The following is a 72089-nucleotide window of genomic DNA, read 5'->3' as shown; positions in this document are numbered from 1 at the left end:
TGTATATATATATATATTAATTTTCAAAGACTAGATGACATTGAAATATAATAAAAAATCTGTCTCAAATTAGATTAAGTTAAGAACATTCCTGAGATGAATGATTTTAATTTATTGCATGCATGCAAACATCTAACTTCATGGATTATTATTATTATTATTATTTATTATTATTATTATTAGCCGTCTAACACAAATTCAATATAATGAACAAGTCGACTAGTAAAATAGCGCAAGTTAGAGTTAAACATAATCTAACTATAAAAAAATTCGCCCGGGACTTTAGGGTAGTGTTCTTTTATGGATTTTACACAAGATTTTTACTATTAATATTTTTTTCCTCCAAAAAATATAAAAACAAATCATTATTATTATTTTTTATATTATACCGCAAATTTATTTTACATTCAAAACATCACATTATCATCTATTTATATCACATCAAACAAATATTCAAATTCAACATTTTACTATTAAAAAATTCAAAGCCCAAAAATTCCAAAGCCACAAACAAACACACCCAATTTTGTTCAATTTTTTAATTATTCAACATATTTCTCAAATTGTCTAAAAAATTTATTTATTTTTATATACAATATCACATATAATAACTATTTCATGTCAATAGTATTGTGTGGAATTATAAAATCTATTATAGATAGCACATAGTATAAAAATAGGTAACATAGGATATAAAGATAAAAAATACAAATTATGTTAGCATAATTTTATTGCATCACATAAATTGACATCATACAATGTAAGAATATACAACATATGATATACCAATAGATGATATATGAATTATATTAACATAATACAAATATAACATATGAGTTGATAATATGTAACATAATTTTATACATTAAATGCTATAATTGATTTCAATATAAAAAAAATTATATTCATTTACACACATATATGTTTTTATTTAATACAATATACGATATTTCAAATAAATATATATGCTATTTATTTGATATATATATGTGTGTGTGTCGACTAAACAAATCAACATCATAATCATCCAATGTATTATATAAAATGAAATAAATAAACCCTATTTCTAGAAAATAAAAATTAAGTCCAAGAATCTAGATCATACGATCATACGACTTGGTGAACTAATGTCATCATATTTAGTATTTAAAAGAATTATCTTTAATATATTTATATATATATATATATATTAATATATAAAGACCCCAAAATTGTTGAATTTTCAAAGTTCCAAAAACTATCATTTTCTTGTTTTGTGGAGACACCTCTTAACTTTTTCATGTGTCAAAAAGTAAACGAAAAAAACGTTACTACAAAATTGTCTAGAACTTTAATTTTATAGATATTGTTCGGATACAACGAAATTCCAGACCATACTCAAATATATATTGAAAATTAATTTTGGGGGTTGTGTAAATTTTTTTTATATTATTAATTAATTTTTTATTTTAAAAAATATCAAATTAATCAAAATACCTATTTTTTTTATATTATTTTAAAAAAATCAATTATATATTCAAAATATTATATTAATATAGTATATTATATTACATCAAATTGTGACGTGACCTGAATAATTATTTTACCTCAAAGCTTAATTTAAATATACGACTCCCTAACAAATTATTCATTTTTCCATTTTAGTCCGTCACAGTATCAATTTCATTTTTTAGTAATTGTACTACCTACCTAACATTACAAATACCCTTACAATTTACAATATATTACACAAATGTCATTATTTTTATATCACGCAATACTAATAAGGTTATTTTAGTCATTTTTACTTTATTCCTACTGTATCCTAATATAATACTATTATTTCTAAAACTACGTGTAAAAAGCAAATATATACTTAGTTATGGGACGAAGCCAGTATTTAAATTCAAATTCAAAATCCAAACTCCAAGAATTTGTGATTGATCCGATTTGAATAAGTTGATGGACATGAATGATTGATTTGTGGGCTTGGATTTGAGACATGGAGAGAGGGCGGGGGGCGTCGGGGCGGAGACTGGCCCCCAGTGCGCAGCCGGCCCAAAGGCGATCCCCTGGCAACGCACGTCAAGCCCAATCCATTATATTCTTCTACGCAATTTTCTATACTTGTATCAAATTTTTTTCCTTCAAACCAAAACACAAAATAAACACACCCTACAAATTTATATATTTTATACTGTAAGTTAATGAAAAAAAAATAAAAATTCATTGGTAACTGGAGCGTATAAATATATTTTACTTAAAATTATTCGATTGTAATTTAAATTTCAAATTATCATTATTCACCTACACATTCTTCCTAATAAAAATATATTTATTATCTCTCACAAAATATTACATTAAAATATTATTTAAATAACAAAAATCAAAACAAAAATTTCATTTCAATTCATTTCAAATCACAATCAAACAATCATTTGAAATTTATGTATAAAACAATATATATAATGATGTATCTATAAATTTATATAAAAATTAAGAATATTTTGTTATTAATATTGCATTACTTTTAGTATAATAGAAAATATATAAATTTAGATGAAAATAACAAAAATGACAAGATATATACTTTTGGATGAATCGTATGAAATGTTTACTTTATATTTCTTTTGTTGGGAACTTTCGTTTGCGGATATATAAATTAATAGTTGTATTTTTCTAACAATTTAAGTTTTTAGGTGAAACAGTTATTTAACATCCGACATGATATTAGAGCTTAGCTAGGTCTCAAGTTCTCGAGTCCCGTCACCCCCATTTGCGTGTGCAAGTTTCTGTTATGAATTTATTCCCGAATCTTATGAATTTATTACCGAATCTTTGGATTTATCTAGCGTAATTCACCCCTAAACCCACTCTTTTAAAGAACTTGTCATGTTAGACTTCGAACAATCAAAATTTCTAAGAATACCCTCATTTGCATTTGAGGGGTGTGTATTAAAGTCAAAAGAAGTATGGTCCCTTTATATATGTGGGAGATTGCATTGAATGAGTACACCAAAATTCAACATAAAATTGGCCAAGCCCTATTATTGACCATGACAAATATATATATATATATATATAAGCCAAATATGCAATTAATACGAATCAACAGGCTAGGATATTGCTTTTTAAGTTATCCAAATTTATTTATTTAATTTTTTTGAAATTGTCAAAAAAATTAATTGTTTTTTCAATAAAAAAATTATACTCCGTCCCAGATACCATGTCCATGTTGTCATTTCTGTCCGTCCCACATACCATGTCACTTTCTTTTTTTGAAAAATGATTACACACTTTAATCTCATTTTAAATTTTTAAATTTTATTTTTTAAAATTTTAATTAAACTAATTAGTTATCTTAATCTTAATTTATAATTATTTATATGATAAGATAATTATTTTCACTAATATATTCTTAATTATCTACTAATTACACCCCTCCTCCTAAAATACCGTGTCTACATTGTAGCAGACACGGTATTTGGGACGGAGGGAGTATTATTTTATGTACCTTTTTAGCTATGGGAAATAAAAAAAATAACAAAAATACATGTCTATATTAATATTTATATCCAAAAATCTGACAATATTATAAGTTGTCAACAAATCACTTGAATTAATACATTATATTTTTAGTTCAGACCCTTGAATTTAACATTAGGTGAAAAATAGAGAATATGTTTATGTACACATTTTTATAACATTTGACATTATTCAACAATTCTAATTTTTTTTTTTAAAAAAAAATATATATATATCATGAATTACATTTTTGGATATTACAAAGCAAAGATGTTTATTCAACTTTTTATTTTATTTCTTAAAGTCAAATAGTTATTTGATACTATAATTTATTGAAAGTGGATGTTATGTTGAATTTATATATTTTTAAAGTAATGTTGATTATGAATATATTTAAAGTAAAGTTAATTTATATATTTGATTCATTGACATAAAATTTTAGTTGGAAAACAAAATAAATAATTAAATATAGAATCAGATTTATTCTAATATAGAATTGGCCCATTTTTACATCCTAGGAGTAGGCCCATATTTTCAGTTTTTCAAACCCACATCACACTTGGCCTTTTTATCCTTGTGGTATATTTTTTATTTTCTATTTTTTAACTATTTAATTTAGCATGTGTTCATTCAAACAACTTTTTGAATATAAGATTTTTAATTAATATTACAGAAAATATAATATTTACATATATCTACACAATATATATATATATAATACTATATATTCTATTCTCTTATAAAATGTAAATAATTTAATACAAAATATTCCTTTATCCGTCTTACATATCTTACAATATTTTCAAAATATAAAATAATTAATACATTTATCCCATATCACCACTTAAATAAAAAAAATAAATATATATTTTTTTCTCTTATCGCATCATCTAATTTTCACTTTATTATACTTACCCAAATTCTAGTGTCGCAGATTTGAAGGATAATCCATACATCGAAAAAAGGGGTTTGATTACTCGGGTCAATTTCGACATTTGAGGAGCGAGATTCACGAAAGGATACCTAATATCTTAAAGAGAGTTTAAAGTGGATTCAATTCGGTCGAAAACGATCCTAACACCTACACAAACAATCCAAAAGAAATACTATATTCTATAAAAAAAAGTCTTCCAATTTATTCTTTAGAATATAGTTTCAGTCTCACACTATTCATTAAAAAATTTAATTCAAAACTATCAAATCGAAGAACACTTTTTTTTTTAATTAAATACTATTTTCAAAAAATATATATATTTTTTATCCGATTCCCAAACCCTAAATACAAATCCGATCATATCGACTAAGAACTAAGGACTTGTTTGATTTTGATGTTTGTTTTTATTTTTAATTTAAATAAAATTTAATAAAGTATTTTGTAATATAAAATAATATATTTTTATTAGAAATCGTATTGCCTAAATAATAGAAAAGTTAATTAATAGTTTGAATTGCAACCAAACAAACCAAGTTTTGTCTACTTAATCAATTAATTAAAAGAAAATTCTCTCTCTCTCTCTCTCTCTCTCTCTCTCTCTCTCTCTCTATATATATATATATATATATATGTATATATTATATGTTATCTTTTTGGAATTTATTAATTGCGAACATTCGTTAACTTTTATGATGCATGGTTGTGGTCTCTTGAGATGTTCTAACGGCAAAAGGGTGATGATAAGGCCTTGTTTGGTGTAAGATTATATGTTTTTTCAATAATGGGTGAAAAAGATGTGTGTGGCTTTCGTCTTCCAGATTAGATGGAAACCCTTTAAGTTAACCCCACTATATATATCTTTTAGATGTCGAAAGGACTTGTTTCCATTTTTGAATTCACTGTAAGAAAAAAAGATCAGTGTGTGGCTTGGCTTATCCATGGAAGACACACCTCTCACCACTATTGGAATTTGCTGAATGGGATCCCACTTATTACATCTTTTAATATCTTAGGGTTTGTTTGGACACAGGTTTTTGGGACTTTTGTTTTTGAAATACCTAGTAAAAAAAATTGTTTGATCTTAAAAGTTTTTAAATTTAAAAAGTATAAAATTTGTATATATTTTTACTAAAAAAATTAAATGATTTTTTTTTTTTTTTTAACGACAATTGAAAAAAAAAAAGTTAATATAAATTTAAATGATGTGAGAGTCTTAAATTTATAACTGTTGAAAAGATTCTTTGAACTAGAATAATGTCGTGTATACTAACATGGAAACCATAGCTGATATAAACTAATCATGTAACAATTTGTAGATTGATGTAGATTTTCTTTCTTTTTTTTTTTTAAATAAATATACGAACAAAATAATAGCGAATGTTACTTACGCCTATTATGTAGATGGGGTTCGAAGATAAACCTATACCTTTAATTCTTAGACAAGATTGGAAAAAAGGGCAGATATGATTTATTTTATGTCTTTTTATTTAGAAATGAAACAATATTTATTTTTATATAATTAATACAAGGTCATTGGCATAATACAATTATGTGCATGCTTTGAAAGAATACATTAAACTTTTCACTTCATTTTTATAAGTTATAATATTTATTTCTAACAAGATCATTAGTGTAAGTAACAAAAGTATGATTCTTGTTCATTATTATTGTTAAACGAAAAATAAAAAATAAAAAAATATTCTATGAGGGTTTTATGCTAATTATATTGTATTTTTTTTCTAATAAAATCTAATTATGGAGTATATTTAATAGTTTAGACTAGGAAAAGGAAAATTTGTGTTCGATTAACTAGTCGAACAAACAGAATCCACGTATGATGTCTGTTGGAAAAATCAAACCTAGGTTTCTCCAAAGTATTGGGTCTCACGAGCTTAGCTAGTCTGTGCAGACAAACTAATTTCTTCATCCCTAAGCTTGATCCCATTAGTGCATCATGACTCAAAAGGTAAACATGAAATGACAATTTTGCCCCCAGTCTGTTGCTACACTGAAAGCATAAATACCCCTCTCATGTCCTCCTACTCTCCCCTTTCCCTCTTCCTTGATTTTCCAACCATGTTTTCAGGTTCTTCTGTCGGTCTATGCCCCCCTTCCGAACCGGGTTTTCTTGACTGGGAGTTGATTAGTAATGAACCGCTGTTCTTCCTTCACGAAGCGGATCCGATTTTGTTCGGCCCATCTGAACCGGTCAGCTCAAACTCCGGTTCCGATGCTGCCAAGGACCGGGATGGGGTGGAGCGGTTTGGGTGCGGTTCATACGAACCGGATAAGAGTAATAATAGTAAGAATTTAAGCCCCGCCGGTTCGGCCGGGCTAGGGTTGACGGAGGAGCGGAAGCGGCGGCGGATGCTGTCGAACCGGGCGTCGGCTCAGCGGTCGCGGCAGAGGAAACAGCAGCACTTGAAGGAGTTGAGGTGTCGCGTGAACCGGTTTAAGGTGGTGAACCGGAAAGTGATGGGGGAACTCCGGTTCGTTCTGGGTCAGACCGAGTTTGTTATCAGACAGAATGAATGCCTGCAGGCGGAGGCGGTGGTGCTCCGGCGGAGACTCTCCGATATGCGGCGGCTGCTTATTGCACGGCAGCTTCAGCAGCAGTACTATTTGAACAATTTGTCGCCGGCCGCCGTCTGCATGGCCGCAATGCATTGATTGATATGATCGCCGGCCGGCGGCCGCCATTAATGAGCAGTTGCAGAATTATTCAATCTCTTAATTTGACTGAGTAAATAAAACTAGCTCATCCATGGAGGAGCGGAAGAGTGCCTTCATTTATATATATATATATATATATGTATGTATTTATAAATGGAAAACTAGAACTCTCTCTCTCTCTCCCCCTTTCTCACTCACTCTCTCTCTCTAGGGTTTGTGAAGTGTGCTACTGGCAGTGTAAATTACAAAATCATATTGGGATAATTATGAAATTGATTCGAAAATGGATATATTGTTTGTTGTGGTTTTCTTTTTTTGTCAAAAAAAAAAGAAGAAAAAAAGAGTGTTGTTAATTACTTGGTCGTATTCTTTGGAGCCAACAACTAATTGGCATTATTTCCAAAAATATTAATTATCCGATAAAGAAATCTTATTAAATAAAAATCAACAACTAATTAATAAAAACTAACAATTCAGACACACAAAACCTAATTTAAATTTTCTATAACAATATACTTACATAATAAGTTTTCATACCTAACAACAAAAACATTAAAAATAAATAAATGCTAAACGAAAAAACCTATGCGATATTGATATACAGGAAATCGGTCCTTAGCTTGTTCTTTATTTTTGTTTTCTTTCAAAATAATCAAATTAGATATTTAGTTTTTATTCAAAATATTACATCATAAATCAATTGATCAATCAACATGTTACATCAGATACATAGGGTTTGTGCTTCTTACTTCTTCTTCTTCTTCTTCTTCTTCTTTTTTTTTTTTTTTTTTTTTTTTTTTTTTTTTTTATGTGTGTGCATGTGCTTTAATTTAAGCTAGTTTTGATAGTATTTTTTCCAAAGGTAAAATAGTTATTGAACACGGTCTTTTTAATAAAAAATTAATATGGTATAATATAATTTTTTTTATGACGTGGGAATCCGCAGGTACTACCCGAAAATGCGCACTGAGTAAAAATATTAATAAAAAATTAATATGTTATAATTAATATGGTATAATATAATATTAATATGGTATAATATAATTTTGAAGGACAAGTGGTGGGTTATATGGCAAAAAATAGTAGTATGTTTTAAATTTTTTACTATATAATCTTATCTTTTTGGATAAACTGTTTTTTTTAGTCTTGTATCTGACATCTTTTATTATTTTTAGATTTTAAATGGATCCAATCTGAAAATAGTTTTGTACATAAATTTTTTTTGCTAAAATGGTCCTCATGTGCCGTACTTGCCATGCTGGTCCGCCGTCGCTGATGTGGCGTTGACGCGGCTGACATATCATCGCTACGTAGATGTCACGTCAGCGACACGTGAAATTGTTTTCTTATTTAATATTTTACAAAATGTCTAGGTAAACTATTTTTTTTAGTATCGTATATATTATCTCATTTATTATTTTTAGGACATTTAAATGGATATTGTCTCAAAATAGTTCTGCAAGTAAAATTTTTTCGCTAAAATGGTCCTCCAATATGACTACATGACGATGACATATTAGCCACATCAGCAACGGTTGCCAGCGTGGCGAGTCGGGCACCGGATGACCATTTTAGCGAAAAATTTTGCTCACAAAATTATTTTCAAACAGAGTTAACTTAAAGTTCTAAAATAATAAAGGTGATCAAATACAAAACTAAAAAAATAATTTACTCCATCTTTTTTAATATTAAAAAAAAAATATTTTATATATAATTAATTATCACAATTAACTACTACTTATTTTATAAAGAAGAGCAACAAAACAAAAACCTACAAAATATAAAAGAACATATCCATACATATTATATACTATTATAAAAGGAATAGTTACTCCGCATTTTGTTTTATAATATGAGAATTCGTAATCGTTATTTTTATTTTAGTGCGCGACTAAGTAGCCGGTCGCAGAAACCTCCAACTTTATTTGACTGAGACGTCATGCATGTGATCCTGAAATTAAACTACACATGATCAATCACATAAAGTCGAAATGATACAATATATATATATATGTATGTATATATTTATCTTATCAAAAGCAAATATGCCAATCTCTCTCTCTCTCTCTCTCTCTGTATATATATGTATGTATATATAATAGTTATATGTGTGGTTATATATGTAGTTAAGTGGATGTTATTGACAGGTAATGCAAAGAAGAGGAATAAAGTTGAAGACAGCAAAATATTGTTGAAGGTATAGAAGAAAACAAAGATAATACTGAAAGGATATGCTGTTGTTTCTTTATTGGGCTAACTATCTATACATAATGGGGGGGTGGGGGGGGGGGTGGGGGGTTGGGTTGGGAATTAACTTTAAAAATAAATAAATAAATAATAAAATTAGAAGGAAAATAAAAGTTAAAATGCAAAATAATAGAAGTATTGGAAGCAGTTTTGATTATAAGTTAAAAATATATGGTTTACTTACCAGTGTTTTATTTTTAATTTGTTTTATAAGTATTTTTAAAATAAAATAATTATTTTATGTGATTTTTAAATAAAAGATAATAATTTGTATTTTTTTACTAAAAAAGAAACTAGAATAAATTTATATAAGAATCAAGAAAAACAAAATAAAAATAAATTTGAATGAATAAGTAAATATTACTCGAGTAGAATAAATACATAATGTTATAATTAGTAATATTTTCAAAATAGTGTTGTAAATGAAAAAGATAATTTTGTACTTATAACTACTTTAACTTTATTTGCTTTCAGTTATGCTTTTTAATTAAATAGGGATAAAAATGTGTCGGAGTAGACGCATGTCCCGGCTTATTTAGAGTCATATATTTTGGAGGTAAGTAGAATTTAAGTGTATTGCTTATACTATTCATATAAATAAATATGCACATTTATTTTTAATCTATTTAAAAAAAAAAATTAGAGTTAAACGTACTTGTTTTTTTTTTTATAGATAAAAAATTCATTGTTGTAATTGCCCTAACTCTTCTTTACTTGATTTGATGACACACTTAAAAGTAAAAACGTACGTGCACTTAAATAATTAGCTCAATGATATACTTTATATTATGATTATGACAATGAAAAATAAATATTATACCAATAAAAATAATTTATTTTGATATATTGTGTTATGATTTTAGAGGTGTCAATTTTGAACACAATAAAAAATATAAATGTTCGACATGAACACTTATGCTGGAAATTAGTTATTTCGAATTTAATAAAAAATAAAATTGACTTGCACCAGAAATGAAAATAAAACACGTTTGATTAAATCAAGTTTCGAAATAAATAAATAAATATGTATGTAAAGATTTAGACTGTGTTCGTTTTTAAAATATACACACAATTTCCAAAAAGAATAAAAATAAAAATGATAAGTACGTATATTCATTATTTTATATTACATATACAATTTATATTACATATACAATTTCTTATGTGTTATATATATATATATATAAATTTTTTCAAATAATTTTACAAAACAAATACACACCCTTAAAGTCAGAGCCTGGAACACTAATTCACTTAATTTTTAATGATGATACTTATTTTCAAATTAATATTGACTTATATTTAGGCTTTTGGAATTATTTAACTGTTTTGACAATATAACTATTAGATTATTGTTATTTTTATTAATGATTTTGTTGATAAACATTGGTCATAATATATACTTTATAAATTATGAAATATCTATAAATTTAGTTTTTATATGGTTTTTTTTTTCTTTAATTGTTTCTATTAAATTAGTTGGAAAATTTTCAAGTTTCAATATTTTTTTAGTGTACTTCATGTCAGGTATTGTCTTCGTTTCAAGTTATCAATTGACTTGGAATAAAAATAAACCTACCTTAGTTTGAAAAGAAATAATAAAATAATGTAAAAATCAACTAATTCTTTTTTTTTTTAAATAAAAAAGTAAAGTAGGAATCTGCAATCGCTACTCGTCGAGTGCACTTTGGGTAAATCCCTGGCCGAACCTAATACTTTTGTGAACAGCGGTGCAAGATAGGCGGATCAGAATATCATTGGAGGGAGTCAGGAAACAAGTCCCTTTGTGACCAGCGGTGTAAGATATGCAAATCAGAATATCACTGGAGGGGTCAGCAAACAGGTCCCTTTGTGAACAGCGGTGCAAGATAGGCGGATCAGAATATCATTGGAGGGAGTCAGGAAATAAGTCCCTTTGTGAACAGTGGTGCAAGATATGCAGATCAGAATATCACTGGAGGGGTCAGAAAACAAGTCCCTTTGTGAATAGCGGTGCAAGATAGGCGGATTAGAATATCATAAGAGGGAGTCAGGAAACAAGTCCCTTTATGAACAGCGGTGCAAGATATACGGATCTGAATATCACTGGAGGGGGTCAGACAACAAATCCCTTTGTGATAAGCGGTGCAAGATAAGCTGATCGAAATATATGGTAAAACACATATGTTATATGATCTTTGATTTGAGCGAGTGATTGCAAATTCGAGTCCCACATTGAAAGATTTGAAAAAAAATAAAATCCAACACCTTGTAAGTTCTACATTAACTTTCTTAGTACGAGACTTTTTTGGATAAAAATAAAAAATAAATTAACAATATCATACTAGTATTGAATTGAATATCATCACAACACCTTCAAGTAGCCTTGTTTCATTAATCTCTTAATGGAAATTGATTACCTCTCCACTTTCTATAATCTCGTTTTTGTCTTCTTCATTTTGGTGTACCTAAGAGTATTCTTTGTAGCACACCTAAACTATATCGAAAATTATAAATTTATGTGTTGTATTTTTTATATACTTATTTTATATTTTACCTACTACTAAGTCCAATAGAATCACGACACAAATAAATACGAACGAAAAGAGGTGGAACAAAATTGAAATACAATTATTATATATTGTGGAAAAATTAAAAGGCAACAATTTATTTATTCATTGATTAATCTAAAAGGCAGTCGAATGTGGTGCCTGAATTGATTTTTTTTTTTTTTTTTATGTGAACGAGACGAGGTTACGTTATAATTATATGTCCTTTTCAATTAAAATAAATTTTATTAAAGCAACGAATTAAGAACTCTTTTTTATCTTTAGCATTTAATTACATTTAATTGGTTGGTTTTGCATCAAGAATCAATTAAATATATATATATATATATATCATCTTTAATCTAATCGACTTTTAGTAATGAATTTGGGGTTATGACTTTATAGTGTTATTTGAAAAACGACAAATGAAATTGAAAGTAGTATTCCAATTAACTACGCAATTAATTAATTAGTGATAATTTAAAGAGGAATTGAATATTTGGAGTCACTTTAATTGATTTTCTATGGCTAGAATTTATTAAATATTTGTTTATTTAAAAAAGAGTTGGTATTTGCCACTGAATGGTTGTTGATTGCATTCCAATTATGCCATATATAATTTCGGTGGCAAATATTTATTAAAAGCATTTCACTTTAAGAAATTAATATTCAAGTTTAAGGCGGCAATTACACGCTGAATATTATTATCCTTTTTAACTTAAATAGTATCTCATTCAAAAAATATATATATTTTTTATTTTAGTAAAAATAATTATACATTAATATTAAATTTTACATAAATTACAAGCATATCATTAAACATACGATTAATTTATATATATAAAGTTAAAGAATAAAAATATCAAAATCTCTTGCACTCTATTGCTTCATTAGTCTCGGAGGAGATAACCCATTTGTTTCGAGCACAGTTATTTTGTAGTGTACATTACTAAGTTATTTATAATAAAAAAATTTATAATACAAATAAATAAATAAAAAATATATTTTTATTTATAATTAACTTAAACTAGCTTTATAAAAAAAAAAAAATTGAGTATTTAAAAAATATAGATAAAAATATTTATTTATTGAGAGAAGAGATATAAATAAAAAAGTTTTGAGTAAGTCTTACATGTAAGTATATGTGGTTTAATATTTAATTAGAAATGAATAAATTTATTAAAAATATAAATGAATTAGCTGTTATGAAACGAACAAAAAAAATTAAAAAAAAAAAATGAATTATTTGTAACCGGAGTAAAAAAATACAAAACCCCCAAAAGGCAAAAAATATTAAAACCTCATATATATTTTAAGTTATCACTCAAAATACTATTACTTCTCAATTTATTACATAACACAGCAAAATCTACCCTTGTTCATTTTTATATTTAAAAAGATATATATTGAGAAAATATTATATTATTTATTTATAAATAAATATAATTATAAGGACTCTTATTTCGAATGAGGGCTAGACTTATATTATTTTATATTTTCATTACATATTTCACTATAAATGTATCTCTAAAGTTTTATTATTATTTAAAATATCATGAAAAACCACGTAGAGACTGGTAAAACTATAAAATGATATTCTTTAAAGTTTAAAACAATCCAATATTTTGACATGGAATAAATTAATTCGATTCTATTCCAATTAAATGAGTCGGGTTACGTAACGCAATTTCGGCATCCAATGCTGAGGATACATACGCAGAATCTAGTGACTCTTCCTAATTTCTTTATTCCATATAATTTCTCACCGTCAAGAACACGCACATCAGCAACAAATTTTAAAATTAACACAGAAAAATCCCCCAACACAGATTAGTTGTCGTTGGACAATCGAACTGCGAATGAATATTCTGGTGACGAAGAACATTAAAAACACAACAAAATGATAATCCAGTTCGGCTGCAACAGCCTATATTGGGGGGTTCCAATCCAAGCGAAACTCACTGTTGAAAACATTGAAACACAAGATGTGTGAATACAATCGAGCTACACACTCAAGAAATCTATTTACCAATTTCTTGAGGATTTCCCGTACTCAACCTATCCCACACACCCCTCAACCCTCAGTGTTTTTATTTTCTCCCTCGATCCTGTCACCCCAAATCTATTTTTCTCCACTCCATATCCTATATAGAAGCTCTATATCCAAATATCCTAACAAACTCAACAAGAATTGAATTTATTCTTCCACTGTCTCTCCCAACATCCACAAAGTTTGTTACAACCAACGTTTTTGTTATTCTCACACATGGATTTGGGGGACCAACGAGTTTTCTAGATCAATTCATTTGGATCTTCATTAGATTGATCAATTAGGGTCATTTTCTTGTTTAATTGAACTCAAGACCAATTGGAGAGCGTTTGTTCATCACTGTTCGTCCGTTGATCGGATCATCTGCAAACATCAATCAAAACCTAAAAGCAAATACAATCCACTCTAACAATAAAGATAAAGAAAAACACATGTCGTGCCATGCAGATGCAGATGGAACCCTTTTTTAGTTTTAGTACAGATTTTGCAACCTGAATCCAGATTTTATTATTATTATTATTATTATTTATCTTTATAATTTTCAGATGACAAAAAGGCACGTAAAACACGGACTGCGTGCATGCATGCATGTGCGTCTGCATGTGCTGTGCTATTAATTTATTACAACGTGTCTATCATTTTATTTTATTGTATATTAAAGTGTTTGTTTTGGGGATTGGATTAGATTTCTACTGTTCATCCTATTTTTTTCCTCTCCCAAAAATCAAATCAAATACCTATTTTTTATTTTTTATATTATACTAAAAATCAATTTTACATTCAAAACATTACATCAATACCTATTTATATCACATTATACAACTATTCAAATTCAAAATTTTTACTATTCAAATCTCAACTTAAAATCCAAACCCCCAAACAAACACACCCTTAAACTGAAACTTTTACAATTTTTTCTTTCTAATCTCATTCTGTGTATCTGTTTGTTTGTACATGTTAACGCTTTCTTGATCCCCCTTAAAAGAAAAGATTGATTTCAATAAAGCTTTTTTTTTTTTTTTTTATGTTATCTTATTTTATTTGTAGCCTATTTAAGATATATTATACAAATGGGTAATTATAGGAAGTTGGTGCCATAAATCTTTCCAAGATGAAAAGCACCGTCTAATTGGCTTTTCTTATTTCTTTTTTGGATGAAGCCGCTATCCAAACCTAATACCCTGCAAATCAGGTCCGACAGAAAAGTTACACTAGGTGAACCATGTGTGGCAGGTGACCTGAGCGTATTACAAATCCAACTCCTACACCACCAGCCCATCCATGGACAAATCACAATAACTTCCTCTGATTAGAATTAATAATGTTTAAGTTTTATTTTGAAGTTTGTAACCTTTTTAGGTCTTATTTGTAGAATAATAATAATAATAATAATATAGGTCTCCATGCCTTGTGAGCAGCCGACCATGCTAACATGTCTGGTGATAGTTTTATATTATTATATATACATATGGATTAGGTGCCGAATGAAAAACATTCAGCACCATGCCGAAAGACTTAAAAATTAAATTTTTTTAATATAATTATGATAATTACCTATAAAGTCTTTCGGCACATGCTTTGAATGGTTTCATTTAGAATTTACAATTTATATAAAAAATATATATATTATTTCATCTAAAAAAAATCAATATTTAAACAAAAATAACAATAAAATTAAAATTTCAAAAAATAAAAATAAAAATACCAACTAAACACACCTCTACTACTGCTACTATTATTATTATTCTTGATGTGCTATATAAAAATTAATGTTTCTAATTGGTTTAGTTTTAATTTTGTGTTTTTTTATTTAAGTTATTATTTAAATAATTTTTTATATAATTTTATATTAAAAATAACTTTTTTATCAAAAATTGTATAAACTTAATTATGATCATTTAGATTTTAAACCCAAACCAAACCATTTACAGTGCACACTTAAATAGAGATACAAATAGATAACGGACATAGGAGCCCAATTAATAATATTTTTGTTGGCCCAGAGCCATAAATCAGCCCAATAGAATCGGCCGCGTAGAAAGCTAACCCTAAACCCTAAATCAACGACCCATAAAATCCTTCGGCGGCGACAAACGAAACGCTCCGTCGTTCTCCTACTAATTTTCAGCTGCAATTGTATTCCAGAAATTGGTCGTTGCTATTATTGTATAGTTTTTGATTGTTAATCGGGGCTGTGAAGACAAAAATCGTTTCTCGATGCTGAGATACGGACCTCTAATGTTTTATTCTGCTTGATGAGTTATTTATGCGTGTCTGAGCCCTCCGAATTTCATCGTCTTCGAGTTCGTGCTTCTGTGTGATTTTTTTAAAAAAAAAAAAAAAAAAATTATGTGCATATCTATGTTTGTATGATGGTTTCCATTATTTATTTATTTATTTTGAGAAAAGTTTGGGGGAATTGCGATGATTAGAAGTATAATTCCTGGTTCTGAATGCTGCGATTGGCATGACAGACTCTTCTGAACACCCATAGAATCTGAGCAATCGTTCCCTACTTTTTTATTTGTTTTGCTTTTTAATTAGATGATTTTGTTTGCTTGTAACCACTGAATTGAAGTGTGCTTACAGAAGAAGCTTCTCTGCCGAAAAGGCTTACAGCTTAAATCAGTTTTTTGTCTGACGATAATACCTAAAGGCAGCCGGAACATCAAGCGTATGTATGTATGTTTGTACATTTGAGATGTATTTGGTTTATATTTTGATTTTTTATACAGTGATTTCCCGCAAGAAATTTTGGTAGAGTTTTGGAATTTTGAAAGTTTAGAAAAATGAAAAAATTAGTATTTAATTTGATATTTTGAGACAGAAAAAAATATATTTGATAGTGATATTTTTTTAAAAATAAATAGTTTCAAATGATTGAAAAATTGTTAAATAAACAAAGTTCAATAGACTATAATTTTTCAAATATGTTACTATTCACCTCCTTTTTTAAAATATCATTCTCCTTCCGTCTCATAACAATGTATTTATTTTTTATTTTTGGTCAATCTCGTAACAAAATATTCATTTTCTTTTAGTACATGTATTATGTATCTAATATTATAAATATCTTTACAATTTTTAATATATTATACAAATATCATTACTTACGCAATACTGATAAGATCATTTTAGTCGCTTTTATTTTATTTCTACTAAATCTTAATATAATATTAATTTTTTTAAAACATCGCACAAAAAGCAAAAAGCACGTAGTTATTGAAGAAAAAGAGAGAGATTACAAACCTAAAATATACTCTCTGTCTTCCATTAGAGGAATATCGTGGAATTTTGTAGTAAATTAAAAAGTAATACTCCTTTGTCCGACCCTATGAATTTTATTTACTTTTTATTATACATCATGTATTAAAGAATTGTATTTGTTAAGAAATTTGTAATTTAATTAAAAATTAAAGATATTTTAATATTAGTATACAGTTATATTTCTAAAATATAGAACAAGATATCTTTTAATGGGACAATAATAAATTATAAAAAAAAAATATTTTAGATTAAGATGAACAAAGTCCTACTAAACATATAATTAGAGATAGTTTTAAATAATTAGTTATAAATGAAAGAAAATAAAAAATAATCTTTCCGTCCAAAAGGTTTACATTTTACTTTTTTTAATATTGATATTTGAATATTAATTATTACAAATTAAGTAAAAAATACAAAATATTTCTATTAGTGTCTTGTAATACAAATTTATTGATATTTGATACTATGGTATTTTTAATGTTAAGTACAAATATGCAAAAAATAAATGTAAATTTTTACAAAGGACAGAGGGAGTATTCGATAAATAAGCATTTCTAAATATAAAATAATTGTAAATATCATTAATTATTATTATCTTTTAATAATAGCTTATATTTAAAAATAATAATAAAATAATAAGTTATGAAAATGATATTGCTATCTAAACTGTGTTGGTTAAATGTTTTTTACTAATAAATACTAATTTTTTTAATTTAATATTAAAAATTATTCTTAAAAATTAGTATTACAAAAATATAATACTCCTTTCCTCTCACTTAATTTGTTTTCTGTTTTTATTTATGTCAGTCTTTAATTTGTCTTTTCATTTTTTTAAAAATATAATTATACACTTTAATTATATTTTAAAATTCATAATTTATTATTTATTTTTATTTTAATGAAATTATTTAGTCTTTTAATATTAATCTATAATTATTTTTATTAAATTATAATTAATTTTTCAAATATACTTATTAATTATTTACAAATTATAAAATACATACAATACAAACTCTGTGTCTATGCTAGCTAGAATAAATTAGCTAGGTCCGAAAGGACTACTAATTAATATTGTTAATTAAGAATAACTGTTGCCTTTTTATATTTTCGTCTTTTTTTAATGTAAAATGACTCACTAGGAACCGCAGCCACAGTATTTTCCCGTTAATTAGGAATGCTTGATGAAAATTGCACGATGAAATCAGAATAAATGTTGGAGTCCTCGTCCACTATATTCGAAATTTAAGCCTTTGGGAGATTGAAAATGCACAGAATATTTTGTATAAGGCCATACATAACCATCAGTTTTCGACGTAGGCTTGGCCGGCCCATTTTAGGGCTTGCAATTCGTGTAGCCTCATTTTTATTTTTTCGTTGGTCGGGATTAGTCTGACTTACTCCTAAATCTTGCCTGATTTCAAATTGGTTTTGGAAATGTAAGGTTAAGTACGATCTAGTTTGAAATTGAGACTATAAAGGTCTACTTTTTCTTTTTATTATTATTGTATTTCTTTTATAGTTTTAAATTAATTTAGAAATTTGTTTATATAAATAGTAGAAATTAATTATTGAACCTACAACCAAACTAAGTTAAAATTTTATTCTCAAACCTTTTTTTTAAAAATTTTTTGTTATTATTTTGTTATTAATATAATTATAAAATAATTTCATTTTAATTAATCGAATTGGATTAGGCACAGCCGAAGAAAAAAAAAAAAAAAATTCATGAAATTTATTATCTCCAATTGTAGTGGTTGTTGATCAAGTAAAGGATCAAAATGATTGAATAATTAGGTTCTAATTTTGTCGTATGATTTTCAATTACCTTTTTTCCTCAATTATAATATGTATATATATTGTATTTTGTTTTTTTTTTTTTTACAATTTTAACTTTAATTTTTGTTTTAAATAATTTGTTTTTGTAAAAGAATATATTTAAATAAATTTAAATATAATATTCAAATTTAAATAAAATTAAACAGATTTTAATATATGTTTTTTAATATTACATATATTTATAAATTTTGCTATATATATTTGTAAAAATAAGGGATTTAAAAATTTGGAGGCGGATCAATTTAAATGTAACTCTTTTGAACCAATAATAATAATAATAATAATAATAATAATGTAATAATGATATTAGAATAGAGAGAAGAATCAATTTTTAAATCGAAAATTTATTTCATTCATAGTCAAAACCATATATATATATATAAATATATAAAACAACAACGACATATTTGTATACATACATATTAATGTCCTAAAAAATTTATAAACATCCTAAGAATATAGAAAATATAGAACATATTCTATAAATGTGATGGATCACATCACATGATGTGTGTTGAATGCTTAAGAGTTTATCATTTTAATTTACTCTATTAGTTCTATAAAATATTTTCAATATTATTAATATATTTTTATAAAATATATGTAAGTTATTAAATTAAATTAATTATTTTTATTTATTTTATAAATAAATTATTTTGATATTAATTAATTTTATTAATGTGATCATTTGTATTTTTTTGTAGTATATTTGTATAATTTTTAGTTTAATTTATTGTGTATATATTTAATATTATATTTTTTTAATAGTTCTGTAAAATAATATATTTTATAAATACTAAGAAAATAAAATATATTTTATTTAATAATTTTTTAATTTAAGATTATAATTATTCTAAAAATGAAAAAAAAAATATCACATAACATAATAAAATAAATTATTTAAGTCCACTGAACCAATAAAACATATTTACATATTTTTTTTATTAATATTACCAAAAATATTATTACCTAGAAGTAATAGACACACCATTTTTATCATTGTATTTAATATTAAAAATATCATGCATAATTGACTCAATAAATATCATTTTATTTGTATTATTCGAAAAACTTTACCGCTCTTAAACACTTGTCTGACAAATGATTGCCGGCGGCAGCGACATTAGTCGCCGGAATGTTTCTGCAGGTAGTCCGTAGTCGATGCCGCCGGAGTAGTGTTCCCCTGCAGCTTAATTGGGACTTCCGTCGACGGATTTCTTGGATTTTGGTTGCTACCATTGATGATTTGTTTCTGGATTGTATCATTAATACTTTGGGCTGGGGACCAATTGTTCATATCGGAAGCCGACCGTTTACGGGATGTTCCTTCTCCGGCGGAGAGGTTGCCGCAGTGGTGGAAGAGGAGGTCGCTGCTGCTGCTGCAACAGCGAGATTACTAGGGGCCTGATCAGCCTAGGGTTTGCGTTTTCCACCATCGTCGTCATTCTCATGCGGTTCCTCTGATTATTAAAATTATTAGTAGTAATAGTGTGCTGCAAATTTGGATTTCTGGAAATTGCTAGAAGAGTGGGCAGAAGGAGGTAAGTTTGAAGAAGAACACGATTGACTTTGGATGAGGTCGAGGGTATAGTTAGGCTGCTCAATGGGACGTGGTGGATCTGCTGACTGCTGCAGAAGAAGAATTAGGTGGTTGTTGATCAAGTTCTTGATGATTATGATTGAAACCTGCAGAAGATTGTTGATGATTATTGGATCTGGAACCAGAAGGCTGATGTTCTTGATCGTTCATCTTGGGATGGATGGAACGAAGAAGATGAAGAGGAGACTTTGATCAATGGAATATCACGAACTGATGGAGAGGATTGAAATTCATTTGATTTGGATGCTGATATAGAAAAAATTGCAAAAAAAATATCAATTTACATGTATACTTAATTGTCACTATTTATTTTGTAACAAAATATATTTTACAATTTTTTCAATACATGTAAAGAAAGCTAAAATTGAAGTAAATCTATCGATAGGATCCAAATCAAATCCATTGATCAAAGTCTCCTCTTCGTCTTCTTCGTTCCATCCCAAGATGAGCGATCAAGAACATCAACCTCAACAATCTTCTGCAAAACTAATCATCAAGAACTTTAACAGCCACCCAATTTTTTCTGCAGGTTTCAATCCTAATAATAATAATAATCAAGAACATCATCAGCAACCAGCTAATTCTTCATCTAGACAGTGAGTACATCATGCATTATTTATAAAATTTAAAAGGTGTCTTATAAATCTGACACGTCATTTTAATCAACCTAACAACTCAAAGAGATGCAACCATTACTTATTTCCTAATTTAATCACGCCCAAATTTGGGGACAGAAAAATTTTGTAATTAGGTAGTTTTATAATTTTTCCAAACCTAACCTGGAACCGCTATTTGTTCAAGATTCTACCCAGAACCCTTGTCTGTTTCGAATTTTACCCCCAAACACACCTTCATCAATCTGCAACTCTGAACTTCTTTTCCGAATTCTAATCCGGAACCGTTATCTGTTCTTGATTCTACCCTCAAATTTTAAAGGCAATGAAGAATATTCGTATATATACATACCATTGGCCAATCTGGATTTCTTGAGATGCACATCATGCTCATGCCAATTTACTTCACTCATGGAAGAAGAAGAAGTTCAAGAACAAGAATGCCATCATCCAATCAAAGAAGAAGAAATTGAAGAAAAACAAATGGATTGATTCAATCATCTAATCCAAGAGAGACGCCAAAATTATTATATTCAGGCAATTATTATTAAGGCAATCGATCAATCAGTACATACAATTAATAATATTCCCAGCCGTTTTGTTTCGGTTGTCCACATTCCAGCAATCGTCCTCAACCAAATGGTGTTTTAGATCTTTCACTATAGGGAAGATTTTACCACAACAAGGGCATTTGCAACCAACGGGACCGGCTTCAATTCGGGCACTTTTAAGCACTCTTCCGACTCCAGAATTATTGTCGGCATTAGTCGCCGGAATGTTTCTGCCGGCAGTCGACGCCGCCGGAATAATAGTGTTCCCCTGCAGCGTAATCGGGACTTCCGTCAACGGATTTCTTAGATTTTGGTTTCTATCATTGATGATAATACTCTCGGCTGGGGACCAATTGTTCATATCGGAAGCCGGCCGTTTACGGAAAGTTCCTTCTCCTGCGCCGGCGGACTGGTGAAGGGGGCGGAGAGGTTGCTGCTGCAATGGCGGAGGAGGATGTCGCTGCTGCTGCACTGCGAGGCTATTAAGGGCCTGATCAGCCTAGGGTTTGGATTTTGGACCATCTTAGGCATCGCCATTCTCGTGTGGTTACTCCAATTATTATTATAAGGAATGATTTCCTGCAAATTTGAATGATGTTGTTCTAGAAGATTGGACAGGAGGAGGTGACAGTGAAGAAGAACGCCATTGATTTGGACGAGGTCGATGATGAAGTTGTGAGGTACAGGCTCCAGAATGTAACGTGAATCTGCTGCAATAAAGAATTAGCTGGTTGCTGATTATGTGTTTCATTATTATTATTAGGATAATTGAAAGCTGCAGAAGAATTGGGTGGTTGTTGATGTTCTTGATGATGATGATCAGGATTGAAACCTCTAGAAGATTGTTGAGGTTGATGATTATTGGATTGGGGTGCTGGAGGTTGATGTTCTTGATGGCGCATCTTGGGAATCTTGATAAAGACGAAGACGAAGAGGATTGGGATTGATTTGATTTAATTTGATTTGGATGCTGCTGCATGTAGAGTGATTGATTTACTTTAATTTTCTAGGGTTTATATATACACATATAATCAAATAATCAAATTATATATATACACCGTTATATCGTATGGAGTGTTGATTATTTAAGGTAAAATATATATATATATATTACATAATATAATATTAAAATATTATTTAAATTAATTCTTTTTAAAAAACAATGAATGACTTTACTAGTATAAATTAAAGTTAAATTGTAATTATTTTAGTATAAAAATCATTTATAAATAGTAAATAATAAAAAATTGTACCAGTGAAAATAATAATTATTTAATAAAAATAATTTTAAATTAAGATTAAGATAACTAATTAGTATAATTAAAATTATAAAATTTAAAATAAGATTAAACTATAATATTTTTTTTTAAAAAAAAAGCTGAACAAATAAATAAGACAAACGAAAATAAAAAGATCGACACACTAAATAAAAGGGAGAGAGTATTTTTTATAAATATATATTATTTTCTCCTAATGTTATATCACAAACTATCATTCATTCCTAAATTTAAAACTAAGATTATTCGATTTTTCCAACAAATCAAAACTTCAGTTATTAATGGAATTCCTTATAGGCTCTTATCGAAATATTTGTTTGGCCAAGGCCTCCCAAATACTCACTCCGTCACAGATACCATATTCATATTGTCGTTTTTGTCCGTCCTACATACCATGTCACTATCCTTTTCTGGAAAATGATTACACACTTTAATTTCATTTTAAATTTTTTAATTTTTTTTAATTTTAATTAAACTAATTAGTTATCTTAATCTTAATTTATAATTATTTATATTATAGAATAATTATTTTCACTAATATATTTTTAATTATCTACTTATTATACCCCTGAAATACAGTGTCTACAGTGTAGCAGACACGGTCTCTAAGACGGAAGGAGTACATTGTAAGCTACAATTGTAGAATGTCACGCAGGTAAGTATTTATTATCACACTAGAATTTAAGCTATTAGGATTCTTCTATTTAAAAAAGTTATATGCAATTATTCTTGATTGTTATTATATATCTCCTAAATGTAATTTAACATTTGAAAATATCATATACACGATGGGTATTTGTTGCTGAAAAATAAATTATTTGTCGAAATTCTCATTGGGAGAATTGTTGTGACCGACTGCACCTTTAATGTGTGTTCGTTTGGAGGTTTGGATTTTAATCTAAGAATTGAATAGTAAAAATTTAAATTGGAATAGTTTAATAATTTGATATAAATAAGTATAAATTTGATATTTTGAATGTAAAATTAATTTTTAATAAAATATTAAATGTTTGATTTAATATATTTTTTTAAAAAAAAAACATTTTGTGTAAATAGTGAAAGTCTTCCAAAATCCTTGAAACAAACACATCTTACCAATTGAGCTACTTTTAATTTGTTTTATTTCTACTTTATTATATACTCATTAATCTATTTTTAATAATTTTATTTTTTATATATATTGGACCAAGTCAGTACAGTCCGATTTTAACGAGCCCGAACTTGATATGATTTTTCAAATGAGTTGTGCTGGCCAGACCAAAATTATTTTAGGTCTAATTTGAAAGTTCAAATTAGATTTTTTTTCAGACAGTATTTATTTTTGTCAAATTTAATGTTATTTTATTCCAAACATCTAAAAATCTAAAAAGTCATTGCAATATGATTTATTGAATTTTGTGTGGCTTTTTATGTTTTATTGGATTACCGTTAATGGGTCCGCCTTGAATTTTTTATTATTTATTTTTAAAATTTAAATTTAAATTTAAATGATATCTAATATAATACTTCCTCCGCTCCAAAATTTGATTTTGTCATGAAATTTTAAGTAGATAATATTAAGTATAATAATTTGAAAATTAGATTATATCATGGAGAGAGAAATATATATTTATTTTATTTATTTAAGTGATGTGGTGAGATAAAAGTGTGAAGTACATGTTAAAGATGTTAATTATTTTTTATTTTAAAAATATTACTAGGTATTAAGAGTGAATTAGTATTATAATTCTCAATACTATTAAAGAAGATGAATTAATTTATCAATCGGTCATATTGTGATTCTAGTATTTACAATTTGATTTAATTATATAACTTATTCAATTTATTTTCTAATAACAATTCCATCCAAAAATCATAAACATTCATAATTACTTTAATATATTTTAAAATATAAAAAGTTAGATTTATATATGTTAAATATATTCTGATTTAGTAAGTTTTACCCAAAATAAAAAAGTATCGATTGTTACTAGATAGACAGAAAAAAAATTATTATGTCAATTATTGTGGGACTGAAGGAGTAATACTTATATATTTTAATTTTGTTATCCCAAAATAATATTTAATTATGGATAATTTATTAAAATATTAATTGATTTGGATAAACAAAATTTTGAACTTACATCATTAATTTGTTTCTCAATCACTATTAAATTAAAATATAAACAATTACTACTATTGAAGTATTATTCAACACAATATAGAGATATGTTGATATGGTATTGGATTGCTGAACAAAGTTCAAAAATATTTTAGTATTGGATTTATAATATTATTGATTAGGCGATCAAGTCGATTAATAATAAAGAAATAATATATTATAGTGTATTATAATTATGAATATGATCAATTATAATTAGTAAATAGGATTTTTATTCCAAATTTAGACAATATATTTATTTTTTTTCATACTTCATTATAGAAAAAAAAGGGCAGTGAACTTATTGTTCTTCAAAGAAAGATCGTTTCTTAGCTGAGTAGATGTCTATTCAAATATACTTGATTTATCCATATTTTTTGTATAGTTTATCTTTATTTGTCTACTATATAAATAGAATCTAAACGAGTGTGAATATACTTTGTCATGTGTTAAGCCCGATCTATTAAAGTATCTATATAATATAGGAGAGGACCCCTGTTCTGTAACTGATCAACTTCACTACAAAGAGCTATATAGATACTCTACTTTTGTCGGGTACATTCTTATGGTGCTTTTGCTTTCTATTTTAGCAGGCTTGTGTGCGAAAATGTACTAGCAAGTTTCTTGTTAGCGCCAAAGAGTTTTTAGGTTGACGGAGAAGTGTTCAAAGAGGAATCATCTGACCCATTGATTGCATCCAAGACTTCAAGATCATGATCAAGATCGCAATCTTGGGTTCAATTACTATTGTGTAATTATGTTAGATTTATTAAAATTGGAGTCTATTTGTATGGATATATTTTAGCATGTGCCAGACTCGGTTAGAACATCCCTCATTAGTAACTCACTCTCTATACACCAAGAGCTATACACACACTTTTTTTACAAGAAGTTGTTAGGACGATGGAAAGATGTTCGATGAGGCATCATATATTTTTTTTACGATTTTTTCAATATATATATATATATATATAAAAAAAAAAAAGGGCAAGAATTGAAGTATATCCAAATCAAATCAATCCCAATTCTCTCGATCTGTTCTTGATATTCCAATTCTAAGTCTCCTCTCCGTCTTCTTTGTTCCATCCATCCCAAGATGAGCGATCAAGAACATCAACCTTCTGCTGCTTCCAAATCCAATAATCATCAACCTTCTGCTGCTTCCAAATCCTTTAATTTCTTTCATAATTATCAACCAGCCTTACGATTATATATACACATACACCATTGGCCAATCTGGATTTAATTTCTTGATGATGATGATGATGATGATGATGATGTCAATTAAGTAATTGACTGATTAAGAATAATTCTAACTTTTAATTAATCTTGAGAACCCTTTGTTCAAGAACAAGAATGCCATCAATAAATCAAGAAGAATTGAAGAGAAAGAAATAGATTGATTCCAATCATCTAATCCAAGAGAGATGCCAAAATTTGTGCTGTTTTCTTATATTCAGGCAATTATTATTAAGGCAATCGATCAGTACATACAATTCATAATAATCCCGACCGTTATGACCTTTTGTTTCGGTCGTCCACATTCCAGCATTTGTCCTCAAACCAATGGCGTTCTAGATCGTTCACTGTAGGGAAGAGTTTACCACAACAAGCGCATTTGCAACCATCGGGAGTGCCTTCAATTCGGGCACTTTTAGTCGCCGGAGTGTTTCTGCCGGCAGTCGATGCCGCCGGAATAGTGCTCCCCTCCAGCATAATCGGGACTTCCGTCCACGGATTTCTTGGATTTTGGTTGCTATCATTGATGATTTGTTTCTGGATTGTATCATTAAGACTTTGGGCTGGGGACCAATTGTTCATATCGGAAGCGGACCGTTTACGGGATGTTCCTTCTCCGGCGCCGGCGGACTCGTGAATGGGGCAGAAAGGTTGCTGCTGCAACTGGGAGACTACTTGGGCCCTGATCAGACTAGGGTTTGCATTTTGGACCATCGTAGTCGTCGCCATTCCATGCGGTTCGTCCAATTATTATTATTTGTAATAATGTCCACCAGATTTGAATAATGCCCTTCTAAAATATCGGGCAGGAGGACGTGACAGTTAAGAAGAATACGATTGATTTGGACGAGGTCGAGGAAGAAGTTCGGAAGTATAGGCGTCAGAATTGAGGGTGGATCTGCTGCATATGAAGAATTAGCTGGTTGCTGATGATGTTCTCCATTATTATTAGTATTAGGATAATTGAAAGCTGCAGAAGAATTGGGTGGTTGTTGACGTTCTTGATGATGATTAGGATTGAAACCTCCAGAAGATTGTTGATGATTGTTGGATATGGAATCAGCTGGAGGTTGGGGTTCTTGATCGCTCATCTTGGGAATCTTGACGAAGAGGAGACTAATTGATCTATGGAATATCAAGAACAGATTGAGAGGATTGGGATTGATTTGATCATTTGGATATATGCTGCTGTAGAGTGTGATTGATTTACTTCAAAGATATTCTAGGGTTTATATATACATATATATATATATATATCATGTATGTGTGTATATATATATATATATATGTTTCACTGCCTTTCACACACTCTCCACCGTAGGAATGTAATTTGACAATTGGTCGTAATGTGATTTTTGTATTTACAATTTGGTTCAATTATACTCAAAAAAAAAAATAAATAAATAAACTAAATGTTATATTTTTCTTGAAAATAAATACGATTCAATTTATTTTCTAATCACAATTCCATCCCACAATCATAAACATTAATTCTCACTTTAATATATTTTAAATAATAATAATAGTAATACTTATATATTTTAATATTTTTTTTATATTGTTCAATAACAAAATTTTGTAGTTACATAGTTAATTTGCTTCTCAATCACTATTAAATTAAAATACAAACAATTACTATTTTTTGAGGTATTATTCAACACAAAAATGTTGAGATATGCTGATATGGCATTGAAATGCTGAACTTTGAAGTTCAATAAATTTTTTAAAAAATATTTTTAAATTTTGAGTTCCACAGGTTTGATGTTTTTGTAAAAAATATTTTTGAAATTTTAATTCAAGCCCAAAATAAAAAAACTTAAATTCATCTTGACGCCCAACTCTAATATCTCACTTTAGTTCATATTGCATCCTATAAAAGCACACACAAAACCACATTAAAAGAGAAAAAAAACCATGTCCGAACCCAAGCTCAAACACAATCACAAGCACCACCAATGTCACAAACAAAGCAGGTAATAAATAAAAACAAGTCCACGACTCCATTATTGGAATCAAGAAAACGAAAATTAAACATACATAATCCAACAGATACACATCCCACCCGGCGGCGGCAGCCGTTACATCGCCGCAGAATTGGCGACAAATTCGTTGCAGAGACGAGCCTTTTCTGCTGCGGCAGCGGCGGCAGCGTTCTTGTCATCGGTAGCAATGCTGGGCGGGCTTCTGGGGGAGCAGCTGTTCGAGAGCGAAACGAAGTTCGATTTATGCAGAACCCCGCTCGGCGACAGCTCCATCTGCGGGCTGTTGTTCCTCCAGGTAGTTTTCATCGGGCCCGCATCGATAGTCGGGTTATTCTCGACGGATTCCGCGCCGGGTGTTGTATTAATCAGGACCTCGCCGAGGGGTCCGCCCATCGGATTCCCCCAAGTCACCGGGAACCACGGCGGTTGCTTATGAATCAGCTGTCCGAAATCGTTGCTCATGCCGAGGCTCATCTGGACCGACTGGCCGGGCCTCGGGATCGAAATGGCGGATCTCTCCTGTGCCGGGGATGCAGACGACGACGAAAATTCGGTAGCTGCGGGGATCGACATTGAGAGCTGGGTCCAGTCGGATTTCATTTCCTCCGGCCAGGTGGCCGAGGGGCGGTGGGACTGATCCTTCGGCCAATCGTCGATGAACTGGTGGATGAGTTGATTTTCGGTTGCGTCTTTGTCGTCGAAATTGAGGAAAGCGTTGGAATGGTCGTCGTCGTCGATGTAGGGAAGTCGTTCGTTGGAATTGAGGAGCGCCTCGGACAGGAAAAGTCCAAACTCCGAGCTGGTTGGTTCTTCGTACTGCGACAAATCTTGCTTCTGAACGGCAAATGCTGACGACGCCGCCGCATCTTTAGACTTCAGACCGACCGTTGGGTTCGGTAATAACGAAAGGCTGTCGAACGCTTGGGACCTACAGCACGTGTAAACTTACCCGAATTAGACATCGAAATCTAGCAGAGATTCGAGTCATAACGAACAAAATCATAGCCCGACAAAGATTGCGCATAAATGCAGCTTAACGAATCCAAATATTTCAATTGCTTACGACACGCGCATTCATTAGAGAATCGACAAATTAAGGAAATTGAAACGACCTGGCGACAAGATTGTTGGTAGAAAGACCACCCGTAATGGGATGCTGACCAAAATGCTGGTGCATTGCGGCGGCAGTGCCGACGCTGACGCCGGGCATCACCGATGCTGCCGGAGATGAGGAAGGAGCAATCGGCGCCACTTTGGGGCCGGCGACAGCGTGGCCAGTCTGCTGGCCTTCCACAGGCTTTCTTGAACGATGCCTTCCCCTGTTGATGTGCCGTTCGCAGTATTTCTGGTCGGGGACGGCGTCCCTCGAGCATCGCCACTTCTTCCCGTCGGTCCTCCGGCAACGCCCCGGCTCCGGATCATTGCTTCCGCCGGCGTTCCCCGTAGGGTAAGGTCCCCCCCACCCCACTGCAACTCCAGTCAATTCAACACATATACATACATACATATATATATATGTATATATTGAATTTAGTTTCGGAAATTACGACGATGATGGAAGAAGAAGAAGCTTACAGATGTGGGAGGCGAAGGCCGCCGGCGACGCGAAGGTGGGGGCGGGGGCAGGTCGCCGGAGAGGGGCGAGCAAGTGAGGAGGAACAGGAACGTTGGCGACCAGGTATTTGTAAATTAGGGCTTGCTGTTCTAATTCCATCCATTGTAATGGAGTGAAGGGACCTCTCATTCTTGCGTTTGCGTTTGCGTATGGAGACGACGATACTCCGCGAACGAAACCACCTCGACGAAGAAAGAAGAACCAAACAAACAAAATCAATTTCTTACATTTAAGGGATTTTCCTTCGGACAACCAACGGATTCGTAAGCAATTAATTAATGAATTCGTAATCAAATCAGATATGTAATAATAGATAGCAAATTGAACTCACCCCCAAAAATACGCATTAACCAACAGCAATAAATACTAACAATAATGATAATAATAATATTAAGTAAAGTTCGAAGATACTTTTATCTTGCTCGTCTTGGGCTTGGGAGAATGTGATGCTCCTGCCGGAGCCGGAGCCGGAGCCGAAGCCGGAACCGGAGCCGGAGCCGCCTCCGGCAGAGACGGCGGTGGTGGAGGAGGAGAAAGAAAGCATTTTCTGGCCGTCGTCGGCGGGCCAGAGATTGGATCTCCCGAAGCCATGGGGCTGCCTAATCAGGGGAGCTTTTGAGGAGTAATCAGGTTCGGCGGGGCGGGGCAATTTGGGGAAACTCCAGCCGTCGCCGGCGGCGGGGATGGGTCGGTGGCGCTTCAGATTTTCAGATCCGGGGGGGTTTTCGGGGGGGGCGGGGGCATCCTGATCCGGCGAAGTTTGTTTGTTCTGTGAGGGGGGGGCGAAATCCATGGCGGGTGTAGAGTGGGGGGTTTAGTGGCGGAGCGGCGGCGAGACGACGGCGATGGCGGAGGAGAAGAATGAGGTCATTTGAAGGAGGAGAAGAGAAATGTTAAAAGCGGGCAGCAGAAGAAAGAAAGGGGCAGAAAATAGGCTGAGGGTCGAGAAGATCTCCAAGAGATCTCTTTTTCAAGGAGATATATATATAGTGAGAGAGTGAGTGTGTAGTTATAGTGAGAGAGTGAGGGAGTGAGAGAGAGAGAGAGAGAGAGAGAGAGGGCTGTGTAGTTGGGGAGAAGCAAGGAAGGTTGAGGCTTTGGAAAAAGATATAATGACCTCTAAAATAATTAAATAGTAGGAGTGAGAAAGAGAGAGAGGAGAGAGAGAGAGGAGAGAGAGAGAGAGAGAGGAGAGAGTAGTTCAACGGCTGTGTGTGCGTTAGCTAAGAGTTTTCATTTATTTCGACTTTTTATTTTTTTAGAATTACCAATAATAACTATACGCTTCGTGAATATAAAATTTTTAAAATTTTAAAAAAAAAATTATTTGACAAAATGTAAACACAATCCCAAATCGAAGGCACGACTTCTTCGGTGGTATGATGATTTTTTTTATAACATAAAAATTTGAAACTTAACTTAATAACCTCTAAATTAGATTTCATTACTTAACAGTCACGAGTTTATCCATCTCATACTATCAAATCATTTCTTATAAACAATAGTAGAATAATTTTGGAACGACAGTGGTTTGTTTGTTTAATATTTCAAATTAAAAATTTGTAAAAATGAAAAATATAATTATTATATTCACCATATTATATTAAAATAATATTTAATTTAAAGTAAATTCTAAAACTAAAATCTCAAACTCAAATCAAAATCAAATACATCTCTAATGCAAATTTATTGATTCTAATTAAAAATATATTGTTTTTTACATAAAAAAATATACAATATACAATATACAGGAAACAATACACAAACACAAAATACAAATCAAATACACCTTTATATAAGAATTTTTTTTATTTTATATTTAAGTTTACCAAGACATTTGTGGAAAATAATAAAGACCCAAATTTGTTCATCAGCTTGTAATTGATGTAGTAAATGAGCGGCAGTTAATGATGTGTTTATTGAATTCGAGTTAATGATAATAATAAAAAAAATAAAAATTATTTTATCTTGTAATATTATTATTATTATTACTATACAATATTGTGTAGTAAATGTTATTCTTGTAATAATTATGTAATAGATATGATATATTCAAGAGACTAGACTTGTACCAATTAAACTCATGACTTACATTAATCACATCGATTCTAAGTGTGTTTATTTAAAAATAAATAAATAAAGTAGATACAAAAAGGTCTAAAAAAATAGTGTATTGTGAATTAAAATCATTAAAATTTTAATTTAATAGTAGTATTTTAATGTAATATTTTATATAAAAAAATCGATTTTATTGAAACTATATAAATTAAATAATAAATCGAATAGTATTAATATTAGTTTAAATCAAAAGTAAGGACACCAAAAATAAGAAATTGGGATGGCGGAGAACGCGAGGAAGAATAGAGAACCCTTGTAATAAATAATAAATATAAATATACATATAATAAAAATAAAAATCTATTTTTAACCAGAAAACAAAAATTCCAATCAATTTTTTTTAAAAAAAAAAAAAGTTGAATCTAAAAATAGATTAATTCACATATATATTTATTTAATTATTTATTTATAGAGAGTATAGACAATAGGCTTTTGTTTTACTCTTCTTCTTTCAATCCACTTTTGTAACTGCTCCGAGTTTGCTTCCACTAAAGTTTTCCTTCTCCACCACTTCTCATTACAAACAAACACGAATCCAATTTGTTGGAGGGCAGTTTCGTCATTCCGCACCGCTAACTATATTTAGTAAATGTAGGTTTCTTTTCGCAAGAGAGGGGTCCAGCTCACGCTCACGTGACCTAATTATTTAAATATAAAATATTTAGAATTTTACCAGAATCTTTTTCCACTCTATTTTTTTCTCATATTAATATATAAAATAAAAATTCAAAAATTTATTTCATTCAATTTCGATGATATCATTGCAAATGTATTTCATTTTATTTTTATTCTTTTTTTTTTTCTTTCAACGGTATTTTTTTACACGTGTTTGGAATGCGATACCAATTTTGCCAAGTATGCTAACTGCACTGTACACTTGTCGAGTGATATACAATGCTTGCATCATCCTCAACAGTTCATTTTGTTTTAGCATACAACGTAACGCTCGCTTTATATCTGTATACATTTACCACCGATTTTATTTTGTTTTATTTTTTATTTTTTATTTTTATAACGTTACCACCGATTTTATTTTAATTTATTTTTGCTTTTTTTTTTATAACGTTACCACCGATGTGTTTATTTTTATGGATTTGAAAATTTTGGTATGAATTTAGTATTAAAATAATAACATTTTCGTTGAGTCGAATGATCCTTTTTTAAAAAAAAAAAAAAAAATACGATATTTTAGATAATGTAAATTAGTAAATTATTGATAATAAATTGAAATATTATTTTTTATATCACTTAATATTGTTAGTATTTTATATATTTTTAGCATTACATCGTAACATATATATATATATACAATATGAATATCATTTTGTAAATAATAAAATTTTATATAATACAAATCAATCAAATATATATTTATTTATAATTACCTTAAAACTAATTTTATAATAAATGAATAGTTTGAAATATATATAAAAAATATTTATTAGAAAGAGATTTTGAATGAGTCATGTAAGATGTTAGAAATTCAAGTAAATTGATTTATACTCCCTCCGTCTGCCTATAAATGTCACATTTACTTTTTGTGTTATTGTACTTAACATTAAAAATATTTTTATATTTTTATAATTTTTTATACAAATGTTCTTCTATTAATATTATAAGACACTAATAGAAGTATTTTTGCAATTTTTTCTTAATTTGTATTATATTTTGATATAAAAAAATTGATATTCAAATATTAACACACAAAAAGTAAATGAAACCCTTAGAGCCGGGTGTTGTAGTATTTGTCATATGTTTAAAATAGATAAATTTACTAAAGTCATCTTTTATGAGTCTTGAAAAAAAAAATGAGTCATGTACGGTGGAACGAAATGAGTATATGATATGATATTTTACTAGAGAAAAAAAAATGTATTTTTTTTTAAAAAATACAAATTCAAATTGTAAAATTTTGGTATTTGAAAATATAGAAACAAATTGACAAATTTTTAATTTAATGTTTTTTAATATATAATAGTATTTATTTAAAATATATTTAATAAATATAAATCAATTTAATAATTTTATAACATATGGAGTATTTCTTACAAATATATTTATTAATAAATAAATATTTTTATTTACACTTAAAATTTCTTATTTTTTTATAAAATTAATTTATGTTGATTAGACGGAGTATTGCATAATTTCTAAATAATAGGTATTGATGATAATTTTCAAACTATAGATAAGTTATAAAAAAAAATAAAAAAAATATTATGCAATATACAATTATTATATAAACTAAAATCAAAATGCAAAAAAACATGGGTCTGGTTTTGGTTTGAAATTCAAGTGTCAATTTAAAATTTAATTTAAATAATACTTTTTTATGGAAAAACGGTAAAAAAATCTCATTTATGTATATTTAATTCTTGTTTTTAGCATTTATTTATATAGTTAGTAAACTATATTTTACATATTCGTTATTTCTGATCTTGGATCACCTGTGTAACAACTATTGTGTGAACATAACGTGCCGCCAAAGGACAAAAATGATAAATTTTGTAATCGCATATAATATATTTTGCCATCAAAATAAAACAAAAATGATAATTTGGCATAAATAAAAAATATTTTTTGCAATTTTCTTTTTTTTATAAAAAGCTTAATGAAGAAAAAATAGTGTATGTAATTGAGAACGGTATTGATAATTTTGATTTTAAATAAAAATCAAATTCATGATAGTTTTTTTTTACTTTGTATTTTTTTTTAAATAGTATTTATCTGTTTTTCAAATATGTGCTCAATTATTTAATATGAATTTTAGTTTTAATATTTATTCTTTTTTATATTTTATATTAAAAATCCAAAAAAAATGGTATATTTTTAATAATAAAAAAATAAAAATGTGTTTTTATGATAATCTAAAAATAAAAATAAATATAAATTAGAGGACTAATTAAATAGTTAAATGCGACACTTTTATAATAAAAAAATTTATATATTAATAAGAATTATGAAGATTGACTGCAATAAATAAATAAATAAAACTTGAAAAAGGAATAATAATAAAGTGAACTTTTAGTCAAACTAAAGACAAAAATGTTGTAACATGTATTTAAGTAAAATAAATTTAGAACAACATTGCAAGATGTAAAATTGTGAATAAAAATGAGAAGTTGCTTTTTTCTTTCTTTTTTTTTTTTGTATTTCCTGTTTTCTAAAAATTTTTAATTTTCTCGAAAACATATAATAAATTTAACATTCATTATTATATAAAATATTAAAATATATTCAATAATAATTTAATTAAAAAAATATATTCAAATCCACTAACACATACACAAAAGACACCCAATTGAACAACCCCTTCATTTTTCATATAGTAATGTTTTTTAACAATATAATGTGTATTGAATTAATATTTAAACATAGTATTATAAATAAAATAAATATTTACATTAGATTTATCTTGATCTTTGACAATGATTTTGTAAAAGTGTTTAATTTTTATTTTAAATACTATTAATAAAATAATCATCTTTTATATTCATCAGACAGTCAACCTTACTGATATAGAAGCTCACATGAAGAAACCATTCATATTCAAATATGTAAAGATAATAAAATTTAATTTGATTGTAAACTTTAAAAAAAAAAAGAAAGAAAGAAAAAAAAAAGGCACTTTTTCGTCAAATTTTATTATGTAACAATGGTTATTTTGTATAAAAATAAACTAGTTTTATTTTTTAAATAATATTATATTCAAATTATTGTTCAAAAAATAAAATAAAATAAAAGAAACATAATATTTTATTTAGTCACATGGGCTTTAGTTTCAAGGCTTCAAACAGAAAAATATAATTGGATTGGCCCAAAACAAAAAAAAAAAAAAAAAAACAAACAAACAAACATCCATTATATTACCCTCTCTCCATTCTTCTTTTAAGTTGTACAAAATATTTAGGGTATGTTTCTTCAGCAAAATTTTTCTAAATTTTATTATTTGGATTCGATATTTTTCGAAAAAAATATATTTTTTTTTCTCACAAAATATCTCATCAAACATTATTTTCATATCAAACTCAAACTAATTTTTTTTCAAATTCATCAGAACAAAACACACCCTTGTTTGCTTGTGTTTAAGTTAATCTTATACTATTATTTAATTTATTATATATTCCCTTCGTTTATTTTATAAATTTATATTTGCTTTTAGCGTAAAACTTGTAGGATAATAGTATTTTAATTGTAATAAATAATTAAAAGTAATATAAAAATAATTTTGTATTATTTTTAGAAATAATAATGTAATGTTAAAAGTAGGATTTTTACGGAAAAAAAAAGTGAAATATTTTTTAAATGATTATTTTATAATAATTAGATAATCTAAAATAGAAATATATATTTTGTGAGTAGACGAATAGAGTATTTTAGAGAATAATGGAAGAGGATGTATATCTTGTCTTTTACTCTCTCCGTCCTACATATTATGTCATATTTTTCATTTTCGTCTATCTCGTATATTATGTCACTTTCCTTCTTTGAAAAAATATATTATATTTTAATCATATTTTAAATTTTACTCCCTTCGACCCACTTACAATGTTCAACTTTTCATTTCGGTATATCTCACTTATTCTGTCATTTTTTTAAAAAAAATTATACACTTTAATCTCATTTTAAATTTTTTAATTTATTTTTATTAGACTAATTACTTATGTTAATTTTAATCTAAAATTAATCTTATTACACTATAATGATTTTCACTAATATATTCTTAATTATTTAATAATTATATTTCTCATAAATTTTTGTATATACAGTAAAAGGTAAGGTACACGATAGCCGGGACAAAGAGAGTATAATTTATAATATTTTTTACTTTTTATTAGACTCATTAGTTACTTAAATATTAAAATATAATTATTTGTTATTATAATTAATTGTACTAATACCAACTCAACACGTTGTACAAATAAAAAAAATGGCAAAAAATTCCGTAAGAAATGACTTAGTAGCGTACGGGTTAAACTCGTGACCATATAAGGTTATGGGTTCAAAACCCAGCCGCCTACTAGCCCATCCTCAAAGTGATAAACCTACGGCAATCCCTCACCGTAATTTTCCGATGCGCCACGTCAGACAACACCTTCAAACCATTATGACAGTCGGCACACATTTTCAAGTTCTTCATCACCACCATCGGACCACTTTTTTCCGGCGGATACTATGCCAGAGCTGTTAAACGACTCGAACTTATTAGCATCACCACCATCGGACCACTTTTTTCCGGCGGACACTATGCCAGAGCTGTTAAACGACTCGAACTTATTAGCAGTACAGACTCAACTCGGTTCGTTTGTGAAAAAATAATTTTCAAGCTCGAGTTTAGTTCGCGAGCTAGTCGATTCATTTAATAGCTCTACTCCAGCTCTATCGCCACCCCCAATTTATCGCTATGATGCATCACCATCGTCTCCTTCTCCTCCTCCCCCAATCCGTCGCAGCCGTCGTCCTCCCACGCCGAAACCCATCTCGTATCGGCCACGTAACCGGCATCCTTCATCTTTCCCGACATCTCTGCCCAAAACTCATAGATCCTCACCACCATCGTGAACTTTCTTGTCGATCTCGATCCAACTACATCCCGGCGTTTTCTTGACGCCATTGTCCCTCATGCACTTCTTGATCCTCGCCGATTCCTCCCATCTTCGCGTAGCTGTGTACATGTGCGCGAGCGCGACGTACGGCGCGGCATTCGATGGGTCAAGCCGGAGGCATTCAACGGCAGCCTTCTCGGCGAGCGCCGTGTCGCCGTGCGATCGGGATGCCCGAAGCAACGACACCCAAACCATGATGCCCGGGTTGCACGGCATCGATTTAACAACATTCTCGGCTTCGTCAAGCTTCCCCGCTCGACCCAAAAGATCGATCAAGCACGTATAATGTTCCGTATCGGGTTCGATTTCGTACTTTTCCTTCATCATACCGAAGTATCTTCGCCCTTCCCGAACTCTCCCCGTGTGCGCGCACGCAGAAAGAACCGATACGAAGGTAATAGATGTGGGATCGAAGTTTTCCTTGAGCATATGTTCGAAAAGCGACAGACATTCGTCACCCCGGCCGTGCTGAGCATAGCCCGCGATCATCGAATTGTAGGACACGACGTTATGATCCAGCATTCGATTGAATACCGTCTCGGCGTCGATCAAATTCCCGCATTTGGAATACATCGCGATCAACGCGTTGTCTATCGAAACTCGGTTCGATTTGACGTCGGATTTGACGAACAAACCGTGTAATTGCCTCCCGTTCGAAGGAGATGGCGTTTTAGCGCAGGCGGTGAGCGCGCACACGAAGCTGCAGTCGTCGGGATCGTGACCGGCGCGCTGCATACGCTTGAAGCAAACGATCGCTTCTTCACAAGACTCATCATTGATCGAATACCCGGAAATCATCGTGTTCCAAAGAACCAAATCGGGATCGACAAATGCCTCGAACACCTTCCGGCAATCGGACATACGGCCGCCGCATTTCGCGTATAAATCGACCAAACCACTTCCGACGTGGACGTTGTAATGAAACCCGGACTTGATCATCCGGCCGTGGAATTGCATCCCTCCGATCAAATCCTCCGAACTCGTGAACGCGCTCAAAACGCTCGCCAACGTGAACATGTCGACGTACATTTCCTGACGGACCATTTCTTGATACAATTCGAGAGCTTTACGCCCTTCTCTCTCCCGTCCGAATGCGACGATCATCGAATTCCACGACACCTCGTCTTTAACCTCGTCCATCTCGCAAAACACTCGCCAAGCCTCCGTAAAGAATCCGTTTTTACTATACATCGAAATGAAGGCATTGTTGACGGAAATGTAGCCGGAGAATCCACCGGAAAGAGCCAAACAATGGAGTTGTCTGATCAATCCGACGCTGTCGCAGCAGGCGGCGACGACGGCGGAAAATGTGAATCCGTCGATAGGAAGGCACGACTCCCGCACGCCGGAAAACAGTTTTATCGCCGGCTGAGCGCCGGCGCATTCGGCGTAGGCGGAAATTAAGGTGTTGTAAGAGACGATATCTGGTTGGGGAATTTGGTCGAACAGGTTGTGGGCAAGATGCGGCGGCGAGTGTTTGGCGACGGCGGCGAGGAGAATGTTGAAGGAGAATACATTGGGAGCGGCGGTGGCGCGGAGGGTGTTCCCGGCGGCGGAGAGGCGGCGGCATTTGGAGTAGAGGAGGATGAAGTGGTTGGAAATATAGGTGGAGTTTGGGAGGGCGGATTTGATGTAGAGAGCGTGCAAGCACTTGCCAGTGGAGAGGTCCCTCTGGTCTATGCAGATTTTCAGAATCTGGCGGAAGCCATTAAGGCTCCATGAACTTTGGAACATCTGAACGCCACTCGCATTCGATTCGATAATGTGGAGCTCTATTTGCTAGTAACTTTACTTCGATTTTTGTTACCGTCAAATCATGTGTTTTTTTTTGGGATCAGACAACCTTAAGTGCCTTTCTTTGGATTTCGGTCTTTAGAACTGATTGGTTAGGGCTCCTGATTTTCTTATTCACTAGATACAAAACAATTAAGCAAGATAAATTTTTACTCCTCCGTCCAACCACTAACTCATTTCTTTCTTTCTTTTTTTATTCCACAAAAATGACTATTTTTTTTTTTAGTAAATTTATTAATTTTAAACAATTAATAAATATAAACAATTTAATTGACTCATTCAAACTTATATTTATTTTTTATTTATATTATATATAATTTTATTAAGATATAATATTTAAATATATTTTATTAAGATATGTTTTATATATTTATATTTTTTATTGAGATATAATGTTAAAAATATTTAAAATTATAATTTAATTAAAATTGATTAATTATGATTAAAATTGATAAACTTACTCAAAATAAAAATTAATTATTTTTTATGGAACTGACAAAGCCACAAAGGGATGGAACAAAAGGCCCAAAATACAAAATGTTGTGTTTCAAACATCAATCCAAACTGTAGACTAAGAACTTTGAATGGCAGCTGGTCCCGGCCCGTATTCATACATAAACAGTTCTCATTTAAAACTTACTTTATAAGTATATTCTTATAAATCTATGTGCTAAAATTAATAATATTATGTAATGTATAAACTAATTGTCATATATTGTTCGTTTATATATTGTATGTAATGTATAAACTTACACATGATGAAACCAAGATGAACAAAATAGATTTGCAAAAGCAGAGTGAGAAAAGAACCATAGAGTTTTCTCCTCCTCTATCCTAACCAAGACAAGACACTAATTTTATTCGAATCATGATGAAGGAAGAAAGCAGACCGACCAGTTTGCAGCGTGGAGAACTTAAATTATAGAGAGAGAGAGAGAGAGAGAGAGAGAGAGAGAGAGAGAAAATAGCAACAAAGTTGCAATGCTAGAATGCAAGATCAAGACACAGACAGATGAATCAAAACTGATAAAATTACCTTATTTTCTGGATCTCATGTATCCAGTTTTTCTCATCCACAGCAAGCCCCATCTGCAGGCTGGTAAGGGCCGAATAGAGTTGTTGCGACACGCGCCCGACCCCATTGTTTCCGTAAGTCACCCTGCATTGACATTGAATCTTCAGAATAATCACATCAAATTTAAAATCATGTACCATGGAATTTCATGTTTGATAACCTTTTATTGAGGTATGTCACACTGCCAACAGGTGAAACCACGACAGCCGTTCCTGTGCAGAACACTTCATCTGCATCGAGCAATTCATCTACTGTCACTAGCCGTTCTTCGACCTAGATGATATCACAAGAAAATATCAGTTTGAGGTGACTAGTGTATTCTTTGTTTTGGTAAGGTGTCTTTGGTTGCATATGTATTGCTAAAAGTACCTCGAATCCTTGACTAAGAGCCACTTCGATTATGCTCTTCCGAGTGATTCCTGGTAGGATGGTCCCTTTTATTGCAGGAGTGGATATCACATTACCCTATGATGAGTAGTAATTGAATACCAAATAAGATTCAAGCATGCCGTTAAATGGAAATATAGACTTATGCCGAATGACTGTAACTTTGATGCACAAATGCTCAACTTTAAGAATTGCCGAGTCGAAGCCTTAAATTCACCAGAATTTATGAAGCTCAGAAATCCAAGTAAAAGGTATTTTACCTTTACAATGAACACATTGCAGGAGGAGACTTCTTCCAAGTATCGTTTATGGACACTATCTAGATATAGAACATCGGAAAAGCCTTTTGCTTTTGCAGCACCCTGCGCCTGTAATACCTGCGAGCCGTAGAGCATAAGATGTAAGAATGCATCAGTACAAAAAATATTCAAATGATTCTGGCAAGTGAAATCATAAATTTCTAATCAAAACATCGGGGCCAGTGCGAAGAAATAAATCCAACAGAATAAACAAGAGCCCAAGGCATGAGTTTCTATCCCAATTCTTGTTTTCAGTATGTTTTTGCTTTCATTCAAACATATACAAAGGCTACTAGTTTGAACAAGACTACAAAAAAAAATGAGGATGCATCAATAACAAATTAAAACCAACAGAACAATGTGTAGAAAGAATCCAAAGCTGTTACTTACTGCAGCATAGTTTCCGATAGTCTTTACTCCACCAGTGCCGCCAGGAGCTGCTCGATGCATTTCAGTCTCAACCACCAAATTTATTGGTGCCAAACCTTCCTGGAAATGGAACAGATAATCAACTGCAAGGTACACCATTCTGCTAGGAATAAACATTATACCATCCCCAAAAACACCACCACAAAATTACGAATCTACACATCATCTAACAGAAAATTTGGATGTAGCAATACAAGAGAGACACAAAAAAACACAAATTCAACAAATAATTTGCAGACATGAAACACAATACACGAATATACTACGAAATGCCAGTTTACCTTGAAATAGTTCCCCACCGGAGAAACATAAACCAAAAAAGTGTATTCAGGAGCCGGTGCAAGGCCCAGAACTGGTCCACTCCCCATAAGCAAAGGCCTAATATACAAAGAACCCTTACCATGTGGCGGAATCTGTAACCGAGATGCATATAAATAATTAAGCACTTCACTACAATGAAATAAGCAAATAGAAAGTTCAAAATCTAATAAACTACAGAGATGAATGTACGAATTACCCATCTCCTATTTGCCACAACAGTGTACTGTACAGCATCCAAAAACTGCTGCACTGTCGGAGCCGGCATGCACATTCGCTCAGCGCCCATCCTGAGCCTAAGTGCATTTTCCTCGGGACGAAATAGTAAGATAGAACCATCTTGTTTTTGATAAGCTTTTAAACCTTCAAACAGTCCCTGCCAAAAATTTAACGAATTTAACCACAAAACTTTCTTCACTTCAGATAGAAATTACTATAAGATCAAAATTCAGTACAAAGAGCCAACCTGACCGTAATTCAAAATGCCTGCAGATGGACTCAACTCAATGTTCCCAAATCTCTTTAATTCACCTTTGGAGAAGGCTCTACCTTGGGAGGACTTCATGATGTACATAAAATCAGTCGGTATTAATCCAAAACCAAGGTTGTCCCAATCAATATCCCCTACTTCCGACGCTACATCGCTGCCAGAGTAGGAAATATCAAATCTCAGATTCACAAAATCGAATCAATCAAACGACGTTTCCAGAATCAATCAGCGAAATTAATGCACCTGGCAGGAGAGGCTACGCGAAGAGGACTAACATTCACATTGCTTTGGTAATTGAAATAACCTAACTGCGATTGCTTCTGCAGCTGCACACATTTTTTTTCACACACACACACACCATAACTAAACAAATCGCTATAATATGGAACCGAAACAATATCAAAAAAACATGAGATGAACCAATTATTGACGAACAATAACAATACCGGAAGAGAAAGAGGCTGAGGCGAAAAGAGCTTTTTTTTGGGAGGAAGCATCCCAATGGAACCGCCGCCATGGGCGATACGAGGATGAGGGGAATAGGCGTTGGGGCGTAGAGCGAAGGAGGCTGCGTAGCTCTCCATTTCTCAGAGTCAGTTCTGGCTGCCGCCTTCGTTGCTGTTTTTCCACAAAACAAATGAACTGTTGAGCATGTAAAGTACAGTAATTACTACTTAGTAGTAGTGATTTTATAGACTAATTGGAATATTGCACGTCGCGTCCATAAATATTAAAAATATCAAATGTAGTCCTAAAGAAATTTTTGACACTGCCACTATAATTTTTAACACAATGTACGGTGAACATCCGGGATTTTGATTTGGATTTTGTCAAATTTTAATCGATTCAAAATTTGAATTTTTTTTAAAAAGTCAATTTAAATATCGAAAATTCCTAAATAATCTAGAATTTTAGTTTTTTATTATTTTTAAAATTTAAAATTTTGTTTTATATTTTTATAATATTAAATATATATAATAAATAAATAAATATATTGAAATATATTTAATAATTTTGAATTTTTACTTTTATAAAAATACATTATATGTGTAACAATTAAGCTTTGCAATTTTTGCATGTAAATTAAGGTATATATAAAAAAGTAAAATAAAAATAATATGAAAAAGTAAAAAATATATATATATATAAAAATTTTATTTTAACAGACGTAACACAAGAAGTCGAGTATTAAATATGGAGTATATTATACTCCTTCCGTTTCAAATAAGGTACAATATTTATTTTTGGCATAGGTTTTTAGGTGGATAGTATTAAGTAGAATAATTTAGAAATTTGGTGATGTGATTGAGAGATATGGGATAGATATTAAGTATAATTAATTATTTTCTATTTTAGAAATGTTGCAGGGTGTTCGGGACATAGAAAAAGAAAATGTTGTAGGGTATTTTGGGACGGAGGGAGTAATAAATATTAAGATTGTTGTTTTTTTTTACATGAATTAATATGAGTGTATTACTGTAGATACCGGAATTTAGGTAAAGTATAATTAGTAAATAATTAAAAAGTGTATTAGTAAAAATAATTATAGATTAAGATTAAGATAAGTAAATAGTTTCATTAAAATTAAAATTAAGAAAATTATAAAATTTAAAATTTAAAATGCGATTACAGTGCATAATTATATTTTCAAAAATAGAAATAACAAGTTATATGGGACGGACGAAAATAGAGACAAATTATGTGGGAGGGAGGAAGTATTATTTAATATAATTATAATGAAATTTATGTAATATACTGTGAATGGTAATAATATTTATAAAGTTAAGATAGATAATATAATTACCAAATAAGTAAATAACAATTTTGTTTTGGGATAAACAAATATTTAGAAAATAATACTTTCTCCGTTCCAAACATCCTGAAACATTTCTAAAATAGTAAATAATTAATTATACTTGATATCTACCTCCCATCACATAATTTCTAAATTATTCTACTTAATACTATTCATCTAAAAGCTCGTACCAAAAGCAAATATTGCACATTGTTTGGGACGGGAGCAGTATCTTTTTATGAGATGAGAGAATATTAAAATATTATATTTCGGATTGATTAGAATTTTTAATATACAGAGCTAAATCGATTCAATATTTTGTTTTTTATTTTCTTTTAAATTTTTTTTAGTAATAATACTTTTTGCAGGTGAAATAATTGTTAAATTTCAACTAATATTTTACACGAAAAATAATCATAGAATATATTATACTTCTAAGTAAAAAGTTATGAAATTGTAGACGAAAAGATTGAAAGAAGGTCAAATAAAATAAATCTTTTATTCTTACTTGATCTTTATTTAAAACAAAATTAATTTCATATTTTGAATAAAACATAAAATTATATACTAAGAAAGGACATATAGATTATGAGGATGTTAACTTTATAGGGTTAATAAATATTTCTGTTTAATTTATCAGATAAACATTATTAGTCATACAAAAGTCAATTAGGCCTAATACATGGTTAGTTGGATTATAAATTAATCAACTTCACATGAAGATTAATATTGTATATTATATATCTCCAAAATTTTGCAATTTTTTTTTTTTTTTTTTTTTGTGATATCATTATTCACGGTCACAAATTTACCATATACACTATTAGGCCAAATTCTCAAATTTCTTATATAAAGCGTCAAATGCAATAATAATTTTACCTAATAATAATAAAAACGGTTAAAATAAAAAATATCACACCTTTGTATTGTTATTTATTTATTTATTTTTGTACTATTTAATTTTCAAGATTTCTTTTACAAAGTTATAATTTTATCTCACAAGCCATTACATCCAATTAAAATACAAAATCAAAATACACACACCCATCCAAAACATGCAACTTTAGTTATTAATGTGATATTTTTATATAAAAATTGATATATTTTTATTAAAAAAAAATGACTACAAAGAATTGAAAGATAACATAATCTAATTTTTTATATAAAATATTGTGTATTATTGAACAATTATAAACAAACATAGGACCTACTTTCCATACTATTAAGTTGAAATTTACCGAAAATGTACTCGAAAAATAGCTGTAGTATAAAAAGTTGTCAAGAAATATACTATATATCATTATATTTTGCAATTTGAATTGGATTTTTTTTATTGGGCTGAAGATGTTATTGGCCCATTATATTATTTTCTTTTTGGGCCCATTTAGTATAGACTGAAGGCCCAATTTCAGGGGAACAATGGAATTCACAACAAATAACTCAGCTTGCCTGCTCGGTGCTCGTTAATGGCGTTCCTTATTCATCGTTGCTTTCTTGACCAGGAAGACAAGCAATAGGCCGAAGCCCTCACCCATCCTATCAAATCAAGCAATTCGAAAATGGTGCCTGAGCCTGACGATGAGATCAAGGACGAGAAGAACCCTAAGCCCCTCGATGAAGATGATATTGCTCTTCTCAAGACCTATGTAAGTACGGTTTTTCCTCTTTTAATGGTTGTATGGAAACGCAGGTATAGTTTAGTTTTAGAGACAAATTTGAGTTTGTAATTCATTTTCCGTAGATAACCGGCGAGTGAAGCGACTTTAGGGGTTGTTTTGGATCTAGTTTTTTTGTGGAAATGGAAGACTGATATTGTTGCAATTTGTGAAGTGAAGATTCTGTTCTTCTGCTTAAGTTGCTATATGTTCTTCTGCTAATTACTGTATATAGCAAATCAGAAAGTAATTTCTAATTTCTTGCATGTTAAAGTCTGTTGCTCTTATGGAATGTGTGCTTTAGGGGTTGGGGCCTTATTCTACGACCATAAAGAAGGCCGAGAAGGAAATCAAGGAGATGGCCAAGAAGATAAACGATTTGTGTGGTTTGTATCTTTTACCAATTCTCTATGCATTTTTGCTAAACAATGACCATCTTCACAATATTGATGACTATTCTGTGATTATTTGTCTGTAGGCTATTGAAGTGCAATGGTCATATGTTACTTCGATCTTCGTAATGTTGATTAGATATAATTTTTGTTGTATAGGTATCAAGGAATCCGACACTGGTCTAGCTGCACCGAGTCAATGGGATCTTGTATCGGATAAGCAAATGATGCAGGAAGAACAACCTTTGCAGGTATATATATGTATATAGTTTATGTGACTTGTTCTTCTGTTGTTCACGGTTACTTTTGTAATCAAGTAAGGCTTATAATTATAACTCATCTATCTTATTAACCCATTTTTTTTGGGTATAATTGGATTTCTTACTAGGTTGCAAGATGTACCAAGATAATTGATCCCAATACCGAAGATGCGAAATATGTCATCAATGTCAAGCAAATCGCCAAGGCAAGAACTAGACCTTTCCTGATGGTTTTTCTCTAAAAGAGGCTCGGTTGTGTATTGAATAATATTCTATTTATTTGTTTTTCTATTCTGTATCAACTTTTAGTTATATTTTCTTTGTTAATTGTCATTTATTTGCAGTTTGTTGTTGGATTAGGGGATAAGGTCTCACCCACCGATATTGAAGAAGGCATGAGAGTTGGGTAAATACTTTTTTCTATCTTGGTATTTCATGCACCCCCGCATAAGTTTAATTATTGAAGTGAATGTTATGATTTTTAGGTCCTTAAACTCATTAGTTTATTTTATACTGTTGCTGCCCTTAGCTATTATGATATTTTTTCCAATCGAATATTTATTTATTTATTTATTTTTGCAGTGTTGACAGAAATAAGTATCAAATCCAGATTCCATTGCCTCCAAAAATTGATCCAAGTGTTACGATGATGACAGTTGAGGAAAAGCCAGATGTAACGTATAATGATGTAGGTGGTTGTAAGGAGCAAATTGAAAAGATGCGAGAGGTACGACAATATATTTATTCTTCACTTGCTTTTAATGTGCACGCTGTTGCCATAACTTATGTTTGGATAAACAAAAAAGGATTTCATTTTCACCTTTTGATATCTTCATCAAATCCTTATTATATATATATATATATATGTCTTTGTATATATATATTTTGGCAAGGTTGTCGAGCTGCCCATGCTTCATCCTGAAAAATTTGTAAAACTGGGGATTGATCCACCAAAGGGTGTGCTATGCTATGGCCCTCCTGGTACTGGTAAAACTCTACTCGCCAGGGCTGTGGCTAATAGAACCGATGCATGTTTCATTCGTGTTATTGGAAGTGAGCTTGTCCAAAAGTACGTTGGTGAGGGTGCTCGGATGGTTCGTGAATTATTTCAGGTTCAAAAACCTCCAATTCTACGAACATATTCCATACTCCCATGGCCGTACATGACTTAGTTAATACATTTCATTATTCACCGGCAGATGGCACGCTCTAAAAAGGCTTGCATTGTATTCTTCGACGAGGTTGATGCTATTGGCGGCGCAAGATTTGATGATGGGGTTGGTGGAGACAACGAGGTCCAACGGACAATGCTTGAAATTGTCAATCAGCTGGATGGGTTCGATGCTCGTGGAAATATTAAAGTCCTAATGGCAACCAACAGGTGGTTATGTTCTAACCTTTGATTGCCATTATTTATGGTTTTCTTGCTGTCAACGGGCGCTCTTTTATTTGATGGATATTGACGTGCTAATTTATGCCGTGGTTGTTTTTAATTTATATAATATAGACCTGATACTCTTGATCCGGCACTGCTTCGTCCTGGACGTCTGGATCGCAAAGTGGAGTTTGGATTGCCCGATCTAGAAAGCAGAACACAAATATTCAAGATTCATACACGAACAATGAACTGTGAGAGGGATATTCGGTTTGAACTTCTCGCTCGTCTCTGCCCAAACTCTACCGGTAAAAGTTCATCAGATTTTTCCTAGATATCAATTAAACGACATAAGCCCATGCTGTGCATCAAGATTTTATTCGATATTCTGTGGTATACATTTTTTTTCAGGGGCAGACATAAGAAGTGTGTGCACCGAGGCTGGCATGTACGCTATCCGAGCAAGAAGGAAAACCGTGACCGAGAAAGATTTCTTGGACGCCGTTAATAAGGTGATCAAAGGTTATCAAAAATTCAGCGCAACGCCTAAGTACATGGTTTATAATTGAACATCGTCTGCTCGTCTCTTCGAATTTCTGTTTGGTACGTACCTCTTAATTCATATGGGATTTCAGCTTTTAACTGGTTTATAAATTTTATCTTGTTTAAGAAAAGATTTTATGTATTCTATATTTGCATCATATGCTAATCAAGAATCATCTAACAATGAATGCTTGCTAATACTTTTATTATGTATTTATTTATTTAATAGAAAATTATATAAATCATATGTTATCATGAGCTATATATCAAAACATCATTGTATTTGTATATATAGTTTTGAAGGGGATTAAATGAAAAAGGGATAAAGTTGTGTGTGTGTGTTCTGGAAGCTAAGGAATATATTGACATTCTCTAGTGATGATAAGTTTGGAATATTATTTATGTTCTTTCTCAAATTAATAAATAAAAATTGTGACTTTTTAGAGAAAAAGCACTTGTGTTGTGTTGCGTAGATACTGAATTGTATGCATTTATTTATTTGACAATGATTAGCTGTCTGCTTAATTATTCCCACCATAAATCAAGTACTACTATTATAGTAAAAAATACTCCCTCACTTCCAATGCAACCTTTGCGTTCGGCACGGGAATTTAGATGAGAAGTATTAAGTATGATAATTTGAAATAATTTTGATATTAAATTATGTGATTGGAGAGATATAATTATTTGTTTTTGAAGTGTATATTAATATATGTATATAAATATTATTAATTATTTTTAAATTTAAAAATATTGCAGTGAATTTGAAAATAAAATAAAATAAAATATTGCATAGTGTTTGGGACAGAGTGAGTATTATCACATCGATTCCTCCAATTATTCTAATGTAATATTATTACATATTAATGTCATAAACCTAGTGAGCATTATTATTATTTATTATTTATTATTATTATTCTTATTATTATTTTATTGGTGTCTAGATTTGGGGGGAAAGCATTTTTGCTTTAACGAAAGTTGGTGGGATGTGATATCATGATATCCCCTCTTACCCCCTTAGAGTGAAAGCTTTTGGGTTTTTTTTTTTTTTCCCAAAATTTTTTCAATATATTTTTTTTAAAAAAAAAAAATTAATATATTACAAGTAATCATTATTTTTATATAAATTTATTAGTTTTAAGAAGTAATTAATAAGTATAAGTGAAAAAAATATATATAACATCTAAATTACAACAATAGTAAAAACCATAGGACATAAGAAATATTAAAAGAGCCTATTAATATTAGAGTTTAATGAAGATAATTACCATTATGACCCACTATTGATGTCCGAGTTAAATATAATTAATAAATAATTAAAAATTTATTAGTAAAAATAATTATTATATAATATAAATAATTACAAATTAAGATTAAAAAAATTAATTAATTTAATTAGAATTAAAAATTTTAAATTGAAATTAAAATGTAGTGAGGCGGAGGGAGTATTATTTTTAATAATATTTTCATACATATCACATTCAATAAAAAAAATTATATTCCCTAACTTCAAATGCTCATTGACATAGTCACATAAATAAAACTATTGTTTTAATATTCTGTACTTTTCTTTTTTCAGGGCATCTATATTGGGAATAACGACACGCCCGTGTCGTCTTTATTTACTATTTTCTTTTAATAATATAATCTTATTATCCAATTTCGGTCGGTAGAGGGAATACTAAGGTTGTTTATTCGTTTAAGCGTATGTTTGCTTTAAGTTTTTTTATTTAATTTTTATTTAAATAATATTTTTGTTATGATATTGTAATTGTGCATTTGAAATCCAAATAAAAAACATTTTTTTTAAAAGTATTTTACTATGTTTTTTATAATAATAAAATGCTACATTAAACAATACTCCCTTCGTCTCAGATATCGTGTCTGCTACACTGTAGACACGGTATTTTAGGAGGGGTATAATTAGTAGATAATTAAGAATGTATTAGGAAAAATAATTATCCTATAATATAAATAATTATAAATTAAGATTAAGATAACTATTTATTTTAATTAAAATTAAAAAAAAAATAAAAAATTTAAAATGAGATTAAAGTGTGTAATCATTTTCAGAGAAGTGACATGGTATGTGGGACGGACAAAAACAGCAATGTGGACATGGTATCTGGGACGGAGGGAGTATTATAGTACAAATTTTAGCCACTAACCTAAACCCCCGTAGCAAAAAAATAAAATAAAATCCTAAGATTGTGTATGGAGTTTAGGGTTTTTTTTTTAATCTTTTTAATCATTTATTCTATTTATGATTTTTAAAAAATATATTAAATCAAAATTAAAGTTTTTATTATTCAAATTTCAAACTAAAAATCTCAAACAAAGATGCAGTTTGGGATTGAATATCTAATTATATATATTTTCTTTTCCTTGAAAATATCTAATTATATATATTTTTAATACTAGATTACAAATTAATTTTTATTTAAAATATCATATTATAAATTAATTTTTGCAACATTAAACTATATTTTAATTTAAAATTTCTATTATTCACTGTCTTAATCTCAACCCCAACCTTATATCTAAGATATCTTCAAGCATATTATCAATAATGTTTTAAAAATATTTTATTTGATATGTTTTTTATTCAAAACATTTTATACAATTACTTACTATTTACTTTTAAAATATTGATAAGATTTGTTTGTTCAATATATATTATATATAATATTTTATATATAAAAAGTCAATATTTAAAATAAAATATTGTCTTTACAATATATATATAGTTTTTTATGCTTTACATTAAAAAATAATCCAAATTAAAACACAAAATATGTATATATAAAACAATAATTAAATTTTCAAATAAAGAAGGGCAAAAAATACATATGCCATTGACCTTAAAATAAGAAAGGATAGAGAGAGAAAATAAATGATGGAGTGAAGAATAGGAAAGGAATTATAGGAAGGCATCACAAGGCACCCCACCAATGATTTTTTTGTTGATTTTTCAAATTTACAATTTGATTTTTTGTAATACTATATATATATATATATATAAAATAGTATCTTTATAATTCATATAAAAATTAATAATATTTTGGTATTAATATATAATTATTTTTATTATAATATTCTTTCCGTCTCATATCTATCTATTCGTTTGCTTTTTTGTATGGAGTTTTAAGAATAATAGTATTATATTGGAATATAGTAGAAATAAAGGTAAAAAGACCAAACTAACCTTATTAGTATTGTATGATATAAAAGGTAATGGTATTTGTGTAATATATTGTAAATTTGAAGGGTATTTGTAATATTACGTAGATAGTACAATTACTAAAAAAAATAAATTAATACTTTGTTATGAGACGAATCAAAATAAAAAAAATAGATAGATTGTTAATGGACGAATGAAGTATAAAAAAATATACTTTTTAGTAAAATATGTAAAAATAGTAAAAAAGTGATCTTAGTTAGAATGAAAAAAATATTACACTACTCTCGGTCACTCAACAAAATAGTCATTTGTTTTTTTATCAACTTGATATTAAAAATAATTTTATATTTTAATAATATTTTATAAATATTATTGCATTTGTATTATAAATATAATATTACTATTCAAAGTTTCGACATGAAAAAATAAATTACTCCCTTTGTCCTAGATAAAATGGGTGTGTTGCTGTAAATACGAGAATTTAGGTAAAATATAATTACTAAGTAATTAAAAAGTGTATTAGTAAAAATAATTATTATTTAGTAAAAATAATTATAGATTAAGATTAAGATAACTAAATAGTTTAATCAAAATTAAAAAAAATTAAATTTTAAAATATAATTAAAGTGTATAATCAATTTTCCAAAAAAAAAAGGACAAATCATGTGAAAAAAAAAAAGAAAATAAAGACAAATTATGTGAGATGGATGGAGTAATATTTAGTTAAAAATAATTAATATTTTTTATATATAGAAAAAAATATCAATACTCAAAATCAAACATATAGAAAAGGGGTGTGGAATCATTCTCTTGTATGTTTTTGTGTTGCCATTTCCATGTGAATCCCACTAAACTACTTCCCATATTATTATTATTATTATTATTATTATTATTATTGACTTTGTGTTTCTTGTCAATGCCTTTTTCCTACTTTTCCAAGCTTCAATTCCATCTTAGTTTTATCCCCACCCCACCCCACACCCTAGGTATTGTGTCCGTACAGAGACAAACTATAATACAGAATCCAAGAAATCAGCCCCCCCCCCCCTCTCTCCCCGAGTCAATATATACACACACACACTTCAACAACCACACCCATTTTCACACCAAATTAATTAGTCAATCAATGAAAGATGGGCTTCGACGATCTCTGCAACACAGCCCTCATTTTAGGCTTAGGAGGACTCACTAATCATCACCACCCCCATTACACACCTACAACTTCCACCCCTAAATTCGACCCCCCTTTGACCCTCAGCCTCGATCTCAAATTGACCAACAATTCCGCCGCCGCCGCCGCCGATTCTTATTGCAATTACAACGATCGCCGCCAAGACAGCGCCGCCTCATCCTCCAACGTCGTTTTCGTCACTACTGTCAAGAGAGAAAGAGAAATTGGCGGCGGCGGCGGCAGCGACGACGACGGATCCAATGGAAGAAAAAAGCTCCGACTCAGTAAAGCCCAGTCAGACCTTCTAGAAGAAAGCTTCAAACGCCACAGTACTCTCAACCCTGTAATTCGAACATCCTTAATTCCGTCGAATTTAATTATTAAAATAATTAATGCGAATTTCTAATTTTGGTATCCTATTGTTGTCAGAAACAAAAACAAGACTTGGCCCGGGAGCTCCAGCTCCGGCCCCGGCAGGTCGAGGTGTGGTTCCAGAACCGGCGAGCAAGGTTCAATCCTGACCCTTCATTAATCCATCTCCACTAAATCTACGGCTACAAATTTCACCGTCTTTTTCCAAAAAATTAAAACGCAGAAACCCAAATTAACGTTTCTTTTTTCCCTAAAAAGTAAATAAATATATATCTGATTTAATTTAATTTAAATTAAATTAATTTATTTCTATATCGGATTATTACAGGACGAAATTGAAGCAGACAGAAGTAGACTGTGAGTTTCTTAAAAAGTGCTGCGAGGCTTTGTCGGAAGAGAATCAGCGGCTGCAGAAGGAGCTGCAAGAGCTGAGAGCTTTAAAACCATCGCCGCCGCTCTACATGAAGCTGCCGGCGGCCGCGACGCTCACCATCTGTCCTTCTTGCGAAAGAATCGACGGCGGAGGTGGCGGCGCCGCCGCGCCGGAAACTCGTTCGTATCTCGTGGCGGCTCCAAAGCCGCACTTCTACACAAATCAATCGGCGGCTTGTTAATTAACTTTTTTTTTTTTATAATTATAATGTGGTAAATATTAAGCAAATATTTAATTTTAATTTTAGGAAATTAGTGATCTTTGGTCTCTTCTTGTTAATTAATGTGTGATTCAGTTATCATGTCCACCATTTTAATTTATTATTATTTTTTTTTTGTCTGTCTCGCTTAGTATGTAATTTTTTTTTTTCTACAAAAATTATATAAATTAATTTCATTTAAAAAAATTTAGTTTATAATTTTTTAATTTTAATTATATTAATTAATTATTTTAATCAAAAAATTATTTTTACTAATATATTTTAAATTATTAACTAATTATATCTTTTTTTAAATTTTTGTATCTAGAGTAAATGGATCACTGTAATGACGGATGGATTATTTAATTTTATTATTGTTAATGGTGGTAGTGGAGATTAATGTCGACAATCATCCGATGAAAAAATAAAATAAACAATAATAATAAATTAATGCAATGTGGGTATGTGGGAATGAAATGATTAATTAATGAATGCATGGGTTTCAGGACACAATGGGAGTTGGGTCACATGTTTTTGTCTCTTTACATAAATCTTGTAATTAATTCATTAATATATTGAAGTCAAGCATCCATTGAATGTAGGTTCAAACCCTTATTTATAGAAAATTTTATTTTAAAAAAATATAATTAAATAATTATTTTTATAATTCATATTTAAAATATTAAATTAATATTTATTTATATCCCATAGAATCATTATTTCAATTTTAAAATTTTATTATTCAAAACTTAAAAGTTAAATTCCATAACAAAGAAACAAGAATATGCTCGCGTATGAAATTGAGATAAACGAGAGTAGAGTGTGCAATTGGAGGGAAATGAAATTGAATAGAGAATGAAAATTAATTCTCTTATTCGGTAAAATAGAGAATTCAATTGAAAAATGTAAAAAAAATGCAGCTATATGAATGAATCAAATAAGAATAAATGATTAACCGGATAAAAAGAAAAAAGTTTTAACGAATGAAAATTCATAAAAAAATATTTTTGCTGATTTTTTTTTATAAAAAATATAAATTATATACGGTGTTTTTTAATATTATATTTTAGTACAATTTCTTAAAAAATCATAAAAATTAAATACTTTAACCATAAATTAAATTTGATTTTTGTAAAATTAAAAGAATATAATTTTTTAAAAAGTATATAAATTAAATAGTACAAAGAAGAAAAAAAAAATACTGCAATATCATTTTTCTCAATTTCTCTGCATATGAGAGGGAAATAAAACAAGAAATAGAAATGAAAAGTTTTATTTCTCTGACTAAAAAAACAAAAAAAATGAAACCATTTTAATTTTTCTGGCCTCATTTATCTGTACCAAACACATAATTAGTGATTCATTATACGATTCTACACAAAATACAACAACATGGAGTATAGTGTTTTTGAGTCGCATGATTTAAACAATATATAATATATTTTATCTATTTACAAAAATTTAATTATTTAATAAAAAATATTAATTTTTTATATTTTTAACATAATTTTTTATAGTTAATATAAAAAATTTGTTAATAAAGAAATACAAAATAAACAAACTCAATATAAATAATAATCAACAAATATAGATATAAATAAATAAAAACATACAATGACATAGATATAATCGAAAGACACAAAAGTTTTAACTTTACCGTCATAAGTTCACTATCTAATAAATCTTTATTAAATATATAAAAATTATATTTATTAAAGATTTGCAATAAAGACAAAATAGATATATTGATTATAAATAGTAAAAAAAATACTCTAAATAGAACACAAAAATATATTAAATGATATACATATATATTATATATTATATATATTAAATTATTTTCTTGCTGTGGATCTTTTCAATTTATATTATCTAAAATTCATGGAACAAATATTATGTGAAAGGGACTGAAAAGTTTTCGTTTTGTTTCACTTTAAAAATTTTAAGGAAAAAAAAATGAAGAAGAAGATAGAAGGATAATGGGCATGAGATGCTCATCTTTTTCGGGACCTGTGGGCCACGCCCCACGTGACGTATCCAACTCCCGCTTTTTCCCACCTTTTTTTTTTTTGAAAAAGCCGTATTACGGTAAAAGTTTAAAGTTGGGCCCATGAGCGGTTAATTTCGGCCCAATTGAAGGCCCGGCCCGGCTGAAGATTGCTTAGTTACTGAAAAGATTTCATTTTCTTAAGGGAAAAAATTATTGTCAGTCTTATTCAAACACGGCCGTTTTAGATAGAACGCAATCGTATTTAACCATACAGTTCATCAGCCATCGAACTAGAATAGAACGCGAACACGCCCGTGTTCTACTCAATTACCCAGACCGGTCTTGCCCTAAAATACCGTTAAGTTCACGCGCAGCCATCACCCTCTCACTTCGTCTCTCTTTGCCGCTCTCCCTCTCGTTCTCCGATAGACCGCCGCCGTCGACTCGTCCAGCGCCGCCGCCACCAGCCTCGCCAACCGCCACCCACCTCCCTCACCCATCGCGATTACAGCCGCCCTGCCACCATCTCCACCACGATTTCAACCCCTTCGCCTCGTCTCCGCCTCCGACCGACTGCCCCTCCGCCGGCGTCGACTCCGCCGCACGCCGTCCCGCTGTCTCTTCTCCTTCCCAACCGGCCGTCGCTCCGCCGATTCAACCCCCAATCTCCGCCATCGACTCCTGCTCTTGTTTCTGTTTCTATTTCCGACCCTTGAATCGATTGGTGAGGTAATCTCGCTCTTAATCACTCCCGTATTCGTGTTTTGAGGTTGAACACGGGAGTGTTGATTCCAACACGCCCGTTTAATGATTTTTCATTTTCTTTTGTTAATGCTCATAAGATGTTTGATTTTGGGATTCTATTTATTATCAAGAATGGATTAGGTTTTTGCTCGGTGCTGTATGTTTGTTTGAGCGGAATGGTTTAGGGAGCAAGAATGGACATCGAGATGGTGAGATTTCAGTATTGGTTTAATTTTTGCAATGTAATGCTGTAGATTTGAGTAAGAAATTTTATGCTGGATTGTAGGAAATTATTGACCGTAGTAGATGTCGGGAGCTTGCAATGTCGTCATCATTTTGCCGCCGGATATACTCGGAGGTATTTTTTAATGTTTTTTCTCGCTGTGAAGGAGCTTCAATGGAGAAATAGTGTAATCTGATTTGTTTGAATTATCATTGTGTAGTGAATTGTTTGTTATATAATATATATATATATATATGACAATTGCCATTGATAGTAGTATAAAAAAATGGACTTAACTAGAATTGTGGTTAAATCAGATCTAATCTTGATAATTTTAGTTGAACTATGGTGTAATTCTGCTGAATCTGCTGAAAGGTTGCGTATTCAGTCGTAAAGAAATTTACTGAACCAGATCATGATCGTTGCGAGAGATTAATCGACATTCAAGATAGGATTGTGAATATGAAAACATTAAACTTAATGCATTATTGAATTGTTGGATATGAAGATAAATTAAATGTTGATGTTGCAAAATCAATATTTGGTTAATAAGGTGTTTGATGTTTTGGTGAAAAATGAAAATGCATTGTAACATAGAGCTGTTATTTGTAATTCGTGTTGACAATTTGCAGGGTGAATTTATGTATTCTTGCAGATAGAAGAGGTTGGATGGGAGAACCTCGTGAGACTGGGAAACGATCTAACTTTCCTTTGCTTCCGTGTCATGTAAGCGTTTTTTTTGCAGTTTTTAATTCTGCGCCTAATGCCAGTCGAGTCTATCTATCGGTCGATCTATCGAGATTTATAGAAATATATTAATGTAGTATGGCATTAAGTATATGTTCAACAGTTGATGCCAAATTCGGCGAGCTTTCATGTTTGAACTTGTTAAAGTAAATCAAATTCTTCTTTCAACTCGTATTTATTAACAAATAAATTTTCAGTTTTAAGGTTGTAGTTGTCGCTTGTTAGTGGTGGTTTTGCCAGGGACAGTAAAGGAAGACAACATATTCTGGAGATAACATTGGATGAGACATATCCTCGACGCCCTCCTTCAGTATCTGTGGTTTGTTCTTTTCCACCGCCTCTTGTTTCATTCATCTCTAAGTTGGAAATTAGTAATTAAAACATTGGTCCGGATGTGATTTAGGGATTGCCTTATAATTTTAATCTCGAGTGGTTCCCGAAATCAAAGCTAAGAGATGTCGTGCAACAATTTCAAAGGGTAGATCTCCTTTAGATGTTTTTTTATTTTATTTTATTTTATTTTATTTTTTTACTTGAATATAATCTACTTTGCCGTAGCACGTAGATCAGCTCCATGACTTTTCGACCACTATGGATGATATTGATCGGTTTCTTGTAACCGAGCCAATAAACTCACACCATGCTGCATCATCACGCCATATCAAAATTGGTTAGCCATTATTCATCAAATTTTTGTTAAATTTATTATTGTTTTTGTTTTAATTCTGTGTTTTTTGAAGGACACGATTGTTATGTCGTCGTCTCCATTAATGTTGATGATCCATTATCTCTACCCGAGTAGGATTCTCTGCAGTTGATCTTTGATGATATCTTTTCCAAAAATTGCCCTCGAAACTTCCTTACATAACTTTGCTTCTAATCTTACAGGTGTCGCTTCCTCGGCTCAGATGCCGCAGTCAACACTCTAATGAAAATGTGGAAGAGAAATAGCAAAAGATGGTATCGTAATTTTGGGATAATATTTTCTTGCAAATGTTTGTCTTAAATACCATTCAATTTGAAGTCTCTCTCGATTCCTTCTCTATTAACTTTTGTTTGGTAATTAATAGGGATAGAGGCAAGCCGTTTCCCGAAAATTTCGAACATGTATTTGATTCTCCGTCGCTCCAACAACCGTGTGCCGAAAAGAACAAGGAGCAAGTCGAGTGTGGCATTTGTTATTCTCAATATCTTCCCATAGGTAAGGATAATCGTCGATTCTAATAGTTATTGCAAATCTGGACCAACATTTTTGTCCACATCCTATACTTGTTTATGTTGTCCTAGACGACGAGCTTGGCGCTAAGAGCGGGAGTGCAACTGATTATACCTGCGAAAATGCACACTGTAATCGTGCATTCCACACCATTTGTCTCGTTGATTGGCTTCGTTCCATTACAACAACAAGACGGTATGTTTGTACTAATAGTTGGCCTTTTATTACATCTTCGATGTTCTTGCATATAAGACTGTATGCTGTTTTCGTTTTACTCACTCGATCATCGTCAAAGTTTGGAACTGCATTTCATTTTAGGTCATTCGATGTTCTGTTTGGAAATTGCCCGTACTGTTCGGATCCCGTTGCCGTCAAGCTCGGCATGAAGTAATATATTCCCCTGCATTACATCAGGCAAGAATCATTACCCATTGAAACAATTGTTTCTGCTAATCAAGTCATGTTAGATTCTTTTGAATTTAGAAAATTGGGTGTGTTATTTTAGTTTATCGGAATTTCTCAAACATTTTTACGGTTGTCGAATTGGTATGGTATTGTTATCGTAAAGCAAGGTCGTTGATTCGAATTCTGCCAATGTTTTCTTGGCCATACAGGATTTGTCTAATGTAGTTTTTTTAGCTTACATGATTTATATAAAAAATATATCGAATAAATTGATCGTAAATGAGTAATAGTTTATATAATGTATATATGTGGTGCTAATATTTCATTTTGTGGTTAACGGGAAGGTTACGGTGCTGATTTTAGCACTTATAAAATACAAAAAATAGCACGTGTTGTTTGAAATAATTACATGTGTTGTTTGTTTATAATTACACTTGTGTTGTACAAGTGTATATATATGTGCTGAAATGCATGTGTTGTCTGAGACGCCTTTGTTTATATGAATATAAATTGATGCGTTGTCACTAATATTACCGGGTGTTTTTTTTTGTTAGCTATTTGTATTTGTATTATATTAATATAAATAATGTGTTGTTACTAGCATTATCGTGTGTTATTTGCTAGATATTAGTGTGCTGTTCAGCATTGTAACTGCCGACATTTATGGAATTTTTCCCCTTTTTTCGTATAGAAAAAATTGCCATGTATATCCAATTCATCTACGTTAATAACAATATAATGATTCAAAAAAAAAAAAATTGTTCTCCTCAATAACGTGAGTTTTAGAAACTGTATAAATTGAGTAGATAAATAGATGTGATAATATATTTTTATTATTGAAAATAATTTCCACGTAGAAATATATATATATATATACAGTTATCATTTCCTAGAATCGTGCCATATGCAAGACAACAAATAGTTTAAATTGGATGCATACGACAAAATTAGTAATGAATTTTAGCCAACATTGCTAGCTAGCTAGCTACTTGTCTGAATTTTGCAGGTCAAGTTGTCTCTAATATCCATGGGGTCTACTTTTGCCTCATTTTTATCATTTCCAATCCATGTATCTTCCCTCTTATTTTATTTTATTTTTACATAAATAAATAAATCTTCCTTCATATAGATCTTTTTTAATCTTAAAATATTAAAAAATTTAAATTTAAAAATAAATATTTTATATAGTATTTTATTAAAATAAATAAGTATTTGGTATAATAACATTTCAAGAAAATATTATTAATAAGTATTATCAAAATTTTCAAATATATCATTAGAAGACATAGAACCTTATCAACTCACTTGAACAACCGCTAGAATTATTGAAAGGACAAAAGATAATAATAATAATACTTAGTTAATTAAATAATCGATACAATTAACCAACAATACACAATAAGATAATAATTATCATTACAATGTTTTTTTTTTTTTTGTTTTTAAGAAACCAAGCAGCAAAGCATATAAGTTTTTAAAAAAAATAATACAATTGAACATCAATCACATGTAAAATAAACAAACAAAAAGAAAAACAACAGTTTAAACGTAAGAAAACGACATGCACGTGTGAACCACATAATGTCTTTAAACAGCATGCACATTTCCAACCTTCCGATGATAATGATCATGGTGTCTCATCCGACGGCCAGAGATCAAATTCCGGCAGAGCATTCCGGCGGGGGAACCGGATAGCGTTTCCGGTCAGTGCAATAATCGTAGATCATATGGTTGGTCCGCACCCACCGGTAGCGCTTAGCCGCCTCCGGGCTCAGGACCTTGCAGGTCGGGCCCTCCCACCAATTGTTGGGGTTCGATGGACACCCCGCGGGCCCCGGCACCGGACATCCCTCGATGTCGAAATCCTTGTAATAAGCGTAAAACGGCGCCTTGCTCCAATCAATCTTCTCGATGCCTCCCCTCGTCGCCCAATCGTCGGCTTCCCATAGAGTCGAGTAAACTCCCATTGGTTGGGATTTCGGGAATGGGATCCCTATAGCCTCGTTGTTCTTATACACTCTGATCGGGACTTGGTCTACTGAGAAGCTGTAATAAAAAATTTTATTATTTATGAAATGATATTTATAATAAAAATATATATTTTTAATTTAATTTAAAATAAATGAGTTTTATATGACACTGAGAAACTGTAATAAAAAAAATTATTCTTTATAAAATAATATTTATGATAAAATTTATAAATCTTACATGACTCGACTATGGCACCACATAATCGAGTACTCGTGAAAATCTTGGGACGGGTCGAACCATAGGTTGACCCGTTGCTCCCTATCGCCTTTGCCGTGGGCATAGACATTCGTTTGGACCGTGTAGGGTTGGCCCGACCGGTTTCCTAGGAACTCAAAATCGAGCTCGTCTCGTATCGTGTCCGTGTCCGAGTTCATCTATTACAACATAAGACTGACAATTAGTTGCTATATGTCTTAATAATTGATGTACATAGGAATTTAATCGGTAATACATATAAATGTATACGTAGAAGGCGGTGACTGTTCCGGCCGAGTCGCCGGGGACGAGCTTGATCTTCATGCTCACTCGGCCGTAAAGATATTGATACTTGGAAGCGAATCCGCATCCTAAATAATCGTAAAAAAATGAATTAATATGTGTGTATATATTACGTTACGATATAAATACGTAAATATTTTTATGTTAAATTTACTATTCTCTTCGTCTCAAGTGAATAGACACGCTCATCATTTGGCTTGTTAACCTTAAGTAGGATATTTTTATTTTAGTATATATATTGTCGGTATCTAATTATCAATTTACTTGCATTCTTATTTTTATTAACATTCTTACATTATACATAAATGTTATCGATAATTTCCTTTTATGTCAATCTATTCATCAATAGAATATTATTCTCTTTATCCGTAAAATTTGCACTTTTGGATCATGCATAGAGATTTTTAAAAAGAATAATATTTTATTAAAAAAATAATAAAAGTAAAAAGACGGTTGCATATATTTTTAAAATTTTAGTTAGAAATTAAATAAAATAAAAAAATATAATAAAAATATTGATATTTGTTGTAAATAAATATTGAAATAAGAATAATAGTTAAATATTAATTAACTAATTTTTCCAAAATTAATAATAAGACAAATTTAAAGAACGGAGTAAAAAATAAAAATAAAAATAAAACAAATTTAAAGAACGGAGTAAAAAATAAAAATAAAAATAAAATTGACGGACTAAAACAATATTATTTTTTAATCTACTACAATTTTATTTTTTTCACATTTATTTAATATGGGCGGAACAAATTAAACAAGTATATAATTAATGTTGGATCATTTTTCATTGACATTTTGTTCTTTTTTATTTTTTTAATGAATATATATTATTTCTTTTATATAATTTTTATTTCATCCGTTTTATTTATATCACAATATATGTACATAAGTGTGTTTGTTTGGGGTTTGAATTTTGAGTTCGGATTTGAATAGGAAAAATTTTGAATTTTAATAGTTGTATGATGTGATATAAATAGGTATTGATGTGATGTTTTGAATGTAAAATTAATTTTTAGTATAATATAAAAAATAAAAAATAGGTGTTTGATTTGATGTTTTTGGAGGAAAAAATGGAATGAATAGTGGATATAAAATCTAATCCCTCAAACAAACACACCCAAAAAGTAATAAAAAATAGTATCTTAATGTAAAATATGTAAAATAATAATAATAATAAAACGAAGGTATTGTAAAAATCTTACTCCTTCCGTCCCAATACAATAGTGTTATTTACCATTTTTGTCCATCCTAAAATAATAGTCTTATTTCAATAAATAACTATATCACCATAAAACTATCACTACTTTTTATTTTTATTACACAATTGTCACTATTTTTTACACTAATACACTCACAAGGACAAAAAAGTCTTTTATCCATAATTTTTACCAACTATCAATATAATATCAATATTTCTTAAATTTTGTGTCCAACCCAATTAAGACTATATTTATGGACGGAGAGAGTATTAAAAAATAACAATAAAATAGTGAAATATGTAAAAAAGTAGTACCAAATTGTGAAAATAATGAAATTGTGGCCTGTGGATGAATACATAAGTTTAGCCTATAAAAAAAATATATAATTATCCTGGACAAAAGAAATATTATATTAAACAAATATTTGAGTAAAAAAATAAGTTTATATATTTAATCATAATTAAATATTTATTTACTTTGTGTGCAGAATTTTATGTGTATCAGTATTATATTGATATAAAGCAAAAATAAAATAGAAATGACTAAAATATTTTTAGTACTATATAATATAAAAACAATGACATTTATGTAATACTTAAAGATATTTGTAACATTATGTAAATAATACAGTTACTAAAAAATAAAAAAAATATTTTATTACGAGACAACCAAAATAAAATAAATAAATAATTTGTTAAGAAACAGAGTATGCCTACCTGAGCCTTGATCGAGGGTGAGCTGAATGCCTCTTCCTCCGTCGAGCTCCCGAATATGAGAGTCGGCCCACGTGATCCGGAAGTCCTGCGAGAACGTCGCCGGCCGCCCGGACGCGGCGGAGAAGAGCAGCGCCGCCGCAATGCACCACCTCCACAATGCCAATGCCAATGCCATGCCTTCTTAATTAATACAATAAATATATATATATAATTATTTAAAGGATATATCGATGAAAGTGGATAATTATATATAAAAAAGGATGTGTGTAGAAAGAATGAGGAAATGAGAGTGTATTTATAGTCGAGAAAATAAAAGAAATAAAAGAGCTGCTGCTGCTGCTGTTATCGACTATCGAGAAACGTCACCTTTCCATACAGCTCATACTAAGCCGTCAATGGACCCTTTTTTTTTTATTTATTATTTTTTATTATATATATAAATGTTGCTGTACTTTCATTGATGGCTGTGTTCCCGCCAATTATTAAACCTCATCCTTTTGTTCCGAATTTGGGACTCCGTCACAGGATTTTCGAATCAGATAATGATATATATATATATATATATATTGTTGCTACTTGGAAGGTATGTATATGAAAGGATGTGTTTTTTCCTCAATTGGTATTGCCTGTTTTAATTTATTATGTGAATAAAAATATTTATTTTAAAATTTAAAAGAACACAATTTTTGGTTTGTATGGTTTCAAATTGTACTTGAAAGTTCCATTTTATTGTTTTGATGAATGGAATATTGTCTACTTAATGCTTGAATAAACATATAATGAGTTTGTTTATTCAATTAACTTCTTATCATTATAATTAAGCTAAATTGCACAAAATTCCCCGTACTTTTAAAACTGCGTCAAACTCCCTCGTGGTTTCATAAACATTGCGTCTAACCCCCTCAACGGTTCTTATTTAACGATATTTGACCTAAATGCGCTGCGAATAAATTTTAGAATCTCAATTTCTAAATCCCTAAAATTACAAATATATTTATTTTTTTTATATTTACCCTCAAAAAATAGTAAATATACTCAAAAAAATAGTTATTTTTCCCAGGTTTTCAAGAATTTATTTATACTATTTTTTAGGCTGAATATATAAAAAAATAAATATTATTTGTAATTTTAGGGGTTTAGAAATTGAGATTTTAAAATTTATCCGCAGTTTGAGCGTATTTAGGTCAAATACCGTTAAATAAGGACCGCTAAGGGGGTTAGACGCAAAGTTTATGAAACCACGAGAAAGTTTTGTACGGTTTTAAAAATATGGAGGATTTGGTGCAATTTCATAAAATTACGGATTGATTTTGTGCAATTTAGTCGTATAATTATCAATATATAATATATATATATATATACATATTACATTATTTTACATAAAGTCAAATATTCAATATAAATACTTCTTCCGTCCCGGAATAAGGGTGGTGTTTGCTTTTTGCACGTAGATTTTTGAATATTAGTATTATAACGGATTGTAGTGAAAAGGACAAAAATACCCCTATTAGTATTGTGTAATATAAAAGCAATGACATTTGTGTAATACAGTATAAGTTGGAAGGGTATTTATTATGTTATGTATGTAGTACAATTACAAAATTAAGAAATAGTAATCTTGTTTTGAGACGGACGAAAATGGAAAATGACAACCTTTCAATGGAACGGAAGGAGTATTACTTTTTATATTCCATATTTAATGTTATAATTCTATTTTCGTTTTTTCACTTTTCTTTTTTAAAAAAATATTATATAATTTTTTAAATTTTAATTAGACTAATTAGTAAAAATTATTTATTTTAAATCATAATAAAAATAATTATATTTAATTATCAAAATACCTCTGATTTCTATTTAAAAAAAAAGTTTTTTTTTAATACTTTCAAAAAAGAAAAAAAGATAATTATCCGTCGGCACAATTATGTTCTGGAAGTATAAAAATTGGTGGGCCAACAGTGGTAGGATTGTGGGTCCCATTTGGTGGGCCCAATTCATATCTGGGCTCAGTTGGCAGGGCAGGCTTACCCAAATTTCCAGTACCTGTCGACGTGGCCATTGGACCACCATTCTTACACTTGTTCTTCCATAAAATTCCATGCCTTATTTACTTTGTCATTCTAATTATTTTCTTTGTTTTTTTTTTTTTAATGATATTATTTACATAATTTTATAATATACTATTATATTATTAAAAAAATTATTTAAATTAAATTAAAACACATATCTCGATCCTGCGGGGACAAATATTAGGCCGAGGTAAAATTGTTAAACGAACCGAGTCGTTCGTGAACTCGGCTCGATTCGGCTCGGTTAAAGCTCGTTCGCAAACGTTAATGGGCTGAGCCGAACAACATAAACAAGCTCGTTTGGTTAACAAACGAGTCCGAGCTTTGTTTGCGAATGTTCGTTTAAATAATATATTTATTATAAATATTATATATATATTTATAATTTATAAATAAATAAAAAATAAGTCAAATGAGCTCGAACGAGCTTAATCGATACCAAACACGAACACAAGCTCAAACAACAAAAATTCTTAACGAGCCGAGCTCGAAAGCTTACCAAAACGAACACAAACTTTGTTCACAAACGTTAACAAACACTTAAAATTTGGCTCGGATCATTAAAAGCTCTAGGCCGATGGTCCTTACCAAAGGATTTATATTCGATTTGATTCAGAATATTTTGGTAATAGGCGACGGTTGCAGGTAGTTTAATCTGCATTAACTAACAGCAGGTTGTAAAAAGTATATTATATATACAATATATCATATATGTTATAATTATTTCAATATAAAATTATTATACGATAATATAATAAAATATTAACATTGTATGACAACAGTATGTATCGTTAATCTTAACACATATAACCTGTTAATATAATTCAATACATATTATTTTAATTCCAAATCATGTATTGTATATATAATACTTCATTTATATTATTTTAATTCCAAATCATGTATTGTATATATAATACTTCATTTGTTATTCAATTGTGCGTTCGTTTAATCGGGTATAAATTTTTAAAAAAATAGATAAAAGTAAAAAATTTACTTTCTTGATAAAAAAAAGTAAAAAAAAAATGGTAACGTGATATGGAGGTCCTTGTTGAACTATTTTGAATAAATAAAATGACTTTTCTATTTTTAGATGTTTTTTTAAAAAATTATTATTTTTAATAAAAATTTAATTATTATTTAAACAAAAATATATAAACAAAACACAAACATGGATATAAACTATAAGGATAATCGGTGACGGAACTAGCCTCTAAATTTCGAGGGTCAAAATGTTATAATTTATTTAATATTTAATTAATAAATTTAAATAAAAAATAATGATATAATTATATATGAATTTAGATAATTTTGAAGGGACAAATTGTATATAAATAGATAAAAACTACTCCATCTGTCCTATTGAAATGTTGCTATTTTTCATTTTCTTTCGTCCCAAAACAAGGTTACCGTTTCCTAATTTAGTAATTGTACTACATATAAATACTCTTCCAACTTACACTATATTACACAAATATCATTACTTTTATATTACACAATACTAATAGATTAATTGATTGATGAATGATGCCTTTAAACATATTTTGAAATTTCTTTTAAGATGTGGATCTAATATCACATTATTTATGATTTTCTTACAAAAATTATCAGATTAGATTAGTCTTTTTATTTAATACTCAATCTGTCCCACTTCTCATGTTCACCTTTTCATTTCCGTCCGTCCTACTTATTTTGTTATTTTTCTTTTTTTTAAAGTAATTCTACACTTTAATCTTATTTTTAAAAATTTAATTTATAATTTTTTTAATTTTAATTATATTAATCAATTATCTTAATTTTAATCTATAATTATTTTTATTATACGATAATTATTTTCACTAATATATTTTTAATTATTTATTAATTATACCCCTCCTAAATTCCGGTATCTACAGTAACGCGGACAATTTATCCGCGACGGAGGGAGTATATTATAACAATTTCATTAAAAATATCATACCATATATATTTTAAATTTAAAATTTTATTATTCTCACAAATAAATTGAGTAAAATTAATAATGATTGAGATGGAATAGTAATATACGATATGGAATGCAGTAGCTGAGGAACCTATCACGTTTTTTTCTATCTCTTGTCTTAACATTGAATTCTTGAAAGGGACTTAGTCAATTATTATTATTATTATTATTGGATTTATATATATTACTTCAATTTCAGTTTGATACTCTTAAGTATATTTATTTAGAATTTGATTTAATTTATTGAATATGCATGGATGTTATTCTTATAAAGATATTCTTGTAAAATATTAAATACAAATTACTATTCTAACAAAAATTAAAATACAAAAACCAAAACAAACAACAAATAAGCCAACCATTTGCTTTTAAAAAATTGGGCCCCTTTTATGGGCAAGTTTCGTCTTGCACTCGATATATGATTATATATGATACGCATTGCCACTTTCAAGTTTACAATTAATGATCAAGATTGCTATATTATATTATTAAGGCAAAATTGTTCATAACTCTCTTGCGGTTTCGAAGCTCATCGTAAATTCTCTTTTTATTTTAAAAATTGCATGACATCCCCTTATACTTTAAAAAATATTGCATAAAACTACTTTGTGGTTTCGAAACTCAGCATAAATTCTCATTTTACTTTAAAAAATTGCATGACGCTCACTTATACTTTCAAAAATATTGCATAAAACCCCCCTGCCATGCAAATCATATAGATAAAAAATCATCTTCTTGTTACACGAGGAAAGTTCCATGGTAGTGGGGTTTCATGCCACGTTTTTTAAAGTATAAGGGGGTACCATGCAATTTTTAAAATATAGAAAAATTTTACGCTGAATTTTGAAACCACATGGCAGTTATAAGCAATTTTACCTAAATTTTTTTAATATTATGTAATTAATAATATTCTTTAAGAAAATATATTATATAAAATATTTTCATTATTATTATTGTTATTTACAAAATATCACATTTAAATATTTAATTCTTTATTATTTAATTTTTTTTATTATTATTATTTTAAAAAAAACTCCCAACTTCAAGAACATTTTAAACACAATATATTTGAAAGAATAATACTATCACTATCTTCTATCTCAAAATGTTAATTTACCATTTTTGTTTATTCACATATATCAAAATTTATTTTTAATAAGAATAGACCCTACAAGGTATTGCATATACCTTTAAATTAACTTATACTTATTCTATATTGATGTTATTACATCTTAAATAAAATACTTCTTCCATCGTCCAAATGGTATTTTAATAAAAAATTGTGTGTGCTCGAATATTTGACCATGTATTTTAATTTGTAGTAAAAAAAGTATAAAAAAGTAAAAGAATTTTTTGTTAAAAGAAACAACATTTTTATTTCACTCAAAAAGAAAAATAAATATAGATTTAAATGAAGATAAAAATACTTACAATTATCATTAAACTATGATATTTATTAAACTCTACATTAAAATGAGGAAGAAGAAGAGGAGAAATAATTACTAAGGAGCGGACAAAAATAGTAAACAAGTTGTGAATGTGAATTCATTTGTAATAATATTTTAGTAATATTGTTTTGATATTGGGGTAATATTATCTTTAATTATTTCTTATATGAAATTCTATATTCAATTATTATTTTGCTTAAAAATAGAAAAAAGAAAAACTTACAAAACCATAAAGTTATAAATTCAAACCCTCAATTCATAAATATTTTTTTTTAAAATTTATTTTTATAATTTAAAATATTATATAAATATTTATTTTTTATAAATAATTTAAAAATTATAAATATAAATAAAACTCGCAAATTACGCTTTTTAAGTGGCCTACAAAGAAACTGCTGACCCAAATAATAATTGTAGATTAACAAAAGAAATGAAAATAGGGCACTAAAACTAAATGTCAAGATTTAAACATATATATATATATATATATACATTTCACTGAATATAATGAATAGTAACTATTTACATGCAGATGGATTTGGACAAATAATAATAATAATAATAATAATAATAATAATAAAATAAATAAATAAATAATATTTGGTTAGAATTAAATGGGGGTGAGGTCAAGGTTGTCCAAATTATAGAAACACCACAGATGATCCATCTCACATTGCATTCATTGATTCTACAATTCATTGGATATGTTCAAGCTGGATTTGTTTGTTTGTTTGTTTTTTTTTTTTTTTTTTGAATTTAAATTTTTTATTTAAATAATATTTAGTTATGATATTATATTAATTATAAATTCAAATCTAACACCAAACAAATCTGATACTATTTCATTTAAAAAATGAAATCTACAAAACACAAACCAAACACAGCTGTGGCTACTCTAAAAGGGTCTATTTGTTTATTACTTTGAAATATCTCAATTATTTTTTCGTTTTATCCACTTATGATCTTATATTTTTATTCTCTCGTAAATATATAAATTTATTTATTTTTTATAGACTAATTTTATGTTATTTATATTATATAAAATTTAATTACCTAAACAATGATATTCATATATAATATACTTTATTGAAATATAAAATTTAAAATCTTCACAATGCCTATTTTTAAAATTATTTTTAATCAAATGTATGTTATATTATAATTCAAGCAAATCTTCAAACTAAACTTACTTTCCACGTCAGCTCTAACTTTCTACCAAGGGTGTGTTTGTTTGAAGGATTTTGGTGGATTTCCACTATTCATCCAATTTTTTTCCCCCCAAAAACATCAAATCAAACACCTATTTTTTATTTTTTATATTATACTAAAAATCAATTTTACATTCAAAACATCACATCAAACCCTATTTATATCATATCATATAACTATTCAAATTCAAAATTTTTACTGTTCAAATCCCAATTCAAAATCCAAACCCCCAAACAAACACACCCCAAATGCATCTTACATTATGGGTGTTGTTGTTTGGAAAATTTCCCACAAATTTTATTATACATCAATTTTTTTTTCTTAAAAATATCAAATTATACTTATATTTTATTTTTTATATTATACCAAAAATTAATTTTATATTTAAAGCATCATATCAACACTTATTTATATTACATCGTACAATTATTCCAATTCAAATCTCAACTCAAAATTCAAACCTTAAACGAAAAGACCCTAATTAATATTATTATTATTATTATTATTATTACACTCATTCATTCATGCAATGCAATGCACCTATAAATTAATTAATTAATTATGGTCCACATATCTAATTTACATTTGCACGGACAATTTTGTCCAAATCCGCATTGATGGTAATGTATCTATATGCATATGGTTGTTAAAAGCATATCTGAATTATTTAAAATAGAGAGACTATTATTATTATTATTATTATTATTCATGACAACATATATTGCAAAATTTTGCTACTTTTAATTCATTATATTTTCGATCTGCAAGTCACATCAGCGGAACTATTAGAATTGTAAATTTTTCTTATAGATCAATAATAAGTACTTTTATTGCATTGTATTTTCATTTACACTTATTTTGAGAGATATTTCAGTATTACTTATCCTAAAATTATTCTAAAATAAATTTTAGAATTCTCAGCACCAGATCCGCAGCCTTAATTGACGGCTAATTTTCCATATTTGAAATTAATCGTTCTGTAAGCCAAAATATTAAATTTGATGAGTCATTTAAAATAACATTAATCCAAATCCGTCTAAGCAAACAATTAAAACTAATGGGCTATATTTAAGGATTAGTGCTTGATCTAGATTTGACCCAACTTAAAATAAAATACACAATTATAATTATATTTTAAATAATAAAAAAAAAACTGGGTTGGGCTGGGCTGGACTTAAAAGCCTCTCTGTTTGAGTTTTGCCGGCCCGTTTTTCATCAATACACACATGGGCCAACCATAAGCCCAAATATTCTAAGCCCATTGGCCAATACAAGATAATTGGGCCTTTATAGGCCCATTATTCAACCCTTTTGTTTTCATTTCTTTTTTCTAGTTTGAACTTATTAATTTATAAAATTTAAATAGTTATCATTAATACTAAAAAAAATTAATATACAAAAATTTCGTTAAAATCAAATACTCTGGATTAAAAATAATAATTGTTTTGTTTTATTTTATTTTATTAAAAAAAAGCAGTTTAAGTTTTGAGGTGTCGGTCGGAATAGATTTCAACGCGCATTCCAGTGCGTGGAATCAACGCAGCATTGGGACTCCACGAAGAACTCTCTCTCTCTCTCTCTCTCTCTCTCTCTCTCGGTATGTCGCTCTCTCTCCATATATATGTTTGTATGTATGGATATATATGGAAGGGGAC

At 29.7% G+C, this 72089-nt stretch overlaps 9 protein-coding genes and 2 non-coding genes across 17 annotated transcripts in view; 7 read left to right on the top strand and 4 right to left on the bottom strand.

Annotated features, from left to right (window-relative positions):
* Window positions 1–6284: 6284 nt before the first annotated feature.
* On the top strand, window positions 6285–7339 carry LOC127258446 (basic leucine zipper 9-like). The gene has a single exon (XM_051285288.1). It carries the CDS (start codon window positions 6416–6418, stop codon window positions 7106–7108), a length of 693 nt encoding a protein of 230 aa, XP_051141245.1. The 5' UTR covers window positions 6285–6415; the 3' UTR covers window positions 7109–7339.
* An 8786-nt stretch (window positions 7340–16125) lies between these two features.
* On the top strand, window positions 16126–16219 carry LOC127258645 (small nucleolar RNA snoR126). The gene has a single exon (XR_007840341.1). It is a non-coding gene; the product is annotated as a small nucleolar RNA snoR126 (small nucleolar RNA).
* Window positions 16220–16351: 132 nt separating this feature from the next.
* On the top strand, window positions 16352–16442 carry LOC127258644 (small nucleolar RNA snoR8a). The gene has a single exon (XR_007840340.1). It is a non-coding gene; the product is annotated as a small nucleolar RNA snoR8a (small nucleolar RNA).
* Window positions 16443–28299: 11857 nt separating this feature from the next.
* Window positions 28300–31118, bottom strand: LOC127257799 (growth-regulating factor 1-like). The gene is made up of 4 exons (XM_051284266.1): window positions 30469–31118; window positions 30018–30239; window positions 29555–29909; window positions 28300–29370 (listed from the first exon to the last, which is right to left on the bottom strand). Exons 1-4 carry the CDS (start codon window positions 30848–30850, stop codon window positions 28539–28541), a joined length of 1791 nt encoding a protein of 596 aa, XP_051140223.1. The 5' UTR covers window positions 30851–31118; the 3' UTR covers window positions 28300–28538.
* Window positions 31119–37087: 5969 nt separating this feature from the next.
* On the bottom strand, window positions 37088–39645 carry LOC127258264 (pentatricopeptide repeat-containing protein At3g49710-like). The gene is given in 3 exon segments (XM_051285054.1): window positions 37088–37376; window positions 37548–37733; window positions 37735–39645. Coding segments are annotated over 3 exon segments (2148 nt in total). The 5' UTR covers window positions 39516–39645; the 3' UTR covers window positions 37088–37195.
* A 635-nt stretch (window positions 39646–40280) lies between these two features.
* LOC127258604 (branched-chain amino acid aminotransferase 2, chloroplastic-like) lies at window positions 40281–43224 on the bottom strand. The gene is made up of 10 exons (XM_051285513.1): window positions 43020–43224; window positions 42817–42899; window positions 42550–42727; window positions 42283–42459; window positions 42047–42178; window positions 41727–41825; window positions 41298–41414; window positions 41020–41115; window positions 40811–40923; window positions 40281–40734 (listed from the first exon to the last, which is right to left on the bottom strand). Exons 1-10 carry the CDS (start codon window positions 43155–43157, stop codon window positions 40608–40610), a joined length of 1260 nt encoding a protein of 419 aa, XP_051141470.1. The 5' UTR covers window positions 43158–43224; the 3' UTR covers window positions 40281–40607.
* Window positions 43225–45821: 2597 nt separating this feature from the next.
* LOC127258574 (26S proteasome regulatory subunit 7-like) lies at window positions 45822–48851 on the top strand. The gene is made up of 10 exons (XM_051285470.1): window positions 45822–46014; window positions 46328–46409; window positions 46575–46666; window positions 46804–46881; window positions 47020–47081; window positions 47258–47402; window positions 47569–47787; window positions 47875–48056; window positions 48183–48358; window positions 48462–48851. The coding sequence occupies exons 1-10, from the start codon at window positions 45928–45930 to the stop codon at window positions 48617–48619; spliced, it is 1281 nt and encodes a 426-aa protein (XP_051141427.1). The 5' UTR covers window positions 45822–45927; the 3' UTR covers window positions 48620–48851.
* Window positions 48852–52848: 3997 nt separating this feature from the next.
* On the top strand, window positions 52849–54090 carry LOC127258284 (homeobox-leucine zipper protein HAT22-like). Its single transcript, XM_051285077.1, has 3 exons — window positions 52849–53288; window positions 53375–53454; window positions 53646–54090. The coding sequence occupies exons 1-3, from the start codon at window positions 52908–52910 to the stop codon at window positions 53929–53931; spliced, it is 747 nt and encodes a 248-aa protein (XP_051141034.1). The 5' UTR covers window positions 52849–52907; the 3' UTR covers window positions 53932–54090.
* A 2135-nt stretch (window positions 54091–56225) lies between these two features.
* On the top strand, window positions 56226–59455 carry LOC127258592 (uncharacterized). 7 transcript variants are annotated; one of them, XM_051285497.1, is made up of 12 exons: window positions 56226–56668; window positions 56815–56892; window positions 56970–57041; window positions 57562–57632; window positions 57900–57972; window positions 58057–58131; window positions 58212–58323; window positions 58394–58451; window positions 58542–58613; window positions 58724–58854; window positions 58941–59064; window positions 59188–59455. In XM_051285497.1, the coding sequence occupies exons 2-12, from the start codon at window positions 56878–56880 to the stop codon at window positions 59258–59260; spliced, it is 876 nt and encodes a 291-aa protein (XP_051141454.1). In that variant the 5' UTR covers window positions 56226–56668; window positions 56815–56877; the 3' UTR covers window positions 59261–59455. The 7 variants fall into 7 exon arrangements, with proteins under 7 accessions (XP_051141454.1, XP_051141453.1, XP_051141452.1 ...); XM_051285496.1 differs by having other exon boundaries at window positions 57894–57972; XM_051285495.1 differs by having other exon boundaries at window positions 56227–56663; window positions 56825–56892; window positions 57879–57972.
* A 1163-nt stretch (window positions 59456–60618) lies between these two features.
* On the bottom strand, window positions 60619–63998 carry LOC127258598 (probable xyloglucan endotransglucosylase/hydrolase protein 7). The gene is made up of 4 exons (XM_051285507.1): window positions 63731–63998; window positions 61771–61871; window positions 61483–61679; window positions 60619–61320 (listed from the first exon to the last, which is right to left on the bottom strand). Exons 1-4 carry the CDS (start codon window positions 63903–63905, stop codon window positions 60930–60932), a joined length of 864 nt encoding a protein of 287 aa, XP_051141464.1. The 5' UTR covers window positions 63906–63998; the 3' UTR covers window positions 60619–60929.
* An 8004-nt stretch (window positions 63999–72002) lies between these two features.
* LOC127257965 (spore wall protein 2-like) overlaps window positions 72003–72089 on the top strand; it is a 3843-nt gene continuing 3756 nt past the window's right edge. Inside the window, exon 1 of the mRNA XM_051284573.1 lies at window positions 72003–72089. This exon is cut by the window's right edge and continues 39 nt beyond it. The gene's annotated coding sequence lies outside the window, so the exon portion shown is untranslated.

The sequence above is a fragment of the Andrographis paniculata genome, unplaced genomic scaffold, assembly GCF_009805555.1.
Source record: "Andrographis paniculata isolate CXL003 unplaced genomic scaffold, ASM980555v1 Contig59END, whole genome shotgun sequence".
Lineage (NCBI taxonomy): Eukaryota > Viridiplantae > Streptophyta > Magnoliopsida > Lamiales > Acanthaceae > Andrographis > Andrographis paniculata.
Note: the sequence above shows the minus strand (reverse complement) of the source record. Positions and strands in the feature narration are given on the sequence as shown.

Bases quoted from the DNA above. Each gene is read 5' to 3' on its own strand.
- LOC127258446 (XM_051285288.1), top strand. From the start codon at position 6,416: ATGACAATTTTGCCCCCAGTCTGTTGCTACACTGAAAGCATAAATACC.
- LOC127258598 (XM_051285507.1), bottom strand. From the start codon at position 63,905: ATGGCATTGGCATTGGCATTGTGGAGGTGGTGCATTGCGGCGGCGCTG. The intron at 61,872-63,730 runs GTAGGCATACTC...ACGATTATTTAG, and splicing joins CACCCTCGATCAAGGCTCAG to GATGCGGATTCGCTTCCAAG. The intron at 61,321-61,482 runs GTAAGATTTATA...TTTTTATTACAG, and splicing joins TGGTGCCATAGTCGAGTCAT to CTTCTCAGTAGACCAAGTCC.
- LOC127257799 (XM_051284266.1), bottom strand. From the start codon at position 30,850: ATGGATTTCGCCCCCCCCTCACAGAACAAACAAACTTCGCCGGATCAG. The intron at 30,240-30,468 runs GTATCTTCGAAC...TTCTTCGTCGAG, and splicing joins CCAAGACGAGCAAGATAAAA to GTGGTTTCGTTCGCGGAGTA. The intron at 29,371-29,554 runs GTCGTTTCAATT...CACGTGCTGTAG, and splicing joins ACCAACAATCTTGTCGCCAG to GTCCCAAGCGTTCGACAGCC.
- LOC127258604 (XM_051285513.1), bottom strand. From the start codon at position 43,157: ATGGAGAGCTACGCAGCCTCCTTCGCTCTACGCCCCAACGCCTATTCC. The intron at 42,179-42,282 runs GTAATTCGTACA...TCTCGGTTACAG, and splicing joins TTGTGGCAAATAGGAGATGG to ATTCCGCCACATGGTAAGGG. The intron at 41,415-41,726 runs GTAAGTAACAGC...TACGGCTCGCAG, and splicing joins CTATCGGAAACTATGCTGCA to GTATTACAGGCGCAGGGTGC.
- LOC127258284 (XM_051285077.1), top strand. From the start codon at position 52,908: ATGGGCTTCGACGATCTCTGCAACACAGCCCTCATTTTAGGCTTAGGA. The intron at 53,289-53,374 runs GTAATTCGAACA...TATTGTTGTCAG, and splicing joins GCCACAGTACTCTCAACCCT to AAACAAAAACAAGACTTGGC. The intron at 53,455-53,645 runs GTTCAATCCTGA...GGATTATTACAG, and splicing joins TTCCAGAACCGGCGAGCAAG to GACGAAATTGAAGCAGACAG.
- LOC127258592 (XM_051285495.1), top strand. The intron at 57,042-57,561 runs GTATTTTTTAAT...GTATTCTTGCAG, and splicing joins GCCGCCGGATATACTCGGAG to ATAGAAGAGGTTGGATGGGA. The intron at 58,855-58,940 runs GTAAGGATAATC...ATGTTGTCCTAG, and splicing joins TTCTCAATATCTTCCCATAG to ACGACGAGCTTGGCGCTAAG.
- LOC127258574 (XM_051285470.1), top strand. From the start codon at position 45,928: ATGGTGCCTGAGCCTGACGATGAGATCAAGGACGAGAAGAACCCTAAG. The intron at 46,410-46,574 runs GTTTGTATCTTT...TTTGTTGTATAG, and splicing joins GAAGATAAACGATTTGTGTG to GTATCAAGGAATCCGACACT. The intron at 46,882-47,019 runs GCAAGAACTAGA...ATTTATTTGCAG, and splicing joins ATGTCAAGCAAATCGCCAAG to TTTGTTGTTGGATTAGGGGA.